At 33.2% G+C, this 72089-nt stretch overlaps 4 protein-coding genes, 2 non-coding genes and 4 pseudogenes across 7 annotated transcripts; 8 read left to right on the top strand and 2 right to left on the bottom strand.

The window, feature by feature from the left end:
• Window positions 1-3024: 3024 nt before the first annotated feature.
• On the top strand, window positions 3025-4388 carry LOC120131842 (annotated as a pseudogene).
• Window positions 4389-5215: 827 nt separating this feature from the next.
• On the top strand, window positions 5216-6705 carry LOC120131334 (U11/U12 small nuclear ribonucleoprotein 25 kDa protein-like). The gene is made up of 4 exons (XM_039148342.1): window positions 5216-5464; window positions 5931-6030; window positions 6208-6307; window positions 6457-6705. The coding sequence occupies exons 1-4, from the start codon at window positions 5233-5235 to the stop codon at window positions 6571-6573; spliced, it is 549 nt and encodes a 182-aa protein (XP_039004273.1). The 5' UTR covers window positions 5216-5232; the 3' UTR covers window positions 6574-6705.
• Window positions 6706-17967: 11262 nt separating this feature from the next.
• On the top strand, window positions 17968-20248 carry LOC120131333 (adenine phosphoribosyltransferase 5-like). The gene is made up of 7 exons (XM_039148341.1): window positions 17968-18233; window positions 18355-18465; window positions 18885-18977; window positions 19070-19219; window positions 19303-19361; window positions 19454-19532; window positions 20076-20248. Exons 1-7 carry the CDS (start codon window positions 18140-18142, stop codon window positions 20162-20164), a joined length of 675 nt encoding a protein of 224 aa, XP_039004272.1. The 5' UTR covers window positions 17968-18139; the 3' UTR covers window positions 20165-20248.
• A 783-nt stretch (window positions 20249-21031) lies between these two features.
• On the top strand, window positions 21032-21102 carry TRNAG-GCC. Its single transcript has one exon. It is a non-coding gene; the product is annotated as a tRNA-Gly (tRNA).
• Window positions 21103-42539: 21437 nt separating this feature from the next.
• Window positions 42540-47261, top strand: LOC120131336 (annotated as a pseudogene).
• Window positions 47262-48006: 745 nt separating this feature from the next.
• On the top strand, window positions 48007-49122 carry LOC120131840 (arogenate dehydrogenase 2, chloroplastic-like). Its single transcript, XM_039148731.1, has one exon. It carries the CDS (start codon window positions 48007-48009, stop codon window positions 49120-49122), a length of 1116 nt encoding a protein of 371 aa, XP_039004662.1.
• Window positions 49123-50535: 1413 nt separating this feature from the next.
• Window positions 50536-50652, top strand: LOC120131906. Its single transcript, XR_005516959.1, has one exon. It is a non-coding gene; the product is annotated as a U5 spliceosomal RNA (small nuclear RNA).
• Window positions 50653-51708: 1056 nt separating this feature from the next.
• On the top strand, window positions 51709-68253 carry LOC120131335. Of its 2 annotated transcripts, XR_005516906.1 has the most exons (3): window positions 51709-52034; window positions 52144-52762; window positions 68244-68253. XR_005516906.1 is itself a non-coding variant. In XM_039148344.1 (2 exons), the coding sequence occupies exons 1-2, from the start codon at window positions 52001-52003 to the stop codon at window positions 52647-52649; spliced, it is 540 nt and encodes a 179-aa protein (XP_039004275.1). In that variant the 5' UTR covers window positions 51709-52000; the 3' UTR covers window positions 52650-52925. The 2 variants fall into 2 exon arrangements, 1 of the variants encoding a protein (XP_039004275.1); XM_039148344.1 differs by lacking the exon at window positions 68244-68253 and having other exon boundaries at window positions 52144-52925.
• LOC120131329 lies at window positions 53499-56276 on the bottom strand (annotated as a pseudogene).
• Window positions 57837-65269, bottom strand: LOC120131328 (annotated as a pseudogene).
• Window positions 68254-72089: the final 3836 nt, after the last annotated feature.

Raw genomic sequence — 72089 nt, 5'->3', positions numbered from 1 at the left:
AAACTAATCTTATCAACTTTTGGTGATCAAATTTTGTAACTTTAATCATGAATATTTAACATATTTCGATTTTTGACTTAGGTAGTGGCACGACAACGAGTACATGTTGGACAAAGATAATTTCTACAACGTTGTCTTCTTATCTTTTGAGACGATATCCGATCATATTGCTTTACCTATTTGTGATCGGACAAGGATTTATATTTCAAAATCTAAACAAACCTTCTATCAACCTACATGTATGTTTAGTTCATTTTCATAGTAAGTTGCATTGATACAAAGAGAGAGACACCCAAAGGCCAACTGACCGAACCTCACTCGTTCCCTTCATCCTAATCTAAATGTGATTAATAAATGATATTTAGAAGACTTTGTCTTCTGTTGTTCCATCATTGTTATTTTATATTGTCTCAATTTAGTAGTATTGTATTGGTAATTAATATTTTTATTATAAATGATTAATTTAGTGATTAATGGTGAAGTTTATTAAAAAAATGTATCCAATCCATGGCCCATTGGGCATGTCGAGATGGAGGTGAGGATGGCGATGGGGATGAAATTTCTGAACTGGAAACAGCTAGACTCAGCGAAGAACCGGCCAAAGCAGCAGCCAACCAATGCCATAAACATAAAGCAAACAAAAATAAAAGGAAAAAAAAAGAATAAAATACGTATTTGGTTATTAAATTATTTTAAAATAAATTATATTTTGATTTTATGTTATTAGAAAACAAATAAAATTATTAGTGTAATAATAATTTTTCAATGATTATATAATATTATCTTATAATGTCACGTTAAAATTATTATTAAATTTTTAGTTGTGAGTGATCAAAATATAATTTTAATTACCCTTTCTTTATCCACTCTCTCCCTCTTTTGTTTTCATTTTTTTTTCTTTGAGTTTGTATCGTTTTTTATAGATCAGATCAACTTTTTTTTTGATTCTCTTTAGCCGATAGTGGTACTGACTTTAATTCTGGTTGTCGATCATCGATTCTCTTTTTTCTTTATTTTTTTTGTTTTTTAATAAGAATATTTTTGCTTGTACTGCACATATATATCTGTCTTTGTGACATTTTTTGATTTTTTTCTCGGTCGTTTGTCCGTTCTTTTATTTATATTTTCTCATGGTTGGATTTGACGACACCACGATTGATTAAGATAACGTTTATTCGTAATCTTGTTGATCTTTCATGTTATGGACCTTTGGATTGAATTTGGATGCGTGATTTTATGATTGTGGATAGTTTCTCACAATGCTTCTCTCTGATCTGCAATTCTCGGTGTAGTCTTTCAATAGCTTAATTTTGTTTTGTGATTTGTTTGTCGATACAATTAGATTTATTTGTATTTATTTTAGTTTCTTGGTTGAATTTTTAACATTTTCATGTATGATCCTTATATGATCTTAAGTATATAGGTTCAATATTGTGTATTTAGTTTATAATGATAATTGTAAATTCTTATTGTAATTTCAAATATTTTTACTTTTCTAGTAATACTAGTAGCTTTTATTCAAAAATTATATATAACTTTAATTATAATTTTATTAAAAAAATAACAATTGATGAGCATAGTTTTAATTATGTGACTTAAATATTACTATTACCAGAGAAATAATAGCCAAACTTCAGCAAACCTTAACATTATATCAATTTTTCTTTGTTTTTTTTTTAAATACCGAGATTGCAAATTCTCTTTGAACCAGGAAAAAAAACCGCACCACACACACCCATTAAAGAAAACACCAGAAAGAAAGTATGTTTGTTGGAACAATTTATTGCCCAAAGGCGCTACGTTTGGTATCCTTAAAGAATCTGTTGCTTAGAAGCTGAAGTTTAGCAATTCAAGTACAAAGTACAGATAAATAATAAAGCAATGTCTTTCAAACCGCTAGGAATTGGTTTCCATTGAGACAGAGAAAAGAGAAGGTGTTGGGCTTTTAGTTTGGATTTGTCATGGCGTTTTTCTCTATGATTTGTTGCAGGAAGGGCGTCGATCGGTGAGTTTATCGTTGGTTTGCTATGAATTACCACTGTTTTCTTTGTTTTACAAAGCTTCTTTCGTTAGGAAAAGTTTTATAGGGATTTCCTTTAGTGGATTATGGTTTTGAACTTTTGAGGAATGGCAAAGATTTAAGAAGTTTGGGTTTTATTTAGTTTCTGAAACTATCATCGGGGTGGTGATTAAAATTTTATTTCCTTTTGTTTGCCTCCCCTACTGTCATGTTAGGTTTCCAAGAAAGGAAGAAAGGGGTAATTAGAAGTTGCGAACTTTCTTTCCTTTTGGAACTTGATTTGAGTAAAGGAACTGAATTAAGCTTGGCAATTGGCATAGCTACTTCATATTCTGGAGTCAGATTCACAGGGATCGTACTGATTTTCACCTTGTAAGCAAATCGTCAATTGGATTCTAACGTCTAAAGTTGTATGCTTCTACAGGCAGTAGCCGACATGGAGGATTTTTTCGTTGGAAGAATTGCATTCAGCTACCAATAACTTTAATTATGATAACAAACTTGGAGAAGGGGGTTTTTTCAGTGTCAATTGGGGTCAGCTATGTATGAATTATTTTGAATTTGTGGTTAATACATACTTATATCCATTTATGGTTCACTTTCCTTGGCATGATTGATCTTCTTGTGGAATATGGGTTAACAGGTCCGGTTGTTGATTTGCTAAAACCTTAGGTTACTTTAATTCGAATCTAGTTTACTATTTGGGAAAATTGTTCTACTTTCCAAGCATATTCCTGGACCGAGCTACTGTTAGTGTTCCTGGCCAGTATCTAACATGTAACAGGGGGTAAAGGTGCCACTTTGTTGATTTAATGATGCTGAAATTTCTTATGATGGGATTGGTATAAGGTCAGATGTGCTAAAATTTCCAACATAAAACTGTTCAGCAATAGGTGAAAGGGCTGGCTTAAAAAAGTCACAACAAATCCGAATAAAATGATGTGAAATCACGTTGCTTAATAGTACCTATCTTTCTACAAACGGTGGGTGTAGTCTCCATTTCAATGGCATTTGTAATTAGCCACTCGGATGATACTTCTGGAGTTCCATGTTTACTTCGGTTGCAATCAAAAGAACCTTCTGGACATTTTTCTATTGCTTTTTTTTCTTTCAACCTTGTTATCGTTTTGAAAGTTATACACTTGCAGATAGCAGTTAAGAGGTTGAAGGTGTGGAGCAATAAAGCAGAAGTGCAATTTGCAGTTGAGGTTGAGATATTGGCAAGAGTTAGGCACAAAAATCTACTGAGCTTGCGAGGGTATTGTGCCGAAGGGCAAGAACGCCTGATTGTATACAACTACATGCCTAACCGGAGTTTGCTTTCACATCTTCATGGACACCATTCGGCAGAATGTCTTCTTGATTGGACCAGAAGGATGAATATTGCAATTGGCTCTGCTGAAGGAATTGCACAAGTGTTCGACCTGAATTTCTTTTCTATTCTAATTTGTTCCAACAAAAATGCTAAGCTCAATGTCTTTCACCTGATCACTTCAGCTATCTTCACCATCACTCAACCCCGCACGTAATTCATCAAGACATCAAAGCTAGTAATGTGTTGTTAAATTCAGATTTCCAGCCTCAGGTTGTAGATTTTGGATTTGCGAAGTTCATCCCAGACAGTGCAACACATGTGACTACTCGAGTCAAGGGTACTGTTGGCTACCTTGCCCCTGAATACGCTATGTTAAGAAAAGCTTCAGAGAGTTGTGATGTATACAGTTTCGGAGTTCTTTTGCTTGAGCTTGTCAGCGGTAAGAGACCACTAGAGAAGGTGAATGCAACTTTGAAACCCGATCGCAGAATGGGCTCTCCCACTAGTTTCTGAGGGAAGTGAAGTGAAGTGGTGGATCCAAACCTGAATGGTTAGTATGTGGAAGAGGAGTTGAAAAGGGTTGTCCTTGTTGCACTTGTTTGTGCTGATAATCGGCCTGAGAAAATACCTACCATGCTTGAAGTTGTTGAGCTGCTCAAAGGAGAGTCCCAACAGAAATTAAGTGAACTAGAAAATAATGAAGTGTTCAAGTACCCACAGTTTTCTGTTTGTAATGATGAGTCCTTGGGCATCGAAGAGAGCTCAGAAATAATCAAGGAAGACGAGCATGAACCGGTGACAGAGGAAGAGACCAGACATAGAAGTCCTCAAGATTGCTAACGCCATGGACAAATTTGAAGAATTAGATGTCAAGATTTTGTATCTGTGATATATATATATATATATATATATATATGTTTGTTGCTTTCTTATTTTCTACTCATAAAAGGTGTAAATGGCAGTCCATTATTAGGATCACCAATACCAGCATGATAGACCATGTTTTTACGAGTGCTATGGGATAAATGTCTGGGGGCTAACTTTTCTGTTCTTGTATTCCTGTTTTCATATAAACCAAACATTTGGTTTATAGCTTGTTTGTTTTGTTACTGATTTCAGACAACCCGCTACTTGTTAGATGTGAAAACCAACCATTAACACAATTCAAATTCTTGATCTCTTTCTCTATAAACTGCTGAATAAATAAATTTAACGCCAACATAAATTTTAGGGGCCGAAATCAAAAGGGCTTTTCTCTCATATATTTTCAACTCTCGTTGAGCTTTGTTACAACTTACAATTGGTATGTTAGTACAATCAAGTATCCAAACAGAAAGTTCAGGCGTCTACTAATATTTTGGGCACAATACTTAAAAAAATGTTCCAAGTGTTCCTTGGGTAGACATGAACCATATTTAGGTGAATAATGAGGCAATTAGCTTATAATGTTAGATTAGTGATGCATAAACTACAACATTGAGATATTCCACTAAGATGTAACATCTGTTGGGGACTGATATAAAATGTTTTAAAATTTATGGACCAATTAAAATAGGGGTCATAGTTGAGAGAATCAAGTGCAATTATCTCTGAAAATATATATTTAACAAGCTACTCACGTATCAAGCACGCGCTCGTCTTTGTTCCCATAAAACGCGAGTGAACGCCAGACTCCTAAGTGCAGGGTTGAGTTATAAAAATTTCCAAATTTACAACCACTAATAAAAATCTGCCGTTTAACGGTCATTTCTCAAAAACGAATTTTCAGCAAACAAAAAATAAATATCAAAAACGAACTCTCCGCCTTCCTATTCCGCTTCCATTTCCGTCTACTCTGAGATTCATATAAAGGAAAAATAAAATCGTAAGGTGTAAAATTGTAGAGTTTGGATTTCATATGGAAATCTATGAGGGGAATCCTGTCAGTAGTCGCAGCTATAACATGCGGGTTTTGAATGTGCTGGAGAGGGGGCGTTTAAGTTCCCTGAAATTTAGCAGAATCAGAAACGGTGACGCCAACGGCGGCTACGAAGACGATGCTTTCGTTGAACGGCAGTTGTTGTATCGAAAGCTTCCTGATCAGAATCTTCTCAATCTCTCCATTCTAAAGCTCGACGGTTCCCTTTTTGGTAAAACTCTGTCGATTCTCATATCTCATTCAACCTTTCTTTTTCTTCTTTGTTTCTGTTAAGTCATGCTTAGTTCTTATTAGTATTTGTTACCATTTTTAAAAATAATGAAACAAAGGAGAAAATAAAACTTAAAATGGAGATGAAAGGATAACATGATCCACCTTTATTGATGAATATTGCTTTGTATTTATTTCCATTTTTCTTTTTCTTCTTTTTGCATCTAAAAAGTTAATAAAAACAAAAGGAGAGGAAATATAACTTTTTTATATCTTTTTAAAGTAAAAGGAGTAATCAATCCAAGGATAATCTTGTATTAGAACAATATAAAAAATTAGAAAAGTGCTTTTAAGTTTTAAAAAGCCAAAAAATACTAAATCTGACTTAGTTTATGAAATAAAAATTGAATGACCTCATTATAGTTCTCATGTTTATTACTCTTGAATGAGGCTTTGGGATTTTGCAGATGTAAATGTAGAAAGGAATGCTACAGTTGCAGAGCTTAAGGTAGCAATAGAGGAACTTTTTGCAGAATTGCCAGGGGAAACTCAATGCTGTATTTCATGGTATTAACTCATTAAAACTAGTTCATGGACTTTTACATTATGACTTACGAGTGATTGCTATTCTTTTGATTGATTAAACGTAATCTCCTTATGTTGGTTTTGGTTATTTTGAGTTTGGATATTAAATTTGGTTTATAAATTTTATAATGTAGATGAAGTTGATTGTTGTTTTCTCAGGTCACATGTTTGGGGGCACTTTTGCTTGGTTTATGAAGGTCAGAAGCTGGTTGACAATAAGGCTTGCGTTAGAAATTATGGGATCAAAGATGGTGATCAGGTTTTGCTTTTCATACTTGATAGTGGCAGTAGTATTTACAATTTGGTAATCTTGGTCAAGGAATTGAAATAGCTGCTTTTTATCATTTCTTTGTTCCTTTTATGAGTGCTAGCTGCAATTATCTGATGCGTGTTTTCTGGTGCAAACAGCTTGAATTTGTCAAACACGTGTCCGTCAACCAAGCACCTATTAGAAGACGTATAAAACAGCACACTCTTCCCTGCAAATGGTACTCAAATCCGATAAAACCCTTGTTTATTCTATGATCTTCAGTGGTATTAGATGTTGATGATGTTGAGGCATGCCATGTTTTATCTTCTTTTTCAATTAATCAATGTTTCATGGTGCTCTGCGCATAGCTTGTCACAAAGATCTAGTTATGAAGTGAGACAACAGAACCTCGTGAATAATCATAACTACAACAAGGTCGAACATCGAGATTATTACGAAGAAGAAGAGGAGGCAACATCTCTGCCAGAGTTCAAGTTTGCTCACTTCTTGAGACGATGGCTCTCCCACACAACCTTGTGGTGTTCTTCGCGGATGAGGTTGGATGGTCGGAGTCATCCACCGAGGTTCAATATACACCGTTGAGGACCAAAAATAATCGATGGCTTTTGCACTGCACTGTGCCGTTGAGGTCGGAGTCAGTTGCTTGCTTAGCAGGACTGGTTAATGTAATCGTTTAGTTACCAGGATGCATATGGAACCTTTTTTCCAAAGGTAACATGACGAGCAGCCATTTTCTCTTTTATTTATTTCTCATTGCTGAGCTAATATTTCTGTTGCAGTTGAACTTGTTATTCAATATATCTAACATGAATCAATGTGTAAGAACCCATTGATGTGGACTAATGCAATTAAAAAAAAGGAAGCATGAATGAGGGTGTTCCTGACCGGGTCGTGCTGGATTCAGACCCGGTTTATGTTTGGTAATAATGGGTGAAGTATTAATTCAATCAGAGGAACTCTTTTCCAGCCAGAAATTGTAGTGTCTTTCCTTGGACCAAATATCTAACAACAAAGAAGACCAAAATATATTGCCTTATTTTTCTTTCAAGGAATTTTCTGTTTCCTCGTTATCATTCACCATTGAAGAAGCTGTAAAGAAAGAAGAAACAAAATGCAGGGACAATGTTAAATCTCTGATGTGAGATTCTTTTTACGTGTAACATTCCTTTTCTTCGTCTTCACCTTAATGGTATTGATACTAAAACCTAAAACATGTACTTTTTTTTAACTTCGAAATTTCATTTACAAATTATTCTAAACATTAACACATCAATTAACATCATTTTCATAAATTTGTAATTTAAATTGCCAACTAAATCATTATATTACGTCTATTTACAAAAAACACTAAACACTTGTATTTGACATTCAAATATCATATTTATAAATCCCATGAAATATTTTAAAGTTCGAAGTATACTAACTTTTGATAAAAACAAATTAAATCTCACTGATTAAACTTTCAAATACTTAAATCCTTCTTAAATCCCAAATTAACTCATACCTCTTTCAGTAAGAAATGGTGGGAATAGATCTTACCTTTCCAATTTTATTATTTTTACTTTGATTCACAAAATTGATTTCATTCTCATCAAAATGCTTTAAGTTTTATAAACATTTTCAAAATCATTATTTATAAGAATAAATTTCTTTAGTTTATGTAAGGCTTGACCCAAGTGGGTTTCAGATGGGCTTGGGTGAACCCAATAGGAGATAAAAAGGATGTCTTTAATCATGAAACAGAGGAAGGACTAAGTGAGTAATTACCTTATTTTTCAAAGCAAATCCTGAAATCCCATTAATTGGGATGATATCACGTCTGATTTTTGCCTCCTTTTTTTCAACTCGTCATTGTCTCTTCCTCTCCACTCTTCATCTTCCTTCTTCATCTCCAAGCCAAGCAAAGTTTGAAACTTTAGGGATTTCAAGCACCTTTTGAAACTTCCAAGGTAAGAACCATATTTTACTTCCTCCAAGCTTCAATTCAAGCCCCCATTTATAAGGTTTGGTTGTGTTAGCCATAATTGGGTTTTAGTGAGGTCTTTAGGACCTTAAGATTTAAGTCCCTTTTTGGGGAGATTTGAGTTGTAGAAATCGTTTATAGTATTTCCATAAGTTCTAAAATGAGTTAACAACTCATTTTCATTGCCTTGATTAGTGAAGGAGAATGAAGAAAGCTATAAGGCAAGAGACAAGGAGAAACTAGTCCTTAAGTGATTTAAGGATGTTTTTCAGTAGCTTAGCAGCAAGGTAACACGTTTTTAACTTGTCCATACCACATGTAGATCATTAGATGTGCATAAATGGTTGGTTAAGTTCATGAAGCATGGTAGAGTAAATCCATGGTGAATTTCACATTTGATGTTTGTAAGCATCAAATGTGACTCCTTTAGACCCCTAAGACCTCATATAAGACTATAATAATGTTTGTTACCCTTAGTAGGACAAATGAGTGAAGTTGGGATACATTTTCGTGCCCAAAACAACTAATGTCTGAACGTGAGTATTGGTTCATCAGTAAGTGTAAAAACAAGGAGATTTTGGGAAGGAAGTATCGAAACTCTACTCATGAGTACCGATATTGGTGGTCTACTTTCGATACTCGCAGGGTGGTATAAAAAACGGAGGCACTTTAAGGATTCAAAATGCATTTTTGGTATCGATATCGATATTTACCAAAAAAGTATCGATACTGAGGTATTTTTTCAAAACATCGAAACCAATTTTGATATTGGTACTTGGGGTAGTATCAATACCCACCTATAGGAGTATCGGTACTCCCATAAGAGTATCGATACTAAAGGTTTTTCTCAAACATTGAATCTATTTTCTGTATCAATACTCAGGGTGGATATCGATACCCAAGGGTTTGTATCGATACTACTGACACAACATCAATACCATCATCATGAACTGGACAATTTGCCCAATTGGTTTAAGTGTTTGGATTTGGGGGTTCTAATGTCATATAAGCTTTATGTGCACGATTACAAATGAAAACCACTAAAGTAACTGAATTCACACCTAGAAATCAAGCACGTTAGGATGACATAAGACTGACTATTGTGTGATGCTCGAGAAATGGTCATGACACCCGAATTACTCTAATATTATGACGATCGTCCTCTATGTTATAATATATGAATATTGTTATCAGAGTATGTATCCGATGCACATAAAATTTTGGATCGTACCCAATACTCGAGAGCCTACATGTGGGTTCGGGATGTGAGTTTTTGATGCACATAAAATTTCGGTTATTACCCTAAAGCTATCACGTTTAAAGATAGGTTGGTGTGTTTTTCGAGATGCACATGAAATTCCTCCGACCATATCACTAGACCTATCTCATGTTTGTTGATATACTTTTGCATATCCATGACTTTAAGCATCGACGTGTTCATGTAGTGATTGTGTATAGTATTGCATAGTTATTATCGCGACACTGAGCTTGTGAGCTCATCGTTCAGAATGTGTTTCCGTGCGCAGGTCAATAGAGGAACGAAAAGAGCCTATCGCGCAGATACATTCCAGACCAACCATTTCAGAGTATGTCTTGAGTCTGTTAGAGGGCATGTAATTATGTGGACTTTGTATTTATTCGAGTCATAACTCTGTTTTGATTTAAAACTCAGTGGTTGTATTTATACTTATTGAGAGACTCGTGTATTTTGTAAACTTGATTTATGGTCCTTTATTTATATTAAGGTGAATGATTTATCGATGTTTTGTAAATGTTTTGGAAGAAATTTTTGGGTTAGCCACTTCGGTGTCTGTGTAATGCTTTAACCGTACGATCTTCGGGTCGGATCGGATTAGGGTGTTACAATAGTATCCTACAATAAAAAAATTAAATCGTAGAATTGTCAAAGAAAGAATCACCCAACAAAGCAAGTCGACTTGGAAATGTTTGTGAGGAAAGCAACTATAAAATCAACATGTTTATTCGCTCATTTATTTCCTGCAACTTGATGGACCATAGTCCATACCATAAGCTGCTACTGTAATAACCACCAGTCAAACATGTCTTTCAAAAGGTTAAATCATGGCCGCATCCCTAAACTTTTGGCCTTATTAATTACAATCGCAAAAAGGAGTCCTCAACAAAATCTTAATTGATACACTTTGCTTTCATTTGCTTCTAAAATGCATATGCATATCACACAAAAAATAGAAAAAAATTCTTAAAGCAACAAACCTTTTATTTCAACACTCTTCAACATACTAGGAGACATAATGATAGGTTAAGATCCAGCTTAATCCCCAATCCTTGTTTTTTTTTTTTAAATCATAACAATCACATGTAGTTTTCATTTATTTTTTATATTACATTTATTTGAATATATATATATGTGAATGAATGAATGAGATTTTGCATGAATTAAGCGACCTCGGTGGTAGAGAAATTGTTATTATTCTTTGAGGTATTGGGTTCAAGTATGTAGGACCGTCAGGGGTGTGAGCGTTCAGTATCAAATGATGGAGAATTGTCTACGAACAACTACAAGCTCGTACTTACCACGGATTAAATACGAGAGAAATTGCCAATAATTTAACCAGGGAAAATATACAAGTGATCCCCTCTTTACCCATTCATGTTCGTATTTCACCATCAACATCAAAGAAAATAAAAGGAATCTATAACAACCAAACTTCACCACATTCAGCCTCTTCAGTTTTATCATGATTTTATTTTTCTTTTCTTTTTTCCTTGTACTATTTAGAAATTTAGATTCAAACCTTGAAAATGATAATATTAAAAGAGACAATCATAAATATCAAATATACATGCTTGATGTAGATTTGCTCTTATCAGATCAATAATTCATGTTATTTTTGTTTGATTTTTTCATGATTTTGTTCAAAATATTTGATATTTATAAATCTCTTGACAAATTTATAATACAAAGTATAACACATTTGAATGGTTTTTCTAACATGATGTCATATTTTGGGTATTTCCTTCTTCTTCTTCTTTTGAAGTGTGGTGTGACAGTAAATTTTGGTTTGTGTGTTGCAAAATCGCTTGAATAAATGCACCAATATTGCCGTCCTGAAAATCCCATTTTTAGAGAAAAGTATTGAGAAGTGCAATATCTATGCAATTGCGTGTAACAAGATCTGGGGAGTGGTGTACTGCATAGATTTGTTGTCGCACCCATTGTCATGTGAACAAAATCTCCACTATACTTGCATATTATTTCAACAACATAAATTTGTATGAGATGTCATCCTCAACATTTGTCAATATAACACACAAACATTTGATTTTGGAATTTATTAAGCGGTAAAAAAATATTATTATCTCTAAAAGTTTCGGATTTTAACATTTACATCTACATGTATGTGTTATCATTAATTAATTTTTTCTGAACAACTATTAATTTGTAATCATCTTAGATTTCTCAAAAATCAATTCTTGGTGCTAGATAAATTAGCTAACCCTTATTCTCATATGTAATGGGGTAATGGGATGTAAGATAGTAGGCTACCCCCAACGCCAGGTTGAGAGCAGCTTCCGTGGGAGACCTCCATATTATGAAATGCCCTCCGTGGGACTTGATCCCACGACCTCAAGATTAAGAACCTTGTGCTCCATATTATAAATTAGTGCTACATAATATACGTTAATATTATATTTGTGATAAAAAAATTACCTTGAAAATTATATAAATAATAATATAAAATAAACTTATTATTTATTTATTTTAAAGATGAGTTGATGAATCATATAGTGATACAATCTTACCGATGGCACATATCCAAGGATGAATCGAGGAGGTCGGATGAGGGCAGTCGTCCTCCTAAAATTTTAAAATTATCATATATTTTAATTTTTTTTCTATGTATTTTCTATTGAAATTGTGCTTTTTGCCCCTGAAATTTTATAAATTCAAATCAACCATCTAGAATTTTATAAGTTCAAGTTCACCCTCAATATAAAATAATGTATATGTCCTACACATATCCTACAAATTATTACAAATCCATAAAGCGCCATGTATACAAAATTACAAATTTAAGTTTCAAGTGATACATACATAATAAATTGTAGGAATAACATTGATTAATATTAGACATTATACGATTAGGGTGAATTTTGAGGTTTTTTTACCAATAGCGTAAACAGTTTAATTAATTAGTTTAATAGATCATATAGAAGTTTATTTAGACATATACGATATTTGCTATAGTGACTTGGAAAGTTATTATGTCGAAGTGATGAGTTTGAATAAAAATATTTTTATGCAAACTTTTTACTATAATGTGATAATATTTAATAAAAAATTATATTTTATTATAACTTGTTGTCTTGAAACTTATCACCTCAACGTGACAAGATTCTTAAATACTGTAATAAATACCATGGATCCCAAAATAAACTTTATTTGTCATATTTTCCCAAGTAATTTATTTTCCTTATGGGGGGAAACAATTTGGAGGGCTGGGAGGGCATTTGGGCTGTCCTAAATGGAAAAATTATATTTGTAAACCCTTAATTTGAATGGCTTTTATTTAGTGCATGGTGAAGTCAAATTTTGCTTCCAAGATTGTATAATTTAATCCTGCAAGGACTTTAAAATTTTAGTATAATACAATGATACATTTACATCCTGACTCTCTAAAATTTTATAAATTAATTTTTACCCTAAATTTAGTTAAATGTTACAAATATAAATTTATATACAACCGGTTATCAATTGGTATAACGAACCAAAACGTTAAATCTATTGAACAATATCTCGAATTTAAAATTTAATATTATGAATAAATTAAACTAAATCAAGACGGTCATTCCAATAATAAATAAATCTTTGTGCAAATGTATATAATATAATTATTGGCTTAATAAATTATATAAAAGTAAAATAAGTTAAAATATAGAGAGAAAAACAATAAAAGGGGGTGCAAACTTTTCTACTATTCAAATTGCTCTCTTTTCGTCATATCTTACCAATGTTATGAGTAACTTCTTCCTCTTTCCTTTTAAAGATGCATGGGCGTAGTAGGATTAGATATAAACAGGAGTTGAAATATTAAATCTTTTAAGAAAAATACAATGATTTATTAGGTATTTAAACTTATAATTCAGAAAACAATGTTTAATTTGTCTAATAATTAAATTTATAATGACCTAAATTGTTATTATATCAAAAAATTGAGAACATTGAGTTATCATTTCATTTTTTTTGTATAACCACCGGTTTCCAATCTACAGGTCGATTAATTTGGATTAGGTATACAAAGGCGATGGTGACCCTCCCAATCCAATTTGCTCCATTCACAATCGCCAAGATTCGAACATGTGACCTTGCTTAAGAGATGTAGTGTCTCATCCCGTTAGACCAACCGGTTGTTAGTATTGGATTATCATTATTTAGTTCGCCTCCTACTTGATTAAATATCTAATAAATTCTTATATTTCTTAATTTAAATACTTAATTTTACATTAACTAAAATACTATTAGATCAAAACCCATCGAACATAAAATAAGTTTACATAGGTGGGTCCCTTTTGAGCTCTAAGGGAGCTCCGCCCCTCACAAGATGTAACCCTAAGATTAGATTTTTCAGATTAAGCTAATCATTGTGGATCCCCTCTCCTCCAAAAGAAAAAAAAAAGAGTTTTCTACAAAAAAAAAAACATATTAAATCTAAAAAGTAACCTCCATTAGAAGATGAGTTATTGATTACATCATATTTGTAAAATATTATTTGCTACGTTAATGATGAAGTTTTCTAATTTTGTAAGTAAAATTTTGATAAATAAACACTTGGGATATTTTTTTGTTATATCAATTTTGATAAATAAACACTTGGGCTATTTTTTTCTAGGCTCAAGAATATTTTTATAAATCCTTAGTTTTTCAAAGGATAAATCAAAATCATCCCTTTTATAAAAGAATAAAAATGTAAACAAGAAAATATCACAATATAAGTGTTTATAAGAATTGTGTTCACAAAAAATAATCCTAAAAATTTGCAATTAAGTGCAAAACACTTGTGTACATTGAAAATAAATAGTGAAAGAGTTTTTCTCTTGATCTTGATTGCTTTGATAAGTGTTGTAGCATTCTTCAAGTATCATTGACTTATTTTTATAAGTTGGATTGTGGTTTTAGTCATTTCTAGCCGTTGGGATGATTTGGAATCGTTCAAGACTTATTTTTCTACAAAATAAAATGGTATTGCCTTTGGATTATCGGTATTTTCTTTATAATATTTAAATAAACTTGATGTTAATTAGTGGCAAAACTTGGTGATAAGGTTTGAATTAAAATTTTAAAACTTGGTGATTTGGGGGGCAACATAAAATTTTAAAAATTTTAGAGGTTTAAATTAAAATCTTTAAAAATTTTGAAGGTTTTAGTTTACATTTTTTTCCAAAAAATTAAGGTCTAACAAAAAATTTTGAAATTTTGAGAGACTTAATGAGAATTTTTTAGAAATCATGGGAGGGGGTTTTATCAAGAACATTCAAAAAAATTTACAATTTAATCTGAATTTTAAAAAAAAATTGGGGGCCAAATTATTTTTTTTTAAAACTTTAAGGGTCTATATTGTAATTTTATAAATTTTAGGGGGCCATGGCCCCCACTACTCCCTCTTACCTTCCACACTGCTGTTAATAACTGGTGGGCTTGACTTGAATCGATATCAAGGTTTCACGATATCGATACTACTATGTAAAATAATATCAATATTCTTAGAGTATCGGTACCAATTTCGCATTCTAGAATTGAACAACTTGAAAAACAAAGGGTAGTATCGATACTTCTCTTACCTTTAGTGTCGATATTATATGAATAATATCGATATTTTTCATGCAGTATCAGTACTGTATGAACAATATCAATACTACTGACCCATAAAATTGTTTTACGTTCAAATTCTAGTTTTATGATCTTTAAATTTTTTTAAATCTTTGAACAAATTCCATCAAATCCAAAAGGATTTTGCCCTAACTTTGTTATATCAAAAATAAAGGTAGAACATGATTAGTTAAAAGAATGTTCTTAGTTAAATCAAGGATTTTATGAATAAAAGAAAAGGAATAAGGGCTTGTTTGATTATCAGAAAAAAAGTATAAATGCTTACTTATATAAAGAATAAAGATATATTAAAATTTTAAATAAAAATTATTATTTGGTATATTATTATTTAAAAAATTCACAAGTTAAAATTACTAGTGTCATTTGTATAATTTAAAGAATGTAAAAGCTAAATAAACGAGATCTTTATCGCTTTCTTAACTTGTGAGAACAAGTTTTACTGGTAATATATCTAATAAAAATATTTTTATTTCTATACTTTTATATAATATAAATAAAATTATAATTTTATATTTATATCAAGACACTTTTAAGAATTGAATTCATATTTAATAAAATAATTCTTAATACTACTATATTAAATGAATTTTATAAAATTATATTTTTCATTCATATCATGAGTATGACCAAATTTAATATTTTAATAAAACTCAAAGGGTAATAACTCATAATGTGTTGAGAGTGGGGGCCGAGTATAAATCAGATGATGTTGATGAGATGATGATCATGGTTGACAGTACACACGCGTGCACATGAACAGTGCTCTAGTTAGTTCCCTTTTATTTTATGGCTTCCCCAATTATTTGGCTTTTTAAGATATGATGCGTGCGTCATTGCAAGACAAAAGTGCTCCCCCTCTCCGTTGTTCTACAGTATCATACTTCAAATTATTAGATTTATTTCTTCTAAAAAAAAAAAGCAATTTAACTGTTACGATCGAAAATGAAAACCACTTTTAATTCATTTCGCCTTTACATGTGAGATTATATAATCGTTTATGAAAAGATGTTCATTTGGACTTTAATGGCCACCATCTTTCTTATACTGCAGACTTTTGAAAGGAAAAATCAATGAGAAAATATCGTCAAAACAAAATAAAGCGAATTTTCTCTGAAAATAAAAATTAGATATGTTAACAGAAAAATCATAGTCAAGCTCGTGGGGGATCTTTAAAATTATTTTTTTGACTGCATTTCAATTTCCTCCTCTCTTACGGTTCATTTAAGAATGTTTCGTTAAAAGAGTTTTCTCAAAGAATTTTTCTAACGCAAAAGCATTATTTTCAATTTCTTGATTTAAGTCGATAATCAAATTTTAAACGTAAATATTTGGCTGAAAATTAATTGTTTCAGAATACTTTTACTTTTCAAACAGAGTTTTGGACAAGAAATACTTTCATAAACATTCCTAAACGACTCCTTAATAACGTCGCATTAGTTTTAGCAAAAATTACATTATGTATAATTATTCTTTTAACAATTATGTATAAATAATTTTAGATTTAGCATCAATTTTATCATTAAATTTTAAATGAGTTACTTTTATTGTATGTCCATAAATTATATCCTTCATTTTAAATTAGTCTTTAAACTCTTGTCAGTGAGAAATTTGTGTAAGGTATGTCATCACTTACACAAACGACATGACAGTTCAAGGACATCATGTCTACTGGACAGTCAGTAAGGTAAACATATTTTCACAAAAGGAAGGTTCAAATAGGGACGCCTATCTAACCTATGCAAATATTGAACGTATAATCTATCACCACACTGAGTTAATGTTTTAAATAATAAAATTCATTCATGTGAGGGATTGTTGGAAAAATATGAATGAATTGATTTATTCAATCATTACTATTCAACATCTTTATTCATGAAAAATAGTTAAGTCTTTTCATGAAAAATAATTAATTCATTTTACCTAAAAAGTCAAGTCTTTTCGTGTTAACTTTTTCTTCAAAAGGTTATAATTTTAAATCAAATTGTTAAGTCATTTCATTTAAAGGTTTTAACCTTTTAATACAAATTCATCTCCCTATATAAAGACTAAGTTGTGACATATCTTAACACAAAACTTTTCCAATTTTCTTTCAAATACTTTCCTTTCAATTCTCCGATTCTTCCAAAGTCAATTTCTGGTGATATATAAAGACAAATATTATGTTTAGTTGTGCTTATTGTTGTGAACGTTTGTTGTTGTATCTTGGGAGATCGATGTCTAACGTTGCTCAAAGCACCGAGGAGAGGATAAATTTATCTTAAGAAAATTGTTCATACAGACCTCAACAAAATTCTTCTTCTATTTATTCAGTTTCATCCGATTACATGTTCTATTTTTATTTCACAAATTTTTTAAACTTTATTATTATAACGGAATTTGTAGATTATCATACTACAACCCTAATTTTTCAATATCTGCAACATGTAACAGGCGATACACTTGCTGGCGTCGCAGTAGAGTAATGTGGTAGAACCCTCTCTTTGTATTAAAAAATATATAGTTTAATAACAAATAATGTTAAGTCTAATGGTTAAATGTTCTCTTTATGCGATTGAAGTTACTTGGTTCGACAAACCCATCAATTTGAAGTGATATCATAATGTAATCTTGAATCTTGAAATATTCAACTTTTTTATATTAATTTTAAAGCAAACAAATGTTTCACCATCAAAGGACTTGAAATGTAACAATTTTGAGAGTGACAGCAGCACTATCCTCCAGAAAAAGAAAACAAATAAAATTAGAAAAAGCAGGCTATAAATAATGTGCACTAAGCAATTGGATCTTCTTCAGTGGTGCTTTTGCCAACGAAGATATACACACATATTTACAATCCCTTCCTACCTTTCTCTTTTCTCTATCTTTTAAGTTTTAAGGCAACAGAAGTCAACAAGAACACTTATTTTTTTTTCCTTCTTCTTTTCTTTTTCTAACACGAAGTAATTTAAGACTGTAAAAGCACTCTTATTATTACAGGGGGGGAAACATGTTTGCAGGAGATCAGAATGGTTTACGAGGTGACCCAAGGTTGAAGGAAATTTCTGAAGCCATAAGAGTTGTGCCTCACTTCCCAAAACCAGGTTTCTTCTTTTTCCATCCCTCAGCTTCTCATGAAAGATTTTTCTCTATTTTTATGTTGGTGTTTTGAAAGCAAAATTGTAAAACATGTGTTTTTCTTTTGGTTTGGTGTTCTATGTTCAGGAATTATGTTCCAAGACATAACCACACTGCTACTTGATCACAAGGCCTTCAAAGATACCGTCGACATCTTTGTTGATCGTTATAGAGATATGGGTATTTCTGTTGTTGCTGGTATCCTCTCACTATTTTGGCTTTTTTTTGCTTTTTCACTTCTCAGATTGATCGTGTTTTCGTATCATATTTAATTTATTATTAGTTCGAACTCGTTGATTATTTCATTTTTTTCTTCAAAAATAATCAACTGAAATTTGTGGATACCGATGTCATGGTGGCCATAGTAAATTATGATTTATAACCATTTGTCAAGAAGCACCAAATATTTATATATTACTAGTCGGATGAATGTTAATCAAGTAGGGTATGAGTCCAATACGAAATTGCTCCTCTTTCTAAGCCAAAGAATTTCAGCAAAAAGTATATGTTATAACAGTAGTTGGTGAGGTAGGAGATGTTGGAAGTATTCAAATCAAAGTATTGAAGTTCGTTCTATTATTGGTTACACTTGCTCACATGGTGAATTGACATTGTAGGAGTTGAAGCTCGAGGATTTATGTTTGGTCCCTCCATTGCTTTGGCTATTGGTGCCAAGTTTGTTCCCTTACGTAAACCCAGGAAATTGCCAGGTATACGTGTGGATTGCTTAATGACACCAAGTGACCGACATTGCTTAATGAAAACAAGTAATTTAAGCTCTTCTCACTATTTGACATACTAGGAGAGGTGATCTCCGAAGCATACGTACTCGAATACGGCACGGATTGTTTAGAGATGCATGTCGGAGCTGTTCAACTCGGCGAACGTGCCTTAGTTATCGACGATTTGGTGGCTACAGGGGGAACTCTTTCCGCTGCGATACGTCTGTTAGGTAATGCACCTCCGTTTAGATGCTCTTTACAAGTTTCTGAATCTTCCATGGCTGAAACTTTTGTTGCCGATGATGTTTACTAGAACGAGTCGGGGCACAAGTGGTTGAATGTGCATGTGTTGTTGGCCTGCGTGATGTTAAGGTAATATAAAAGAGATTAGAATAAAATTGAGCGTATCTGTATTCACACACAGTCTTTTTCCCTTAAAAATTTAGTATCTGTATGTTTTGCAGGTACAACATGGACTAAATGGAAAGCCATTGTACATTCTTGTGGAGCCACGGGGACAGATTAATTGCCCTGCACCTTCTGGTACTCAGATCACTGTCATATCTATATTAGATAAAGTTAATTATATATTGAAATAACACAAGTCGAACACTTACATCTGAATCCGAATTATTGGTTAAAAATGTCAATAATTGATTTTTTATATATATATATAAAATGCCTTACTGTCATTTCTAGAAGAAATAACGCATTGTATATTCTCAAGAGATTGGTGTCTCATCATGAAGTCAACTCCTAGAAAACCCATGCAACTTGACTGCTCTTTCTATTTTCCTTCGTCTATGTCACGCTAGCATGCTTATGGTATTAAGCTTTTTTAAGTATACTATTTTGTGACACTTTATTGGTTTCTTTTCACTTAAAAAGCCTTGATTCGTTTGTTAAAATGTCTCAATTAGATGTTTCTAGTTTGGGATGTCGATTGATCCGAACTTCTTATTTTATTTTATGTCACATACACATAATCGGATATGGAGATAGACATAAAGTATATTCGTATTAAATATATTCGAATATTTAATATTTATTTCGATCGATTAAGTGTTGATCGTTTTTCTTTTTCAGTTAATGGAGTTGAAACATGCAGACACGACGATCTGATTCTGGGAGCAAACTTTGGTTCTCCAGTGAACACCACTTCAAAAAGCGATTAGTGTTTTTCGTTTTTAAACCTTCGGTTGCAACATCTTTTCCATGAAAGAAGTTAATCTGCGAGTCTGTCTTAGTTTTACCTTCCATGTACTGCATTTCTTTGTGGTTATATTCGATTTTATCTTATCTGCTTTTCATTCATGCTTTTTCATACTCCCAGTCTTTTTTACCAATTTTTAATGGAAATAAAACTTAAATCGTTCAAGTATCGGTTTTATTGTGTAATATGTATGATTATTGATTATAATTATAATTATGATTATTCTTATAATTCTACCAACAGCCTTGTTAAGATGATAGGGGTTTTGCCACCTCTTTGGTAAATAATGATTTTAATTTTAACCGCTTTTATATATGAAAAAAATCAATTTAATACAAAATTTTCAGTTTTGGCCCTCCAATCCAAAAAGTTCTCCCAATAAACGATCTATTTATTCAAAATATAATTTATTCTAAATATCCTCAATTATTTTGACAATAAACGTTCAATCACCCTGTTACAGCTGTTGGTGTTCGAACCTGTGATTTTAGGAATAATAATAATTCCTTTAATCATTGATATAAGTTGATTCGTGCAACCTCTTTATTTAAAAGGAAAGGTAAAAAAAGAGTTTGGGATTGAAATTTCTATGATCAAGATTTTCTATAAATAAAAGCAACTACTAGATAAATTAATATTTAATTTAAAATATATAAACTGTTAAAAAAATTACTTTTCCGTTATTGCTCGTTATTTTATTATAAATAAATTAATAACTATGGAATAGCAGTTGCATTGCTATGTAAAAACGTAAAGGCAAAATTTGTAGATGAATCAAGACTGTTCTATTAACAATAGATAAAATATATATTTTTCGTTTTGTCAATAAGCACTAGTGGTCTAGTGGTAGAATAGTATCCTGCCACGGTACAGACACGGGTTCGATTCCCGGCTGGTGCATTTATCCGCTTGGTTTGTTTTTTTCCTTTCTTCTCTTATATTTTTGATAAAAATAAAACAATTTATGCAAACAAACAGTTGGTACGAAGTAGATGGTTTTTCATTTGGGAAAAAGAAAAGAGCATCGGCCATCATGAGAATAAGAAAACTTAGAAAAATTATAATCTCGCTGTACATGTTAAATGTAAATTGAAAAGCTCATGTAACCAAAAAGAAGAAAAATGAAAGAACTCTTACCACACAAGTTGAAAGCTCTGGGGTCTAAATATTTACAAAGGATCCTCTACCAGATTAAGCTTGCTCAATATCTGGTCTAATGCTCCAACTGTTGCTTTGTATCCAACTCCGGTCTTCCTGCATAATGCATCTGTACAGATGATCATACCTATGAAGTGGGTTATTAAACATCAATACCAACGTGGTTGTGATTCAGAACGTAACTCCGATTAATATCTCTTCTCCTGTTCTCCATGGTCATAGAATGTATAGATGCAGGATCTCCTCGATACCATCTTGGTTACCCTTTGAGGTTAAACAAACAGCAAACACAAAGCACCTTCATTTCAGTTGCATTGTGTATCATCACAATCACTTCATGTGTTTTGAGAAAACTGACAAGAATCATTTCATGGTATATCATCACAGGGTTGTCATAACCGGTGATTGGAGTGATATCTTGTCCAGCAATCATGCAAGGAAAACGAAATGACACCTCTCATTATCCGGGTTCAACAAGTATAAAATACGTTAATTTTGATCAAACTTTAATACCGATAAAATTCCTTAAATAATGTGGTGAAGAAAAAGAATAGTTTATCGAATTGTAAAGGAAATTATTTTTTCAATTAAGATAGAATGAATAGTACATCGGATAAGATAGACATTTTTAAGAAGACATTTTGGAAAACGCATATCGTCTTATAGATTAATACTAGTATGGAGAAGATACTGTCTTCCAAACATATTCTCAAGTGATTCGACAATCCTTCTTTCTGCACTATTCATTTGACACTAATTCAGAAAACAATTTCTCCAACTTCTTATACCAGCCATTTTTCCCCTTTAAATCATTATCTCATTATATTTGTCCTTTCGCACCAATAATGCATAGGAAGGGGTTCTTGAGTGGTTTAGTTGACTTGTTAATTTCAACCTGATATAAAAATAAGCTTATACTTTATTTAAATTTAATAATTTTTTGTAAACAAATAATTCAATTTTTATTTTTATTACTTTTATTCAATTTTTTATAACATAATACTCCATATTATAACAAAAACAACGTATTATAATTGAGGACAGATTTGGGCTTGCAAGTTTTTCTTTTCTCCATTAAAATATTTCAAAAATCGATGTAAACAACACATGATGAGGGGAAAACCCAGCTTTTTATATTAATATTAAAAAATATCCAATCAAAAGAATATTACAAAAAAATAATTATCAAAATAACTCATCTTCTTAATCATTTATCAAACTCCATTTTTTAAACCCAAAAAAAGTGTTCCTAAATATGAAAACAGAGGAGGGCAAAGGACATCAACGGACGGTTTAAAATGTACCTAAATATCAAAGTGAAAAACTCTTTGAAAATAAACCCTAGGTTAGCCTAAAGACAAGGACCTAACCCACATCACCATCAACAGGGGAGGGAAGAGGGCACCAACGGACGGTTTAAAATGTTCCTAATATCGAATCAGTCTTAAAAGTTTATACTATTGTTTATTTTTTAATTATATCCATCGTATCGTATTCAATTTCTTATTTCTATCTATTTTATTTACGACTGTGTACAGTATGAATAAGGTTAAAAACGACAGGGGAGGGAAGAGGGCACCAACGGACATGTTTAAAATCATTCCTAATATCGAATCAGTGTTAAAAGCTTATTGTTTATTTTTTAATTATATCCATCGTATCGTATTCAATTTCTTATTTCTATCTATTTTATTTACGACTGTGTACAGTATGAATAAGGTTAAAAACGACAGCTGGGAGTGAATAAAAAATTCAAATGAAGATGAGAGATAGGATGAGACAAGCACTGCTTTGAGAGGCGAGTAACATGTTTTTATTTTTAATAGAAACAATAATATAATATAATTTTCATACATACATACATAAGAAAGGTTGAAGATAGGCACATAATGGTAAATAATAAAACTATATACGTGTTAAAACTTTAAGCTTCCACGCATGATTGTTGATCAGAATAGTTGTGAATCTTATTAGATATACATACCGATATTTTGTTTGCAGTTTTTTGAACTGGCATATTTCTTTTCTTTTTATTCAATAAAATAATTTACTGTCTTTCAAAGTAAGTGGATCATTCCGGAAGAAGAAATATTATCGTTACTTAAATAAAACGATAAATTATAATATTCGGACAGCGGAGGGAGTGGGAGGCTTGCACGCTGTCCGATACACGCGACGTCATCAGTCCTCTTATTAGCGTTTTTACCAAAAACAAAAAACTCAAATAAAGGCATCTGCTGACTAAATTTTATCAATTTAATACCTATTTCTTTAGGTTTTCATTCAAGCAGGTGCCACACAGAAAAACACGGATCACCATCTATGCATTTCTGAGAAAAATTGACACATGGTCTTAAATCTTAAATTTTAAATCTTAAATCAAATTTTATTAATCTAACACATATTTCTTTTGAGCATGTGTTGAATCACCATTTGTGCCTTCGTGGGAAAAAATGACACGCAACAGAAGGCGCAAATGTCTTCCATTATTCACCAATAATTATTAGGTACTCTATTATTACTCGAGCCTTTAAGCCCTGCGACTCACCCCTCTCCTCCCTTATAAATACATCGAATACAAACATCAAATCACACCAAAATTACTTTCACATTCTTCATTTTATCAAGCTAATTATATTTTATTATTATATTATATTTATTTTATATTTAATTATTTGACCAATATTTTTTTATACTAATGATTTTGTTTTATTTTTTTACTGATATAAAATAAAAGGCGAGATCAAATCTTGAGACATTTTCTCGATACGGTAACAATGTTAAATTGTGTTATTAAATTTATTGTGAATCTTTTAAATGTTTTAGCATTAGTTTATTTTTAACTTAGTATATTATTTATTTAATTAGTATATTATTTATTTAATCTATTGTTTTTGCAGATATAAGGCTCTCAATATTCAAACTCTTCAACTCTAAAATGAGACATATTTCAGTTATTGTTTACTATGATGAATAAATTAGGGAAGATGAAACAGACGTTGTTTTCGTATCAAATCATTATGTCATAATATCATTAAAGAGAAGCATCACTCTTGAGGAGTTGATCACTAAAATTTCAAGGAATGTTTATGTTGGAATTAGTAGAAGATGTCCTCACTTCAGTACAAATTTTTAACAGTAGTATTTCGGTTAACATATACAGCGCTCGAACTCTCCAACGATGACGATGTTTCTATGATGGTTGATTCTCATAATCAAAATTCGGACGTCGATACACATATGTATGCGATATTTGTTGAAATGTATGCGGTTCGTGGTATGTCATTATACTCACACTATGGGTTGGCTCAACAAGTTGATCAAATTGATAGCCCAACTACAGTAACGTGTAATGATTTTAACGCAATAATGAGAAATCCACATCATGGTACCATTCCATCAAGTTCAATGGGAATACATTCATCAGCAACTTGTTAGGATGTCTATCGAGGTGGCTCTATGAACAATCTGTATGGCAATGTCGCTTCTAGTTCAAGGGGAAGACATTCATCTGCCAATTTCTTTGACTTGAATATGAGGATGCCATCGACACAACAATCTGTTCAGTACCCATTTGACACGACGACTTAAAGTTCAAGTGGAGACATTCAACTGCGAATGTCGATGAAGTTCTCACAACTACGGTACCACCAAATCTCCAACACATATGTATGAAGCTGACTATGGTGCAATGAAAGAGCCAGATTTTATGGATATACCTAATGTTGATGACTATGGATTTAATTCATCAATCAATGATGGTGAGTTATATATCGAAATGGAGTTTCCAACGAAAGAATAAGCATGATTGCTATTAAGAATTACAACAGTCGTAATTATGTTCACTCCAGAGTTGACCGATCCACCACTGAAAAGTATGTTTGTTACTATGTCCAACATGATAACAGATGTAAATATATGGTTCGTGTATCGAAGAGGAAGAGAAAAAATAATATATGGAACTAACAGTATACAAAGGTCCTCAAACATGCTGACAAGTGTATTTACAACAAAGAATTTACAAATTAAACACTAATTAAGCTCTCGCCCAAATTACACTTGATCAAAATATATAATGTAGCTCACAAGTGTGTTTACAACAAAAAAAATTACAAATTAAGCACAAAACTAAGCTTTGATGTTGGTAGATTGGTTCAATATGATTCTTGATGACCATGGGGAACTTTGAACTTTAATTTATACCTTCTCCATTAATTCTAGTCGTTGGGGATCATTATAGACTTTACCTACAACCAAAAACAACATTTAATGCATAAGGGATCGATCCTTTATTAAAAGGGATTGATCTTTTATTAAAAAGGGTCAATCTTTCTGGCAAAGGGATCAATCTCAAACTCACTGTTGTCTAAGGGATCGATCATTTGAACCAGAAATCCTTGGAAACTTAAATTTAAAACACAAAAATGATCGAGTTTATTTTTGAAAGGTTTGACTACGTCGAAAAACATTTAAACATATTTTCCAAGTTAATTTGGAATTTGAATTATTTTTGATAAATTATTGACAAATTTAATTAAGTCCATTTTTTTTTTTTTGCAATTTAATGTTATATCAAAATATTAATTCAACAAAAACATTACAAACTAAACAAGTCTATCGATTTCTGCGTCTCGAATGTGTTCTACAGGGCGGTGGATGTATATTTTGATGAGGATTTCCTCGTGTAAGTTATTCTTCCTCCTCAATATCATCGTCATCATCATCAACAGAAGTAGTAGCATGTACATTTTGTTGATCATGGATGGATGACGATGTATCACCTCCATAGAACAAGGACCCTGTAGGTGTATGAATAATCATCACACCACTCATAAAAAATGTGAAAATGTTGAAAACATTTGATGTTTCGATATAACAAATTAAGTTAAATGAATTTTAAGATTTTACAAATAATTTTCTAAGTATATTCGATTTAATTACTCGAATATCAAAATATTACTCCAAGTCCTTTAAGATCAATTTCAATCCTTACTAATGTGTAAAATTGTGTTTTATACTTAAAATATTTTTGAAACAATTTTCACAAAGTATTTCGAACAAAAAACGAGCCTAAAATCAATTTTTTCAGGTAAGTGTACCGATTCATAAATCAATGCATCGATGCACCCTTGTTTTAATTGAACATCAAATAACTTTAGTGTACCGATGCACATACAATGCATCGATGCACTCCATGTATTATTGAAACATCAAATTGATTTTATGCACCGATGCACAAGACATGCATCGATGCACCCAGGCTTTTTCAAAACATCAAAGCATATTTATGCATCGATGCACTCTCAGTGTACCGGTGCACTAAGTCTTCCAACGGTCGAAATATTTGAATTTTACACATAGTGTATCGATGCACTAGCCCTATGCATCGATCCATCCCACGCTTCTACCTATTTTATTAATTGTTTTCACACAATAATGGTTCTATTGACTCCACTAATAATCTCCAACATTCAAAAGTGATCCAAGGAGTATTTAAACAAGATTAGAAGCCATTGACCAACAACAAGGAGGAAGAGAAGCTAGAGAATCAAAGAGAAAACATCAAACCTCAAGTTTGAGCATTTCAAGCCTATTTTCATTCAATATTCATTTTGCTTTCAAGAACACCATTTGTGCTCTATTGTATTTATCTTTGAGTGTTCTTTCTTTATTCTAGAATTGTGCAAACAATCTACCTTGTGAGGTTTTCTTGTAAGTTTGCGAAATTTGTATATTTCTCTTTGAAAAATAGTGCGCTTAAGAATTTGGGGTATAATTCTTGAGGGAGTTTGTAAGGTTACTCTTTGTCTTGAAAAGAAAGAACAAATTAGTAAATTTGTTGAAAAATCCTTAGTGTGGATAGCTAAGGTAGTGGACGTAGACTTTGGTTGAGAAAGTCGAATCACTCTAAATCGATGTGTAAATCTTTTCAATTTTCTGCAAAAGCTTCCACCAAAATTTTTATTGCCAATTCACCCCCTCTTGGCCAATTCCATCGATCGATTAACTCAACAATTGGTATAAGAGCCTCACTCATTTGAAGATTTAACCACCTCTTGATTCGATTCGGGAAGAGTTAAATCGATAAAGATAGTGTCCACTTCCGGTTCATTCTCCATGGAAGAATCCAGACCAATTGACGTGCCTCCACACTTCAATGGAACAAATTATCATCGTTGGAAGAGGTTTATGATGATATTTATCCAAGCATTTGATATGGAAGCTTGGATGATAATCGAGAAAAGGATATTCCTCTCTTACGAAGAAGGCAAAGAAGTGGAGTGATCAAGAACGGAAGAAAGCTCAACAAAACCCAAAGGCTATGTACATGTTATGTTGTTCAGTTGATCATAATGTATATAAAAGAGTTTCTTGTTATTCAAGTGCCAAGGAGATGTGGGATAAACTTGAGGAGATCTATGGAGACAAGGAAAAACAAGAACCAATAACGGTGATGTCTCTATTAGCTCTCACAGAGCCAAAGGTATCTTCTAACTCAAATACATTAAATTCAAAATCTTTTAATGGGTTACAAGATGCTTATGAATTATTTTCAGAGTTTGAGACCATGAACTCCAAATACAATAAATTGATTTCTAAATTTATAGCTAAAAATGATCTTCTATTGAAAGCTAAAACAGACTTGGAAAAACAAAATGAAATGTTGAAAAATGAGTTAGAGCTTTCAAAACTAAAATCTGAAAACTTTGAAAAAGAAAATTTTAAATTAAAATAACTTCTTCTAGAAACAAAATTGGATTTTGAAAATCAAAATAAACTCTTGAAGAAGGATTTAGAGCTTTCAAAAGTGAAATTTGAAAGTATTGAAAAAGAAAATTTTGATTTGAAAATTAAGATTGAATGTTTAACAAAAGAAAAATAGATCATTTTAAATAATTCATCTAGTTCAATAATGACAATATGTTCACATTGTCATTATCATGGTCATAAGGAGCATACTTGTCCTTTAAAGAAAGGAAAAAGATTTAAAATTAGACAAGTATGGGTTCCAAAAAGAACAAGGGGCATTGAAACTAACATTCACGGATCCAAAGCAATTTGGATACCAAAATCTACTTAAATGTCTCTTGTAGGTATGTGGGAGCAATGGTGATGAAGATGATGATATTCAAGATGCTCTAGCCACACATGAAAAAGGAATGAGTAACCTCTAAACTTAATGTTTTTATTTTATTTGGTTGCTCATTTAGTTTATGCATGCATGAGGTTTTAAATATTCTAAATGATTATGTTTTATCTCATGTATGTTGAAAGATATTATATGATGAACATAGTAATTTAGTAAAGTTTTATAAACTCTTGTTCATCATATTAATTTTTGGTCAAAATTGTTTTTAAAATGTAATTGATATCTATTTAACAAATGATATCGATTTTTCAAGAACTTTGGTTTTATAAAATTTTGACCATAAACTTTTTAATGTTTATGCATAGATTTTTTTTTATATTATAAAGTTTTAATACATAACATTTTCAAAAACTTTATGCATGTGCTTTTAATCTCGATAATCAACATTGCATAATATTTTATATGTGAATGGATTAAAGCATAATCTTTTGAGTATTAGTCAATTTTGTGATAAGGGATTCAATGTCAAGTTTGAAACTAATGGTTGTAATGTTATTGACATTGCATCTAATCGGATTATGCTTGTTGGTCATAGAATAGGAAACATTTACATGGTGCATTTAGATTCTATAGATATGACTAATTTATGCCTAGCTGCTAAAGATAATCATGATAATTGGTTATGGCATAGGAGACTAGGACATGCTAGTATGAGTGTTAACGGCTAATTCAAGGAGATTTAGTAAGAGGGTTACCTAAACTAAATTTGATAATGATAAAATCTGTGATACTTGTGCTAAAGGAAAAAAAAAGCGAGTTTCTTTTAAATCCATGAATGATGTATCAACTAGTAGAGTATTACAATTGATCCATATAGATCTTTTTGGGCCAACTAGGACTACTAGCTTGGGTGGAAAACAATATGCATTTATCTTAGTAGATGATTATTCTAGATATACTTGGGTTCTATTTTTAAGTACTAAAGATGAAGCATTAGAACATTTCATCACGTTTTCAAAAGTAATCCAAAACGAAAAAGGTTACTCTATCACTAGTGCTAGGAATGATCATGGAACTGAATTTGAAAATTTTGGATTTACTGAGTTTTGTAATTCTAATGGTATTAGCCATAATTTTTCAGCACCTAGAACCCGTCAACAAAATGGAGTTGTTGAGAGGAAAAATCGAACTTTAGAATAAATGGCTAGAACCATGCTTTGTGAAAATAATTTGGCAAAATATTTTTGGGCGGAAACCAAAAATACCGCTTGTTACGTTGTAAATCGAGTAATGATTAGGACAATTTTAAAGAAAACTCCATATGCAATTTTCAAAAATAAAAAATCTAACATGAGCTATTTTCATCATTTTGGATGTAAATGTTTTGTTTTAAACAACGATAAATAAAACCTTGGCAAATTTGATGCTAAAAGTGATGAAGGAATTTTCCTGGGTTATTCCTTAAATTCTAAAGCTTATCGAGTATTTAATAAAAAGAACTTTAGTTGTAGAATAATCTATACATGTTGTTTTTAATGATAATCCCCTTCCAAGGAAGGATTCTTGTGTGAATGATGATGTAGGCATTATAATTATAAATGACGTTGGAAAATCATCATCAAAGGAAGAAACAAAATATGAGGAAACTCAAGATCCTCTCGAGAATCCAACCATTGAAGAAAGGGAAGTCTCTTACCCAAGGGAATACAACTATGTCAAGGATGTTGAAATAATAGGTGATCCATCCAAATGGGTAACAACTCGATCTTCTCTTAGAAATATTTGTAATTATGTTGCATTTATCTCTTGCATATAGCCTAAAAATATTAAAGAAGCATTAAATGATGAACATATGATTATGGCTATGCAAGAAGAGTTAAATCAATTTGAGAGAAGTAAAGTATGTACATTAGTTGAAAGGCCTAGTAATAAATCTACTGTAGGTACTAGAGGGTATTTAGAATAAGCTTGATGAAAGTGGTATAGTGAGAAACAAGGCTAGACTTGTTGCTCAAGGGTATACTCAAGAAGAGGGCATAGACTATGATGAAACATACGCTCCTGTAGCTAGGATGGAAGCAATTAGAATGTTATTAGCATTTGCATGTTTCAATGAATTCAAATTATATCAAATGAATGTTAAAAGTGCATTTTTAAATGGTTTTATAAAAGAAGAATTGTATGTGGAACAACATCCTGGTTTTGAAGATTCAAAATTTCCAAATCATGTTCTTAAATTGACAAAAATGCTTTATGGTTTAAAACAAGCTCCTAGAGCTTGGTATGAAAAATTGTCAAATTTTTTAATTGAAAAAGATTTTTCAAAAGGGAAGGTTGACACTATATTGTTTTTAAAGCATTAAGGTAAAGATTTATTAGTGGTTCATATTTAAGTTGATGATATAATTTTTGATTCTACTAATGATGTTCTTTTCCAAGAATTTTCTAAGCTAATGCAAAGTGAATTCGAGATGAGCATGATGGGGGAGCTATCATTTTTCTTGGGACTCCAAATCAAGCAAAGAAAGGATGGCATCTTCATCAATCAAGCTAAATACGTCAAAGATATGCTCAAGAAGTTTGTATAGGAAAATGGGAAACCTCATGACACTCCAATGAGCTCATCAACAAGCTTGACATAGAGGAGGTAAATGTGGATGTTAAATTATATAGGTCAATGATTGGCTATTTGCTTTATCTTACTGCAAGTAGACCGGACATTATGTTTAGTGTTTGCTTATATGCTAGATTTTAATCATGTCCTAAGGAATCACATTTACTAACTGTTAAGAGAATCTTTAGATACCGTAAGGATACTCCTAGTTTAGGACTTTGGTATCCTAGAGACTCTAGTTTTAGCTTGCATACCTTCTTTGATGCAGATTATGGAGGATGCAAATTAGATAGGAAAAGCACCTCCGGTACTTGTCAATTCCTTGGAAATATGTTGATTTCTTGGTTTTCAAAGAAACAAAATTGTGTTGCATTATCTACCATTGAAGCATAATACATTTCAGCCGGTAGTTGTTGTGCACAAGTTTTATGGATGAAACAACAACTTTTTGATTATGAAATTGAAGTAGGTATAATTCCTATCAAGTGTGAAAATACTAGTGCTATTTGTCTCACTAAAAATCCCATCCAACGCTCTAAAACTAAGCATATTGAAATTAGACATCACTTCATTAGAGACCATGTCGCTAAGGAAGATGTATTTCTAGAATTTGTTGATACTTTGTACCAATTAGCGGACATCTTTACAAAACCTTTAGACAAAAAAGATTTTGGACACTTAGAAGAGAATTAGGTTTAACTGACCTATCTTCACTTAGTGTTTAAATTAATTTTAGCACTTTTAAGAATAAATGAAAAATACTTATATTAATAATGATTTTCTTCATTTTCTCAAAACTCTTCAAAACACTCCATTGCGTCGTTCGTCCCTCTCTATCTTTAATCTCTCCTTTCTCTTCAAATCAACGTAATTTTGATGGATTTCAATCATTCTTCATCTCCCAATCCTGTTTTTATCATCAAATCGTGCAAAACAACATCACATTCCTCTCAATCCGAAATTTTCAAGGTAATATTTCAAAACCTCTGTTTTATTGTTTTTTTTAACTTAGAACTAGTTTTGATTAGTTCTAGGAAGAACATTTTATCAGACATTGATTATATTATGATTCTAAACTAGATTTTACAATCAATTTCGTCAAAAACAAGTAATTTTTCAACATTGTCTTTGAATTTTCAAAAAAAAATGTTATTTTCGAAAATCATGGTTTTTTTAATTTAATTGTATTGTTTTCATGAAAAACTATATGAATTATGATATGTCTAAATGTTATTTTCAAATAGTTTTCAAAAACTTTACCCATTAGGATTCAGTTTAGATAACCTTGAATTATTGCGGACTCAATTGAGTTTTGGGATTGATTATTTTGCATACACGTGTTTCAAAATTACAGGTTACATTTCTAATTCCGTTTCCTAAATCATGTCAAACCCAAAACGCCGTAGGTCTTCATCGAGCCGTTCAAATCGACCTCTCATTCCTCCTCAATCTCAAAATCCAAATCCAATTACCAAAACATTATAAGTTCCTATTTTAATATGTCTGAACGTCGTAGAGAAGAATTGTACCATAGATACATGAATTCTTTCCAATCTTATAGAATATGAGAAGAACATATTCCTTTTGTTTAAGCCATGATTGATATTGACTTCGAATACCTTCCTATTCTCAAAACATGGAAGTTTGATAAATTGTTTTCACTAAAACCTATCGTCTATCATCAGTTAGTCCGCATTTTCTATTCTAATGCGGTATGTATTCAAAACCATACTTAATGTGGAACTATAGCAATCATATCCTACATTTTAGGACAATATATTAATATTGACTCCGAAACTATAGCTTCAGATTTTGGGCTAGATGACGATGATCTATATAATGAGAAAGAAACTGTCGAATATCCCTATGTTCCAAATGCTAGTGTTAGTACTCTACGATCTCATCACGATTATTTTCTCCATTTGATGATCTCTTGGTGGTTTAGACCATCCGGAGGTAGGTACTGCACTCTTCGTATTAGGGTGGATACACTGTATCAAGAATAAAAGGAAAATAAACTTGCCACATATTATATTTAGTGAGCTAGTGGATACCATTACCATTATTCCTTCAAAACATATCGAAGCATTAGTTTATGGATGTCTTCTTAGTAACCTTTTTATCAAACTCAGTCTTAACGTCTCTCTTGACAATCTCATTCCTCTCTAAAACCAAATCAAATACCCTCGTTGAAGAAAGCTGATTGGAAACAGGACGAAGAAACTGGTCTATGGGTCTATCGACCCTCTAAGCAAACTCCGGGAGCTAGTCCTTCACAAGCTGCTCCTAGCTCTTCTCGTGCTCCTCCTCTACCTGCACCGGCTGTAGATGATGATCCCGAGCTTCAAGGATTATTTCAAGACATTGAAGATCCCGACAATGCACCGACACCATAAAAGGATCAAGTGCCTCTTTATTTTCGTTCATTTTTAGAGACATTTGATCTACGGTTTGCTTCCATCGAATCTCATTTGACTGCTAACAACGAAGCGGTGAATCATCGCTTAAACACTTTGAAAGCTCAACAAATGGAGTTTTAACGGCAGATGCTTGCACGTATGGATACTCTTTCTTTTGAGATGCAAGCACGATTTCCTCCTCCTCCCGATCCCTCTATGGACGAGTAGACCTTGATTTGTTTTTGCTTTGGATCAACTTAGAACTTTTATTGTTAAAACATTTTGAATGCTTTGGGATTGTTTTACTTTGCTTGTTGGATGTTTGAACTTATTTTTTATATATTTGGTTTGGTTTGAATTTTCATTTTGAGCTTAATGTTTATTATTTTTTGCATCATTTACATATTAGTTGCATTATGACCAATTATGTCATTTCACATTTGATTATGAATATTGATTATGAAACTAATGGCTAACCTTTCTCTTGATCTTAGCATCTTAAACTTTAAGTTTCTAAAAACATTTTGGCTAAGTTTTTCAAATCCTTGTTTAAAATCATTTTAGTCTTTTTTAAAAATCTAAAAATTACTCAAATATTTTGTTACATCAAAAGGGGGAGATTGAAAACATTTTGATGTTTCGATATAACAAATTAATTTAAATGAATTTTAAGATTTTACAAATAATTTTCTAAGTATATTCGATTTAATTACTCGAATATCAAAATATTACTCCAAGTCTTTTAAGATCAATTTCAATCTTTACTAATGTGTAAAATTGTGTTTTATACTTAAAATATTTTTGAAACAATTTTCACAAAGTGTTTCGAACCAAAAACGAGCTTAAAATCAATTTTCCAGGTAAGTGTACCGATGCATAAATCAATGCAACGATGCACTCTTGTTTTAATTGAACATCGAATAGCTTTAGTGTACCGATGCACATACAATGCATCGATGCACTCCATGTATTATTAAAACATCGAATTGATTTTATGCACAGATGCACAAGACATGCATCGATGCACTCAGGATTTTTCAAAACATCGAAGCATATTTATGCATCGATGCACTATCAGTGTACCGATGCACTAAGCCTTCCAACAGTCAAAATATTTGAATTTTACACATAGTGTATCGATGCACTAGCCCTATGCATCGATGCATCCCACGCTCCTACCTGTTTTATTAATTGTTTTCACACAATAACGAATCTATTGACTCCACTAATAATCTCCAACGTTCAGAAGTGATCCAAGGAGTATTTAAACAAGATTAGAAGCCATTGATCAACAACAAGGAAGAAGAGAAGATAGAGAATCAAAGAGAAAACATCAAACCTCAAGTTTGAGCATTTCAATCTTATTTTCATTCAATATTCATTTTGCTTTCAAGAACACCATTTTTGCTCTATTTTATTTATCTTTGAGTGTTATTTCTTTGTTCTAGAATTGTGCAAACAATCTACCTTGTGAGGTTTTTTTATAAGTTTGCGAAATTTGTATATTTCTCTTTGAAAAAGAGTGTGCTTAAGAATTTGGGGTATAAATCTTGAGGGAGTTGTAAGGTTACTCTTTGTCCTGAAAAGAAAGAACAAATTAGTGAATTTGTTGAAAAATCCTTAGTGTAGATAGCTAAGGTAGTGGGCATAGACTTTGGTTGAGAAAGTCGAACCACTCTAAATCGCTGTGCAAATCTTTTCAATTTTCTGCAAAAGCTTCCACCAAAATTTTTATTGTCAATTCACCCCCTCTTGGCCAATTCCATTGATCGATTAACTCAACAGAAAACATAGACATCGATGAATGCAAAAATTGGGTCAGAGGTGTCTAAGTCTGTGGTGGCGCATCACCCGCCAAATATGATACATATGAATCCCACACTGGATCTACTAACATGGAACTGTAATATCTGCCTGAAGAGGTCATAAAACACTGAAGTGATGGCATCGGAACCTGCTATGGTGACATCTAAAATGGAGGATGTGGTGTCTGAAACAGCTGTGGAGCCATATGAAATGGATGCATCCTTATTTAGAAGGCTGCATAATATAACCTGGTGTAGACGATGGTTGTTGTGATGGTTTGGGTGCTGCAACTGAAGATAAACTGGAAGCGTATGCTCTCCGTCCACTAATCGGAGAACAATACGACTATGACGGTGGATGCTTTTGTCGACGTCTATGAATGCTTCGGGCTTGTGCTTCCTCAGAAAGCAAGAATGACTTACAGTTCATGTTAAACCACTAGTAGTAGTCATCCACAACTGAATACTGGTCCACATAAATCACATTCCTACAGGGAATGCGTCTATGTTGATCCTCCCACATCATCACCCAGTCACTGTGTTTCATCAGCCAGTTAACTTTTTTGCTTGTATATCGACGTTATGCTAATTGTCGAGATTCATAGGTGCTTCTGGAATAGATTGTATGAAACCAAATTACCGGAGAACGCGATCACTCAGATGCCACTCAACAATAGCATAACATATCAAAGGGACGACCGCTATCCATACATCTAGTGGACCACTCATATTAGGTGGGATATAATGTCTCATTTCGTCAATAGCATAAGGACTCCATTGAAACTACAACAAATATACATAATTCTTTTCAAAATAATATTTTAATTACATAATATAATTAAAGGTAAATAACAAAATTTAAATATATACATGTGTACCAGCTTTTTGATCAATGTGTAACATCCAAGTCAGGGCTAGTGACTAAAATGGAAGTTTTAAAACTTTGAGCTTGGATTTCAAAAAAATATTCAGGACTTATTTGGGAATATTTTGTGAAAGATTGTTAGTAAATATTAAATGAAGTAAAGGGTAAAATGGTATTTTCAAAAGAAAGATTTTTATCTTTCTTTTATGTGATATAAAACACGTGGAAATTAGTAGAAAAAAGGAAAGATTTCTCCAGAGAGCTCTTCTTCCTCTTATCCAGCCGTGAGTTACCATAACTAAGGTGAGTTTGATTTTTCAGCTGATTTTCTTTCAATTAAGGATTTGTTTTGATTGATAGAGCATAAGGAAAGACTATTGAAACTTAAAGGAATGAAGAAACTTAAAGAATGATAAGTTATGGAAGATTAAATATTAAGAGTTTTTAAGTGAATTGATGAGGAAGAAGTTATAAATGGATTTTTAAGTCATATTTGACTTGTCAATGATCTAATTAAGAAGTTAGAAACAATATAAGTGAATTAAGAACATGTTGAATAATTGGTAATATTTTTAAATTCAAGGATTCTAATGAGATATTGGATAATTTGATGAGTTAAAGTGATATAAGATGGTTTGATAAGTTATATTTGAGTTTGATGAAGCAAAAGAAGTTAATAGAGTGGAAATTTAATAAGTTATGGAAATTTTTCGGGTGAAACAAGTAAATTCTAGGCTAGGGATATCGGTACTGTTCATTCAGTACCGATACTTCAAAGAGAAAATAAGTAGTAATTGGGGTAAGGGTATCGATACTGGTTGAATGAGTATCGATACCCTAAGGTGGAAATTCATATAATTGTTCATAGAGTATCGATATCAATGAGGAGGTATCGATATTATAGTACAGTAGTATCGATACCATGTTAAGGGTATCGATACCATGTAACACCAAATCTAATATTGATATCGATACCAGAGGGGGTATCGATACTATAACATAGAAGTATCGGTACTGTGATGGTAGTACCGATACTACTTATGTTGGAAAGTATAAATTAATGCTTTGATTAGCTTACAAAAGTAAGAATCATTGCAAGTAATTCGAATTCTGATATTTATTGGATTATGTATTCGTGTAGATAATTATCGAAAGCAAAGTCGGGATAAGTCAACCAAGTAATAGTCTTCGAGAAAAAAATAAGAGATTGACATTTACTAGTGAGGCCAAGTGAGTGCATATTAGATAATATATGATGTTTACTGGAAATAAGACTTGCGACAAGTCTATTTCCTATAGTAAAATGCATGAATTCATTAATATGAGCATATGTTTGACATGATATATGTGTTATTAGTTATTGCATACGTTATATGATATACGTGAGTACATGTTAATGTAATTGTGAATGAGTATAAATGATATATGTGATGATATAAGAATATGTTATAAGATATGTGATATGAACATAAGAGATTATATGAACATGAGGTATGCACACTTATGAATGAAATGATATGAGCTATATGAAAATAAGTAATATGCTTATATGATCACAAGATATGAGAAATGACATGAGATATATGAAAGAGAAAGTATATGTGATAAGCTATGTGATATGTGAAAGTGAACCGTATGTCTATATGAATATGGGAAAGGATATGAAAGAGAATGCCCATGTTATGTGAAATGAGAGCTAGAAGTATAGTTGGCATGTCAAGAGTCGAGGGTTACCTATGTCCTTCGGGACATATGTACAAGTACCTATGTCATTGGGGACATATGAATAGGTCCTTCGGGACATAGATGACGTCCTTCGGGACATAGATTTCACATGCCACTCAGTGGGAATTATACGAGCTGTGGTGACAGCATAGGTGCACAACCTCAATGTACTTACATATATTTAGTTCTCACATGTGTACATGGGCTAATAAAAATATAACATAAACAAATTTAGTACGATTATATGTTGTTTCATTGCGAAGTGATATATGTGATATGATGATTTGTATATGGTTGGTTAAGAATGTTAGATACAAGAGTATATGACTAAGAAATAATAATGAAATAATGTTATTAATGATAAAAATAATAATGACAATGAAATGATATATATATGTATGTATTTATGTTTTGATGCATAATGTATGTTATAGTTGCATATATATGATTACATGAAGTGTGCATAGTATGAATTAATAATGACAGGTTATAGTAAGTTTATCATGCCTCACTAAGTCATTGACTTAGAGTGTGAATGTTTTCACACGTAGGTTCCGAGAAGTAAGAAGAGAAGCAAAGTGGAGCAAGATAGGTCAGCATCTCCTTTACGAAGTTCATATTAGAAAAGAATTTTGAATCATATGTATATTGTTATATTAAATGTAGTTGGCATGTATTAATGGATTTGAATTAAATATGCTCTGATATGTTTGTAAAACCGATTGATTTTTATTAATATAAAGTATTCATTTTTTAGATTGTGAATTTATATTTTTGCCAATTTGTAACAAAAACGTTTTGAAAAGTCAATGTGACACCTCAGACTCGGATCCGGGTCGGATACAGGTTGGGGGTGTTACACAATGAGCAGTCGAATTTCTTCTAATTTGTCTGGTATTTCACGATGATCTTTCCTTACACATGACCACCTATTCAGTGTAAAAAATACTCATTATACACTCAAAAAATTATTTATATGCGAACTCAATATTGAAATTACCTTAGCAATAATGAGAAAACTAACAGGTTCTTCACCACCATACATAAAAAGGTATGCGATACCACTCCCATGATTATAGAACCATGAGACATCCGCTGATAGCATTTTCAATAATCAATTACTCAGCACATTTATCTATACAGAGATGCCAAAACTACGGAGCCCCAACCGAATGACCCAATAACTTAAAAATCGATGAGGTGACGTAACCACATACAATGAACTTGGTTGCGAGATTTATCGGGCATCAATATCCCTCTTATGAGTCATAACATATTTTAGCTTCTTCCTCGGAACAATCATTGCTAAATTGTCGAAAATTTGTAGCCAACCATGATAATGGTATTCGATCACCGTTGAAATTAGGCAGGATACTCCAAGATATTCCTCGCACTAGAAATTCCAATCACCATCTACCATACCAGAAATGACATCCCCATCTACCGGAAGCCCCAAATGTAGGGGAAAATTCTCCAATGTAATAGTGCACTCCCCACATGGTAGATGGAATGTGTGTTTCTCTGGTATCCACCTCTCAACCAATGTAGAAATAATGTTGGATTCAAGGTTACAATGCCCTTCATATCTAGCTATGTAACCGAATATAGCCTCGACTAAATACGACCAGACATAGTTCAGATCTTTAACTTAGTTTTACGAATAAATAAATATAATATACGGTCATTCTCCTAATTAAATAAATAGTATACAAATTAAAATATGAACTAATATTAAAAATAAAATTAAAACATTCAAAATAATTAACATAACACAATTTCAAATTTTTACCGTATCCGTAAAATGGCTCGAGATATGATTCCTATCTAAATTCAGCAACCCGTCTTCCATTTTATAACCGTAAAACATTAAAAATTACACAATCAAATATAATAAAATAATACACTATTTAACGTTTATATTATAATAAAAATAATTTTACTTTCTAAAAATAATAATATAACCCACTTGAATCTTGTTAGAAGGAATTATAAGAGTAAGAAGAAAAATATTTTTTGGTGTGATTTGAGAATTGTAAAAGGTGTTATTTATTAGTGAGGAGTAGGTAATAATTAAAGGGAAACAACGTAAAGTTAAGAGTATTTATAAAAGACGCGACCCCGTGAAGACACGAATAATGATATTGCTTTACCTACTAAAGACGAAAACCAAGAGAAAGGCACGAATTATGTCAGCAAATGAATGTCCGTTGCGTTCAAATTAAAAATAGATCAAAAGCGAAAGCCAATTTGCTGAGCTAAGCTCTATTTTGTTTTCAACTACATCGCCTAATGTGCCCCCGCCTTCCACCCTTTTTTGCGTCCAACCAAGAAACCACCATTTAAATATTTTTCATTCGAATAATATCATTTAAAAACTATTCATAAAATATTTTTTAAATATTAAAATAATTTATCAAAATTTTAATTAAAATAAATTGTCCTTAAATTAGATTAAAAAATCAATTACAATTTCAAAGTTGGTAAAAATTTTAATTTAACTTTTGTATATATAATTCACTCATCAATACGTCAATACTATAAACTATCACGATTATATAATAAATTATCATGTCAATATTCTAAATCGTTATATAAGTAATATAATAATCAATGTAAGTCAAAGAATAAAATTTAAAAAATTTAAAAAATATAAACTAAATTATTAATATTAATAAATTGTCCTTAAATTAGATTAAAAGTCAATTACAATTTCAAAGTTGGTACAAATTTTAATTTAACTTTTGTATATATAATTCACTCATTAATACGTCAATACAGTAAACTATCACGATAATATAATAAATTATCATGTCAATATTCTTAATCGTTATATAAGTAATATAATAATCAATGTTAGTCAAAGAATAAAATTAATATAATTAAAAAATATAAACTAAATTATTAATATTAAAATAATATATTTAAATAATATATAATTTTTATATTTAAAATTAAATTGAATTTAAGCATATATAAATATTTAATTTTTAATTTATAATAATTAGATCAAGTGAATTAATATTTATTTAATATATATTAATAATTATTATAATAAAATTTATCATATGCTTATAATTATTTGATATTTTTTTGATTAATCTGATGTAAATACAATGCAACATATGTTTAAAGATAACTCTAAACTATTTAATATTGAACGTTCACACTCATGACATTTATGATGCTCAAATCCAGGATTTTAGAGAATAATATTAATTCATTTAACACTAAAATCGCTTAATTCTTGTATTATTCTCGTTATATTTACATATTGTTGAATAATAAATTTCACTATCACATTTGATTTTATATTTTATCCAAGTTAACATTATTATTAATACATATGCTAATTCAATAATTTGAGTATTTGAATGACATAATTATTATAGTATTGAAAAGACATATATTAAATTAGTTCAATTAAAATAATTAAATAAACCAAAATATATATTATAATCTTTTAATATTTGTTTAAATGAAAATAAAAAATATAATTATTAAAAAAATATTTTATATTTGAGTATTTAAAATTATATAAAATTCAACTATATATAAATTGGTTTGATTTAAATTTTTAGAATTAATAATTAAATTAAATTACTCGTTGAAACCAAATAAACTAGACGGGACCATAGTAAAGTGTATAGTTATCTACAGCTCTGTGGCGCATCGAATCTTTTCCCTTAAAATTACACTCTACTTTTAAAATAACAAAAGGGCTAATAAAAAATAAATATCTAAATTATACTTCAAATTAACTTTTGATGTTTAAAGATTTTTTTTTATTTAAAAAATATAAATATTGAATAAAATAAATTATATATTTACTGTTTTTCAATTTTTGTTTAAATGCAAAATAAAAATATACTTACTAAATAAAAATATAATTTATGAATTAAATTAATTATATTTGAATATTTAAATTTATATAAAATGAAATTTTATATATATACATATAATGGTTTGATTTAAATATTTAGAATTAATAACCAAATTAAATTACTCTTTGAAACCAATAAACTAGCCTGGGCCATTGTAAAGTGCATAATTAGCCACCACCACGTGGGTCGTCGAATCCTTTCCCCTAAAATTACTCTCAACTTTCAAAATAACAATACTTAATACAAAAATAAACACCTAAAAAATGTTTCAAAAAATATTTTAATACATAAAAGAAATTTTGTTAAAAATAATTGTTTAAAGTTTTCTCTATTATATTTGTAAGTGACTATCGTTAAAAAAATCTTTAAGTGACACATATCACATTTAGATTTTTAATAAATTATGTCAATGAATTTTTTTTTCTAATGCTAAAGTCTTAAAAATATAACAAAAAAATATTTTAAATACATATTTTTAGCAAAAGATTATTTAAACATCAAAAATTAATTTTAAGAATAATTTATATACTTATTTTATTAAGTAAATAATAAATGAATTCCGACATTGATGCCGATGCGTTGAAAGTACACGCCAAAGCTATAAGGTGATGTATTCCCTTCTTTTGTTCACCATATACTGATATAATAAATCAAAGGGTTCAAAACAAAATGCTTCAATAGCTTCGTTTGCAGGCGATTTCTCTCTTTGGATATTAGAAATATCCCATTTCCTTTCTCGACGTAAATTCACTGGATCCCTATATAAAAGAGGATATACTCCGACTCAATTCATTCTTCCTCTTCGTAGCTCGAGTTCTTTTATCTTTCGCGGAGACTAGAGGACTGTAGAGTTAGCCTCGATGGGGGAGGCGTTGTTATCGGAGTTTGCGACGGAGATCTTTGTGCCAGTGTGCGCCGTGATTGGGATTGCTTTCTCGTTGGTGCAGTGGGTGTTGGTGTCGCGCGTGAAGCTTACCTCCGAGCGGCATGCATCGGGTAGCGACAAGAACGGTTACGGTGATTCCTTGATTGAGGAAGAGGAAGGACTCAATGACCTTAACGTCGTCACCAAGTGCGCTGAAATTCAAAACGCTATATCCGAAGGTAAAAATCTTTGAACTTTGATGTTAGATCTGGACTTTATTTTTTCCTCCTTTTTTTTGGGGATTTCGTAATATTTTTGAGAAATGATTTCATTTCACATACTCCTACTTGAGCTGCAATAATATGAAAATTATTTCTTTTTTTTAAAAAAATATAACATATCTCCAATAAAATAGCTTAAATCGCTAATTCTCTTGCAATTTGGCTTGATGGTAGGGCTCTCAACTGTAAAATTAAGTTAGGTTGGGTATTCCTTGCCAAAAATTATATTCCATAAGAACTTTATTTTTTTCATCGGAAGTATATTAGCAGTGAAATCTTTTAATTGGATCTAAAGTTTAGATTTGTGTAAGTCTGGAATTATAACTGGGACAGGCTTTATCTTGAATGGTGCTATCATTACCGGCAGTTTACGGTCCTTATCTAAAAGAATTATTAGATTCTGTGGATTTTAAAATAGAATTTGCCCGCCTTTGGACGTGTGCTGCACGTTGCCTATTCCATACGTATTTTGTTTCTTTCTTGGAATCAGCATAGGGATTAATCTAGTTATATTTATCTTCTGCAAGTTAAAATAGTATATAATCTAGTTAAGATATCATTTTTATAAGGGCTTATTTTTCCTTTTGGAAACTGAGCTGTCTTTATTTTTTTTTGGGGGGGGGGGGTTGGGGCGGTTTAAGTTTTTGTATTAGAAAATTTCTGACCATTGCGGTTCAGTAGTTAAATAATAATAATCATAAACAATTGTTATCATTTTATATAATTTGTGCCATAAGTCCATGATCCAAATCTAAGTGTACATCCAATGGTTTGAAAATTAAAAAAGAACAAAGTCTGTAATTAATATATGTAAAAAACAATGCATATATGTCAAATAAAAATAAATTTGATATTCAATTTTCTCGTCGAAATACATTAATTTGTTTCAATATAGTAATAACAACATTAAATGCATATTAATAATTTAGAGGTAATATAAGTTGTCAGCGTCATTGTATTCTATTGATATAACAATAAGCTATCAATTAATTGGATAATAGAAGATTGAATTTTTCAAAACAAAAGTACACCTGATATATGCCGAAACAGGTTTTCAATGGCGTGAACTTTTTGAGATAATGCTTTTCGTACTAAAGAGTCTAACCTAAGCCTATTTTCTCTTGGTCAAGTATATGGGGTTGGAGAAAAGACAATTTTATGGTTGATTTTCTGCAAATGGTTATCCATATCAATTAAGTCGGTTGATGCGTGGTGCAACAGGTGCAACATCCTTTCTTTTCACTGAATATCAGTATGTTGGCGTCTTCATGATTGCCTTTGCTATCTTGATTTTCCTCTTCCTGGGTTCTGTTGAGGGCTTCAGCTCAAAGAGCCAGCCTTGCACCTATGATAAGGAGAAGATGTGCAAACCAGCTCTTGGCACTGCTCTCTTCAGTACTATATCCTTCTTGCTTGGTGCTATCACCTCTGTTCTCTCTGGATTTCTTGGGATGAAAATTGCTACCTATGCAAATGCAAGGACAACCTTAGAAGCAAGAAAGGGTGTTGGAAAGGCTTTTATTGTTGCATTTAGATCTGGTGCAGTAATGGGTTTTCTCCTTGCTGCAAATGGTTTGTTAGTGCTTTACGTAGCCATCAATCTCTTCAAGCTGTATTACGGTGATGACTGGGAAGGCCTTTTTGAGGCTATTACTGGTTATGGTCTTGGAGGATCCTCTATGGCACTCTTTGGAAGAGTTGGTGGTGGTATCTATACAAAGGCTGCTGATGTTGGTGCTGATCTTGTAGGCAAGGTTGAAAGGAACATTCCAGAAGATGATCCAAGAAACCCAGCTGTAAGCAAAATCGTTCTTTTATATCATAGTTATTCCATGTTAATTATATGTTTGTCAATCTTTGTTCAAGGAAATTATTTTGCATGTAGAACCTTAAATGATTTGTATTTGTTTTATAACTCAGGTCATTGCTGATAATGTTGGTGATAATGTTGGGGACATTGCTGGTATGGGTTCAGATCTATTTGGCTCATATGCTGAATCTTCCTGTGCTGCTCTTGTTGTTGCTTCTATATCCTCATTTGGAGTAAACCACGATTTCACTGCCATGCTGTATCCTCTGCTCATTAGTTCTGTTGGTATTCTTGTCTGTTTGATCACAACCCTATTTGCTACGGATTTCTTCGAAATCAAGGGAGTCAACGAAATTGAACCAGCTTTGAAGAAGCAGCTTATTATATCCCTGTTATTATGACTGTAGGAATTGCATTTGTTACTGGATTGGTGTGCCATCTTCTTTCACCATTACAATTTTGGGGATCAGAAAGTTGTTAAGAACTGGTAAGATTACATGATTCTTGCATATGGCAAGCATGCTATTTTGGAATATCCACCTAGGTGCATACTAATAGTCAGCCATGCTCCTAATTTTGTGACTAGGAAAGGTCCAAAACCTTTTGCTCATTGACATGAATATTATTATAAACTTCATAAAGACCTGAAGCTGGTGGCCTGCATTATGTCTCGCCTAGAATCTTGTTTCTGATACCTTTACATGTAACCGCTGAAATGATTTTGATTTGCAGGCAACTATTTTTGTGTGTGGGTGTTGGTCTCTGGGCTGGACTTATTATTGGTTTCGTTACTGAGTACTACACCAGCAATGCTTACAGGTACCAGAAACAGTCTTTGACTTATTATCTATAGCATTGTTGCTTCAAATTTTGAATCCTGATCTATATATTTCTGTATTTGTAGTCCTGTGCAGGATGTTGCTGATTCCTGCAGGACAGGAGCAGCAACCAATGTTATTTTTGGTCTTGCTTTAGGATACAAATCTGTGATCATCCCGATTTTTGCCATCGCAATCAGCATTTTTGTTAGTTTTAGCTTTGCTGCCATGTATGGGATTGCAGTCGCTGCCCTTGGAATGTTGAGCACCATTGCAACTGGGTTGGCCATTGATGCTTATGGTCCCATCAGTGACAATGCTGGAGGCATTGCTGAGATGGCTGGCATGAGCCATCACATTCGTGAGAGAACTGATGCTCTTGATGCTGCTGGAAACACCACTGCTGCTATTGGGAAGGTACAACGCTTAATTTATTTCTAGAGATTGTCCTAGGAGTGTGTTTAAATTGACACCAGATTTGCTTTAAGCATAGTATAGCAAATTCAATTAGTGGTCATGCATATTTGATGTACAATCCTTGTATGTTTCCAGGGATTTGCCATTGGATCAGCAGCATTGGTGTCATTGGCTCTATTTGGTGCCTTTGTGAGCCGTGCAGCTATCACTACTGTTGATGTCTTGACCCCAAAGGTGTTCATCGGTTTAATTGTTGGAGCCATGCTTCCCTACTGGTTCTCTGCCATGACCATGAAGAGTGTGGGGAGTGCAGCTTTAAAGATGGTTGAGGAGGTTCGCAGACAGTTCAACACCATTCCTGGTCTCATGGAGGGTCGGCGAAGCCTGATTATGCTACGTGTGTCAAATTTCAACCGATGCCTCTATCAAGGAGATGATTCCTCCCGGTGCCCTTGTTATGCTTACTCCCCTAATTGTTGGAATTTTCTTTGTGTTGAAACTCTTGCTGGTGTCCTTGCTGGTGCTCTTGTTTCTGGTGTTAGGTAAAGATGGAAACGCTTGGCAGAATCCTTAATTCAATTTTGGTTTATTTGTGAAAATTATATAGCTATAGCAAGGCCCCATTGTGAGAATATATCTGTAAAGTACTTGCGAAAGCATGATGGATGATGGTTGGAAAAGTGGGTGAACTTAAAAAATTCACTGATTATGGCTCTTGGCTTTGTGCTTTAACAGATTGCAATTTCTGCTTCTAACACTGGTGGGGCCTGGGACAATGCCAAGAAGTACATCGAGGTAAGTACTTCAAAATATTCAAGTCGGATTTTTTACTGGCTTATTTATGATTCATATATATTCCAATGTCAGGCTGGTGCCTCAGAGCACGCGAGGACCCTTGGTCCAAAAGGATCTGATCCTCACAAGGCAGCTGTCATTGGTGACACTGTTGGTGATCCACTCAAAGATACCTCTGGCCCTTCACTTAACATCCTGATCAAGCTTATGGCAGTCGAGTCACTCGTGTTCGCTCCCTTCTTTGCCACTCATGGTGGCTTGCTCTTCAAGATATTTTAAAGAAGGGATGACCAGAAAACACTACTGGGGAGGGACGGATTGTTACGTGCAGCTTAACTTCCGTGTAACAATGTTGTTCCCAAAACAAGTTTCTGTATCCATCCAAACTGTTAGTGTTGCTTAGATATAGTCATTACTGTTTTTGATGGGTCGATGATGACTGATCACAGAAAAGGATCATTTGTTATCGTGGATGAGTCAAGGTAGTCTGTTTTATTTTCCAAGTGTCGGAACAACTTAATTTTGAAATTTTGTGATCTCAATCTTTTTCAAACATTAAAACCACAGAGCTGCTTTCCAGAGTCTTAAAGATAGTTTTGATGCGTGCTTTTCTTGGCGAATAATTATTAATGAAGTGACCATCGTTATATACGAATTGCTTATATTAGTAGAGTTGCAAGGTCCCCCCAGGCACAACCTTATCTTCCTCTTGTGTCGTTCAGAATTTGCATGGTTGAAGGCTGACGACGAAGAGAAGCGAAGATGGGCCTAAGCCTATATCATTACGGCGTAGTAGTTGGTTGAATCATTATGGTTTTTCGTGTTAAGGTATTCAAGCACACGAGGGAATCAACACAGAGATAGTATGGCTAACAGATACGCACGAGAGAGAACTGATACGTATTATATAATCCAGTTTTTTCACTCTTTAGTTTCAAATTGATTACTCATTTTTCAAATGTAAAAATAAATATTTTATTTTTCAGCCATATATATATATATATATATATATATATATATATATACAAATAACTTTGAGGTTGTGTTTGTGAGTGTAAAAAGTAATTTAATAATAAATTTCATTAATTATTCATTATTAACCCCTCTAATTTTAGAGAAGGAGCAAATTTGATAACATTTTAAGGAGAATCCAGCCATGAATTCTGTTAACCAGAAGAAATATAAATAAAGCCTACTCTGAAATTTTCCCTTTTTAATTACTATTCATTTATAAAGATAAATTCCCAGTAGAGCTAATTAAACAAATCGCAGGCTTCAACAATGTTGGTTTCCTCTGCCACGAGATCTCTCAATCCTCAATCCCTCCCTCCACTTGCCTTTTCACACTCCCTTTCCCTCCCTCACCGTCTCCCTCAACCTTTCGTCCCCAATCCCTCCAAATCCTCCTATTTCCCTTCTTTGCAAATCAACTGCATCGACGCCGCTCAACCTTTCGACTACGAATCCCATCTCAAAAACCGCTACATTCAATCCACGTCCCTCAAGATCGCCATCGTCGGCTTTGGCAACTTTGGCCAGTTTCTCTCCAAAACCTTCCTCCGCCACCACCACACTATCCTCGCTCACTCAAGAACTAACTACGCCGGCCTCGCCAACCAGCTCGGCATCTCCTTCTACTCCGACCCTAACGATCTTTTCGAGCAACACCCAGATGTCGTCCTTCTCTCTACTTCCATTCTTTCAACCGAAACTCTCCTTCAAAAACTACCCTTTCAAAGACTGCGTCGAAACACCCTTTTCGTGGACGTTCTTTCGGTTAAAGAGTTCCCCAGGAACCTTTTCTTGAAGTATTTGCCTCTGGATTTCGATATCTTATGTACCCATCCCATGTTCGGACCCGAAAGTGGTAAAACCGCGTGGGCGGGGCTTCCTTTTGTTTACGACAAAGTGAGGATCGGGGACGAGGAGAGTCGAGTGAAGAGATGCGACAAGTTTTTGGGCATTTTCGAGAATGAAGGGTGTAGAATGGTGGAGATGTGTTGCATGGAGCATGATAAGTACGCGGCGGGGTCTCAGTTCGTGACTCATACAATGGGGAGGCTGTTGGAGAAATTTGGGTTGGAGTCTTCGCCTATTAACACCAAAGGGTACGAGACATTGTTGAATTTGGTGGAGAATACCAAAGGGGATAGCTTTGATTTGTATTACGGGTTGTTTATGTATAACCAGAATGCATTGGAGCAGTTGGAAAGGTTGGATATGGCATTCGAGTCTATTAAGAAGGACTTGTTTGGGAGGCTCCATCAGGTTTATAGGAAGCAATTGTTTGGGGATAACGGCGAGGTGGAGAAAAAGACGAGGTTTCCTCAGAAGCTGCTTGGCAATGGAAGTTTAATTGAACCTCCGTTGGATAATGTTAGACAAGATGGATTTTGATCCTGATCTTGAAGTAAAAACAGAGCTGTTCTGTTTCCTATGGTATGAGTATGAATTATTATTTGTCAAGATGTTAGCTTTGTGTTCTTTTCAATAATTGTAAACAAACTTAGTTGTTGCTGCTTTAACCTTGTGAATTTACTTGTTTATTGTTTTTCAACCTGTCCAAATGAATGTTTCAGGATTGGCAAGTTGCATTGGTAAATGCATGGTGGTTCCAATGAGTGAGGGCATTTGAGATGTTGTTGCCTAATTATCAAAGTAGTGGGGCTTCAAATCTTTGGGGTAAGATTGAACCTCCTTTGGATAACGTAAATATAAGGCTAGATGGATCAAACAGAATTATTTTCTTTTCTATTATGTTATAATTTAGCTATTTTTACAGACAACTTGACACTTCCTCATACCTGGTGTTCCTAGAAAACATAAAAAAAAAAAAAAATCATGTGTATATGCATATTTGACAAACGGGCTCTTCAACTATATATATCTCATATTAACGGAAGACCTACGTTTTAGCACTTGAATGCACATTTATGAAAACTGCAACTATACGAGCAAAAACTTGCAAGTAGAATGAAAGCTTATGGTCAAGCAACAAGTGATATAAGTAGCTTACTTATGCAATTCGAGATGTAGATCTTCAGAAAGTTGATCAATAGATGTATTAGCATCGACATCAAAGATTCCTTCTGCTCGCATTACAATATAGCTGGTTTTCTTCCGGATCTCCTGTGATAGCAGGAAAATGCATAGAAACATGAAACTAAAGTCCACCAAGCAATTAAGTCCTACATATGTATTGACCCCATAGTCTAAATAAGTACTGCTTGATCCTCATTCCTTTGCACAGAGGACATTCGGTGCTTACTAGAACATTATGCAAATTCACAGGTTTATCAGATCAATTTACTTTTCAGTGCCGATATCAATGCCTGTTGACAGAATAAGTAATGCGTAGGCGACAACACTGAGTTAATGGGAACTGTGTTTCTGCCGCTACAGCACTACCCAAAAAAAACGTTAACTTTCTTTGTTGCTTCGGTCTAATTGGAAGATTGATGATCAAAGCTTAAAGTCAAAAGACAATCTTTTGGTGCTTCAGCAACTCATCGAAACCAAAACTATATTTGTCCCACTTAGAGTTTGAGCTCTAAATAGAAACAGTATATCAGAGGGGTGACGGCCAGAGGTTTTGAAGTTAAAATTGAAAGCTTCATAAAATAAAGCAGGAGAAATGAGGGAAACGTGATAGAAAAGTGTGTAATTTTGCACAAGGGGGGAATTGCAGACCCAAAGGTTCAGGGAGTAGAAACTGGAGAATAAAACAATCCCACATAGCTGCGCAACATAAAAGAACATCCCAACCGACGTCCATAAATAAAGGAGCTAATTTCATAAGTAGATTCACGGAGCCGTGTGGTGAGCACAAAGCGAACTATTCTTTGGCCTTTTACTAAAGAATACCTTGTGCTCTCCAATCAAGACAGCATACGCCTATTTTTGGAAGGGTTTTCCTCGTTGAATGCCACCATCCCATTCCTAGTTCCAAAGATTTTATATGGTGTTTTATTTTTTGGGGGTGGTTGTGCTTTATAAGAATCCTCAACCATTTCAGTATTGGTTTGTTAGATTCCTTTCGAGTTAACAGCTCTCACTGATAGTTGAAGGAGTTGGTGAATGGTAGTGGTAATGTGTCTACCCCTTCCTAGAATCGAGCCACTTAGATCTTTGGGGGTCAGCACTTCATAGTCCATATAATCAGCAATTTGGATTTCTGATAAGTGCTGAAATATGTGGTTTAAGAAACCTGTATTAACGGTGAATGCTAATGCTATGCTTCTTAATATTATACAATGTGGCTGAAGCTTTCCTTAAATGGCTAGCTTGGAATCAATGTTGAAAAATAAAAAGCTTGTACTACATACCACCATAATTTTGTGACATAGGTTGGATTTCATTTGTTGCGTTTTTTTCTTCAAATAATGTTTTATTTGGTGCAGGTTTTTAGAGCTCTGACCATAACACAATGGAATGGAGGTGGGAATACCTGTTGGTTATGCCAATAATTGGTAAGGAGCTAATGGCATAAGTCACAAGATCCGTATTATGTTTTCGAAAGACATTTGAATCAGATGTTCATTTACATCCCAATTTTGTTTTTCCTTTGCATTGCTTTGTCGAAACAAGTCATCGTCGTCTGTAAAACGCTTCTGTATATCTTGGAAACCTTGGCTGTTGAAGATTTCAAGCTTCAAACTGCGTTGAACTGCTGCTCCTTCACAAGGTGCAACTATTTGTGATAGCATTTTTTATTCTTGGAACATAAGGGGGAAACTGTGTAGTTGAACAGTATATGAAGAAGATTGATGGTTGTTGCCTGGACTTGATCTGATAAACCACTTTCTTACACATCATATGGCAAAGTTTAAACTCGGGAATTTTATGTATGGTTAGCAATGGAAGTGTGATGGAGAAACGGGGTATATTTACCCAAACATTTAAGTTCTTATATATATATAAACAAAAGAAACAAACCAAATTCAAAAGATTTGTTATCATGCAATATGAGAATTCGAATATCAAATAAGTAAATTCAGATTTAGATAGTTCCGACCAAAAAACTTGCTGTTGAATGAAACCGACGCGGTTGCAGCGAAGGGCAAGTGTTGGAAGAGAGTGGCATTCCCCATGAAAGTGCTTAGCAATTTCTCGATAGCTTATGTCCCACTCTTTCTCAAGACTCCAACAGCAAAAATCAATCATTTCTTATGCAAACTTAAAAGGAGCTTGTTTAAACTCTGCTTGTGAGTTGTGACTGCAGTGCCCCAAACTCTCTTAGAAGCCAAGCGGAAAGGGGGCAAGCATTCCTTTGCAAATGGTGTCACTGTCACTGGGCGTATCTTTCTCAGGTAAGCAACCATCGTTTCAACTGCCTCCATTTCCAGTCGTTCGATTGCAAGAACCAGTCTCTTCCCGATCATTCTTTCTTTCTCTAGCCTTTATGTTTGTTGTTTTCAGGATTGCTCCATTTTATGCTCGATCATTTCGCGGAAAGTGTTGTTTTGATCCTTTCGCAATTGATAGCTTCCGATGTGTTTGAAATCCGGAGTTTCAATTCTCTGAAGCAGCTTCTTAGAGAAATTCCACCTATGAAGATGATAGAAGAACTAGCTTCATCTGAGATGGAATTAGATCGAGAACTGAAGAAATACAAGGCAGCAAGCAGTAGAAGTGAGCGTGCAAGAAAGATTGATGTCTCAGCAGACTCTATCAAGAAACAAGAGAACTTGTTTTTCAGTTTCCAGAACGAAGGGGCTTCTTCGAGTTCAAAACAGGCACAGAATCAATCTGGAGTGATAGTAAGTAATCCAAGAAAAATGGTTTGCAGCAAATTCTGTGAAGGTGAGGCGGCTTTGCAGGCTAGTGAAGCTGAAGACCTGAATACAAGATTGAAGAGACTCGAGGAAGAAAGTGAAGTTATGAAGCAAGCATTCTTAGAGACAGTGGTGGAAAGGAAAAACTAATTAATGAAATCTGTAAGCTGTTTGAGACACTGCACTACACCATCCTTAATAAGGATATAGAAGATGGCTATGGATCTTTGGTCATCAAACCTTCTCCAGTTTGAGCCCTGGATGTTAAGGAGTAAAATTTCATAGCATTGAACCCCACACATAACCCAGCTGGTTCAAGCAACCATCATTAAGAAGTATTATCCTATAAAGTCAAATCCCGGCATTTACAACCCCCAAGGTCTATTCTCCATTGTACCAAAAAAGAGTATTTTCACAATGAGCAATAAAGCAGCAGCATAAGGTATATAAATCGGATTAAAAATGGCATTGCATAATCACTTCACCATGTTTTAGTGATACAGTAGCACTACATTCCTTTCACCTAAACCTTGAAACATCTAATTGACAGTGATGCTGATCAAGGAACAGCCTAGAACAGTCTGTCGCAAATTCTATAAGAAAATCCAGGTTTTGGATATCTTGAAGCCAAAGTATTAGCAATTCTCGATCAGAGACACACATCCACACAATTAGACATAAATTTGCATTGTAATTAGAAACATTGATCAAGTTCCATTCTGAAGGCCTCCCAAAGTTTCAATGCTATCTTACAAAACTCTATGGAAGTAACAATGACTTGAACTCGAGATTTCCCCCCGTTTTCACCTTTTTTTTTATGTGCTAAAGCTCATTTTAAATTTCGACTCGCAGATAATTCCTCAGTATTTAGCATATTGGAAAACAAGCAAAAAAACAACTTTAAAAAGGACAAAACAAACTGCAGCGAAGTTTCCCAAAAGAAACAATATGACACATGATTCTATTTTTCCTCATTGTTGAACTTTGCATTAATTCATGTCAAAGAAACAGAAGTTGTATTAAGGCACAACAACCCAATATTTAAAGGGCCCTCGTCCCCAGATTCTTTATATTTGATACAACCAAAACAAGTTCAGTAATTTAAGCATAACTCAAATTTCTCCTCTGTAACCACCAGAACCAAAATAGTCCCTTCTAGAATTGGCAATAGCCATGTTTTTTTTATGCTCTAACTTGAGACAATCCCGGATACGATGCCCCAACCCACCACAATAAGCACACCCCTTTACACCACTTGCATTGGTGATTGCGTCCACATCTTCCATTGGATCACTGAGCTCAGCTAAGACAGGTGGAATCCTCTGTTTGGCTTCTTGCAGTAAGTGTTTCAAATCAAGCATGTCTCACTTTGATTCTTGTTTATAAATGTGGTTGCTATTCCTGTTTTACCACATCTTCCTGTTCGTCCGATTCTGTGGACATAGTTTTCAATTTCCGCAGGCATATCATAATTGATCACATGTTGAATATCAGGAAAATCCAAACCCTTTGATGAAACATCAGTTGCAACTAAGACATCTTTCTTGCCAGCTTTAAAGGATGAAATGGCGTACTCTCTCTCTTCTTGGTCCTTGCCTCCATGAATTGCCACAGCTTCAACTCCTTTCAGTAGGAGATATTCATGAATGTCATCCACATCAGCCTTATTCTCACAAAATATTAAAACAGGTGGAGGCGCCTTCTGTAGGCATTCAAGGAGGTAGACGATCTTGGCCTCTTGCTTCACATACTCAACCTCCTGAATCACATCGAGATTTGCAGCTCCTGCTCTGCCAGTATTAACAGTAACTGGCTTGACTCAAGCACTTCTGGCAAAATTTTGAATTTTGGTAGGCATGGTAGCAGAGAACAAACGGGTTTGTCTCTGAGCTTTAAAATGGTCGAAAACTTCTCTGATGTCATCTTCAAAGCCTAAATCCACTAGCCTATCTGCTTCATCCAATGTCAAATATCTACAGAACAGACAACTGCTTGAGTACCGTTACCCATTAAGAAGGAAAAAGTTCAATTCGAAACTGCATATATGTAATTATGTTTTGCGGGTAAGAAAGGTTGCTGTGACAGATTCAGAACATTTGAAATAATTTTAAATAAGTATCGAAAACCGATGCACAAGCACCTAAAATTATGAAATAGACGAAGTACATAGAGATATATAAACAAAATTAAAAACAAAGGAAACCAAAAGACAGAAAGTCTTTTCCTAAAAAAATGCAAATTTAAGAAATTAAAAAATCTGGGAACAGTGTTGGTTCCATCCAACACCTTTGAAAATAAAGAAAAGAAAATTTGGAAAAGTTCGAGGAACGCTAATTATTTTCATCAGAAACAAATACACAAATAGCACAACATATTGACGAAATTACAGAAAGATATTTAAACAAGTAAAAACAAACTAACGGGCAAAACAAACATAGCTTGGCCCCCACCAAGGCTCTATAAATTTTAGCATCGGACTCCTGACATCGGTCTATGCATATAGTATTGGCTTAAACTACCATAATCAACTAAATTCAAACACATATTATATCAATGGTAATAAGACTAAATGTAGCACATTAGATAATTGAAAATGGTGTTACTAAAAGAATTGAATTAAGAGTCATACCTGCAATTGTCTAAATTCATCTTCTTCTTGGTAAGCATGTCCTTCAATATCCCAGGAGTAGCAAAAACAATATGAACCCCTTTCTTCACAACATCCAACTGAGACCTCATGTCTACACCACCAATACAAAGCAATGGCCTGTGTTCTGGATACCAATTTTCCCGCATAGGTACCAAAAACTGCTCCACCACTTCATATGTCTGCCTAGCAAGCTCCCTGGAAGGACAGACAATCAACCCAAAAGGACCTTCTCCTGTAAGAATGGGCATCATCATCTCCTCCTGTAATGCAATCATAATCAACGGAAGCACAAATACAAGTGTTTTCCCTGATCCTGTAAAGGCAATCCCAATCATATCTCTTCCAGAAAAAATGACAGGCAGGCCTTGGACTTGAATTGGAGTTGGCTGCACAATTCCCTTTGCCTTTAACTTCTTTAATAGTGGATCCGGAAACTTCATGTCCTTAAAATTCTTAATAGGAGGAGGAATCTCCTCCCCGTCAACAATAATATGCCATTGCTTTCGAATGAAATCCCTATCTTTTCGAGACATCCTTCGAATATGCAAAGGCGGCTTCCACCCTGTCATCAAGGGTTCTGTATAAGTAATCCCTTTAGCCAACTCGCGAACTGACATAAGTGTCTTCCTGTCGGATAAATGTTCAATCATCTCTTTCTCTTGCTGTACAATTTGTTCCATTTGACTGGACTCAGGTTGGTCCTTTTTAAGCTGAGTCGCTTTTATAAGTAAACTAGGCTTCACTTCAGCAACATTGGACTTTTCAGCTACATCTTCCAGTGCAGAAGCCTTGCCCTTTCTTTGTAGGATTTTCTGAGCTTCCATAGCTCGACGTTTTGCAACCGGGATATACTCAACGTAACCATCATCTTCCTCCATTTCAAATTTTCTGTATTGACCAAGAAACCCCTAAATTTTGATTTAAAAAAATCAATTCCCGAACTAATAAAGCATAAATCCCTAAAACTTTATGTGCATTAAAATACAGGGTGGCATGAAGAAGAAAGGGAGGAACAAAATCGAAACTAAGGTTGGGGATGATCACCTTTGTAGGCAGAACAGGCGGAAACAGCGCTGTGGGCGTCGCAAAATCACGGGGAAAGTTCAAGCAAGGGTGTAGGATTAGTGCGTAGTAGACCAATTGGGCTGCCTGGGTTTCAACTTATAACCGACTTGTCATTTTTCAAAGCCCTTCTAGTTTAGATGGATTCTGAAGTCTGAACTGTTAGTATACATGATATACACCATTTTAATTCCACATATTTAAAATTATCCAAAATACATGATAATTTATCTCCAGAGCCAAACAATTTCTTGTAATAAATTATTAGGAAGCGTTTGATATTTTTTTATATATATTTTTACTTATTTATTTTATGTTTTCCATCATTTTTTACTTTTTTTTATTAAAATAAGATATATTTGAGGTCTATAAATTGATCAAATGATTAAAAATATTTCACTTTATTTCACTTTATATGAGTTAAAATTCTAATATTTAATTTAAGAATATAATACATGTTCAATTAATAGAAAAAAATACGTGTACTGAAATTGTAAATTGTTATAAAGCAGATACTATAAATATAGAGTCAATTTATACAATACCATTCTCTCTCTCTCTCTCTCTCTCTCTCTTAATAATAAGACATGTATACAATTAGGCACTTCTTTTAATTAAATTAACTATCATCATTCCTTTTCCAGCAAAATTCATGTGATTTTAATAGGCATTGAGTAAATTGTTAAAGTTTTCATGACAAAACATAATAATTCTAAAATTATAAAAAAAATTAAAAGTTAATTTATTATAAAAAATTAATATAAAACCGTGTAAGTTATCATGTTAACAATATTATCACATTAACAATAAAATACACGTGAACTAGTCCATGCTTGGCAGAGTCGGTTAAATTTCATCAAATGTATAATGTCATATATGACCTATAGGCTATGGTATCATAGTTAACTTTTACTCCATGCTTCGCAGAGTAACTTAAATTTAATCTTTCTCGGATGTACTGGGATGTTTAAGAGGCTAAACCTAATAATAACAATAGTAAACTGTGTCAAAATGTTATCAGAATCCAACTTGTGCTGTTACTGCAGGTGTGTCTGCATGTCCAAAACAAACTAAATCTCCGACAAGGAGGGGGGGGGGGGAATGATGCCAAAGTTTAGATTAGTTAGTTCATGCAACCACCTTTAAGAGGTGGCATCCGATAAGTTTGAATCTTGCCATTGGCAACCCAAAGGACCGAGAAAAGTAAAAGGACGGACGAGACAAGGCGATGTTTAGGTCAATCAGATAATATTGATGATAACAAACAGAGAAAACTGGTTTCTGAGACATGTAAATGTGTACATACAAAGTACATTGTGATATTAAAGAAAAAACAAAAGGCTAGAACAACTGTGAGAAGAAAGAAAAGTAATGCTTTAAGAAATTTTCACCCTTCAAAAGGAGATGGATAAGAGAACACTTAACTCTATTAAATACTACTATGACATTTACCCTAGATTGTCTCCAACAAAGTTAAATCTACAACTTTGCATGTTGTTTTCAGGACATAATAACTCTTGATTGCCGAGCTGCAAATTTCAGAAGTAGAAAACATATGTACGAGTAAATAAGAATGCAGAAAGAAAACAACCGTAAAATCAAATTGTAAATCAAGGTTCAAGGATAGATTGATGATGGAGAGAAATTTTGAACTCAAATATTTTTCATAATGAAATCACAGTATAAATTCAACAGGATGTCTAAACAGAACATATTATCGGTGGGCACTGTTGCCTTCCGGTTCAGAAACCAGGCAAACCACCAAATGGGTTTATCCCGCTGCTCTCTCCAACTAGCACCATCAAATGTTACAATGACCAGAATTCAGTTCTAATTCAAAACGGTGAATGACCTGAGTACTGGATCAAGTAGTTTGTTAGGTCTCTCTTTCTATCAGGAGCGTTCTTAACAAATTAGACACAGTGAAAAGCATACCTAAATTTGGGATGGATATGCAAGCCAAGCATTTAAAAGAAACTTGTGCTCTGTCAACCATTTCATCATTGTTGGGTTTGTTCTGATCCTGGAGCTCCGACTGAAGGTGTTGCTGCCATACTGGTGGACGACCCGTTTTCAGCTGGCGGAGGCACACCCCATTTGTTTTCAGATTCAAGGGGCTCAAAGACATGAACCCCACCATCTGAGAGTCCCAATGCAAATTCATTTGGCTCAGACGGATGTGAAGCAATTACAAGTGGGTGAACATTGGAACTGTGACATAGAGGAAAAGATGGTGTTTGAATACGAATGGTCATCACAGAAGGGGACGTAGCGCCCATAATAAATTCATATGAGAACTAGTGAAACTTAGATGCAAATAGAAGTTGCAAACGAATTACAATCGGATTTGACTGATTATTTACAATTCACCGTGTCAATGACACCAGAATGTGAGAAGGAAAAGACGTCAAAACAATAGAGAGGAGTTTGTAGTTGAATATATATGTATACTCCTAAAACAGAATTTTTTTTTTTTTTTTGTAGTTTAAAACTACAATGCACAATCCCTGCTGCATCAAAGTGTGCATGTGAACCCAAAATGTGTGCTTCAACATAAGTACTAAGCAACTATCCATCTAAATGAAATCCGAATAACTGAGTCAAGTAGGGAAAATACCTGACACTAGCAGGAAGATAAGCAGAAGGATTTATTCGACAACGTAGTCTGAGATTCACTGCAGTGAACACAGAAACAGTTGCATCCAAAAAGCTGGCATATACCATTTGGCTATCACATGATAATGTCGCATGAGTTATCGCAGCAGAAGATTGTGGTGGAACCCACTAAATCAGAGAAAAATATCATTAGAACATCACAAATACTGCTGTTGTTCCTCGAAGAATCAAACAATGATGAAGTGGTACCTGCTTCACACATTCTAGCTTTGTTGTTTCAAATATGGCAAGCTGAGTCTCATGTACAACAAGAAAATGTATCTGATCTTGATGGAATTGGACGCGTGTGTCGGACAGTGTTGTTGGTGTCCTTCCAGCTGGAACCTGCAAGAATCTAGCTTTCTGCTTTTCCCATCCATCAGTGTTCCATACACAAATCTGGTAAAAATGGTAACATGATCAATGAACCAAAAGCAAAGTTTACATTGATGATAATTATTTCAACTTCTACAAAGATTGATTAAATAGCTAAGCTTCTTATTCGAGAAAGCAGGCGAGACTTTGTTATTCTTTTGGATTACCTGAGAATCTGCTCCTGATGAGACAAGCACATTCAATACATGAGAGAAGGCAAGGCCAGTTATTCCTTTAGAGTGGCCTTTAAGTTTACTCTTCACCTGGATGATGCAAGCTAGAAATAAGTAATTCTACATCTTTAAACAAGAGTTGCATAAATAATTCTCCACGAGATGAAATCATACCTCATCCACACGGACATTATATATTTGAATTGTTGAATCGTCCATGCCTATAGCAATAATATTATCATCTTGTGGATGGAATGCAAGAAAAGTAGCTGGTGGTGGCGGTGGCATGAAAGTTGCCATTGTCTGCAAGTGTCCATTAAAAGAAATCATATGCTTATTCAAATCACTGACAGATGGAGAAAAATAAAAGGGAAAACGGTATTCCAGCATTCATGGATTACCTTAAATGTCATCATATTAAACAAGGAAATCTTTCCTCCAGATGCAGACATTACATAAGAATCATTCTTGGATAAAGCAAAACATGGTACAGCCTCTTCGGGATTTGTATCAGCAACATCATTTGTCATAAGAATGCCACTTGACGGTTGCCACAACTGAGGTGATACAGTGGCAGTTGCCTAGAAAATGAAGCAACAATATAGAATTATAGTGCAAGTCACTTCAAAGTATTCTTTTACTAATAAAAATGTTGGCAAAATAAGGAGTAAAATCATTTTGACAATCCTCGTACCTTGCCATTTGAATTATGTTCACTTCGCTGCCACTTCCAAAGCAAGTGAATAGCATTTGATGCCAATGCCAAAATAGCATTACCTGAATTTGTGAAGATTAACCTGGATATCTGTAATCATCACAGAGAAAGATGAAAAGACAGGGCCCAAAAAGGAGATGAATCAAGATGGATTTCAATTTCAAGTCCCAAATCATTATAAAAATAATAAGTATAGTTTCCCAAGGGAGAATTTTGATAGGTATAACTGTCGGAAATATAAACTGGTGAACAACAGTATATGAGTTCCAAACATGGTGCATTTTACCACCAAATTGGGCAATGGATGCATGGAAAACAAAGTTGATGCAGCAGAAGCATAAATCATCGCCAAATTCGCCAAAATATAGAAAAGAAAAAAGTTACTATGCACTACGCAGGACAACAAATATGAAGAGTAGTCAGCCTGCCAGCATGTTAGAAAATCACTGGAGCACAAAAGTATGTGAAAATTTACATACCTTGGTCACCCTCAAGTTTTCAGGAAGCCTCAAGGATCGACACTGAGATGGTTCATTGATTTCAATGAGCTTCCAAATCTTTGATTTATCACGCGATTCTTCTGTTATTCTGGGTTTCACATCCCCCAAGCTCCTAGCATCTCCATTCTGAAAGAGACATAAAAAACATGAACTATGAAACCATTCATCCGAGCTCGAGGACTCAAAGGAGAAACAATTATGACATGATTGTAACATAAATTGGCATTGAAGTGCTTCTGACATAAAAAATATTGATGCTGAAGAAGGAAAAGTGGAGGTAGGATTTATTATAGGCTGACAAAAACAATTAAGACATGATCGTAACATTCTGTCCCACTGACCATTCCAGCAATAGCAACAGCGGAGGTACTTCTGTCTTTAAGTCCCGCACTAGTAGCGTCATCAGCAGCCGCTGCTGCAGCAGCTGAGATAGGATTTATTGTAGGCTGAAGAAAACACATCAACAGAGAAGATTTAGTTAACATATTGAACCGGTATAGCCAATTTTATTCCACTAATAAAATTAAATGAGGTAACAACACAACCTTTGGGGCTTCAGATGTTCTTGAGGCATCATAAGAAAGATTCTCCAAAGTGCGAAGCAACCTCATACCATCTGAATTCGCCAAAACCTTAATCCCATTATCTTTGGCAGAAACAGCCAAGAGAGAACCATCCTTGTTAAAGCGAATACGAGGGCTTGCCTAGGAATTAGGAAAGACAAATATAAGAACTCACCATCTTCAAGATGATACAAAACTTCACTAAACATAAATGAACTTACTGGAAGACTTCCATCAGCATCAATACTGGTCAAAGGTTGAACATTGTCCATGTCCCAGAATTTGATAGAGAAATCATCACCAGCAGCCAAATACCTATTCTTAGTGGTGTCAAATTGCACAACACCTAAAGAATGTTTGCGGAATCCTTGGTAGGTCCTCTTCACAGCCCCTTCACTTTCATTCCATTCTACAATAAATGACTCCCCATCTTTACTGGTGCCGCAGGAAAAGAGCCTACAGTATTCAGCCACCGGAAAAAGGTCAGTTGAAAAATGAAACAAAACTACCTTTATCCCAATAGTTCTTTACAACTACCAGATGATCAATATGAGTTATGGTGCAAACAAACTAACCTTGTACCATCAGCACTGTAGGCCATGGTTGTGCACCATCTGCCAGGAGCTTCGTAGTCAACCCGTGATCCCATATTATCATATAGCCAAGCCTTTATTTTTCCATCAGCAGCTGTTGAAAAGATAAACTAAGGACAAAAAAAGTCAAAAGAAGGCAAATAAGAATGGGCATAGGCACATGCGCATAGTACAAAGGTGAAAAGTGTAAGACATCTAAAGCAAGAAAGCATTATCTTTACCTGAATGTTCTCTTTATAGTGAGGGCAAACAGAGTAAACAGGGGCCTCATGTCCTTCAAAGGTATACTGCCTTGTACCATTGGTAGCATCCCATACCTAAAATTAAAACATGAAAATGGCGAGGTCAAGCAAGTTTTCTCCTAGAAATGACAACCAACTATATAAATGATGAACAAACCTTAATTGTCTTGTCATCACCACAAGTTATTACACAAAGTTGCCTATTTGGATGAGAAAATGCAAGATCGTTTACTCCACCAACATGAGCATCAATCTAGAATACAAATTTCAGAATATCGAGGCAATGAAAGTCAGCAAGAAGATTAAAAAGAATCAGAGATAACAAATATATACCTCCAGATGCTGCCGGACCTCCTCACCACCATGATAAGAATATATTTGCACAATGTGCCTCGAGTAAGCAACTCCTGTTTCACAAACAGGCATAACATTTCAATCAATGTTCCCATACTACCCTATAAATATACATGGTGCTAGCAGATTATATATTGACTAATTCTAATGGATTCAATCTCACCAAATAAAGTACCATCGGGGCTCCAAATCACACGATTTACAGAGACAGCAGGATCTTTGACTAGAGCTGCCTGAATTCAAGGGGGGGAATTAAGTTTAGTGTGTCGAATTAGCAAGTGCATTAAACAACACTTGAAGCCACAAACCTGAAGAGACATTGAAAAAGCAGTAAGATCCCAAACTTTAAAGTTCTTAGAAACAAGTCGTTCCGAGTGCCAACTTCCCACAAAGCTATGTCTCCAACATTGGTACCGACTGATTCATTGTATTCAGAAAATTCAGAATTCCATTACCAAGATAGAGCCACCATCTGGCGAAAAACAGAAACAGAAATGCAACTATAAATAAGAAACGGTGGACATGTAGCAGACCTAGAAGTAGAGTCTGTTGAACAGGATGGAAATCCATGCTCATGAGAGATGAACCCTGATTCAGAGTTCTCGCAACAGCCTTGGGAAGATCATCAGGTACATTGAAAGTCTGACTGTGACCATGACCAGGAAATGTTACAGGCAGCACATTGACAGGAAGACTTACCTACACAAAGCAAGTGAAGATCAATAAAATAATTTAGGCAAACAGAAACACAACCGTAACCATCAGACACCCAAACCAACATCCAGAATACCTCATCAGAAGTCCCCACGGGCCTTGTCCTTTTGGAAACATGATCAGAGTCCCCAGATGGGTAGTCTACAGAAGGATTAGTTGGAGGAGTCCTTGGATGCTTCAAAGCCACTATAAGTCAACAATGAAACATGCCAAAAGTTATAAGAAGAACTAGAGGAAGGATCGGCATTATGATAAATAGAAGCCAGAGGAAGATGTGACAGCAGAAGAAATATTTTTAAACAAAGAGGAAGAAATAATTACTTGGTATTGAAGAAGGGCCAAGACCGATCGCTCCACCAGAAACAGCTGGATGAGTTACAGTTGAAGGGTTTGACATCCAACCAGCAAGGGGGGCTGGAACTGGTGGTGGTGTAGGTTGAAAAGGCTGAAGATATAAATTGAGAACATTAAGAAATTATTGATGATGACAGAGATCTTCTACACTAATATCTAAGCTGAATACCCACCCCATGAACACCTAGGGGAGGAAAGCCCCCGGCTTTTGGTAAGCCTCCAAGAAGTGGATTGCTTGCAGGAGATGGTGTTTGTGCACCATTTGGCTGTCCACACGAATGATCCACAAAGAGACTTTTTATATCTGGGTTTGACCTGGGGTTTTTACAAAGTTGATGCTGCCAATTCAAGCTGTAATTGCACAAGAATCGGTCGTCCCATAACTGATATGTCATGTTATATGCATGAGTTCATAGCATAAATAAGTCTACATTGAAAAATTGCCAACTGATCTCTTCAAAGCAGCTAACAGACTGATGATAACAATCTCACAAAAGAAAATTACCTCTGATTAATGAGGGTGCGTAGCCTCGAATTTCTAAGGTTTGGGAACTGCAATTTGTCACGGAATAAAGGATTTGCTTCAATAAGCTTCTTGAGTTCAACCAACATGATTGCTCTAGCAGACTTAGTATCTCCGTATTTTGACAACTGCTGGTTCTCCCTGTTATGAAAGTTGTACATTCTTCAGTACATCCGCTGTTATTTGTTTGCACAGATCAACACGCGAACAATTAAACACTAGGTACAAACCTGAAATTCTCCAACGTCAAAAGCTGAGTGATTTCCTTAAAAAGTTCCTCATTAAATGTAGCAAAAACTTTCAAATCCTTTACTAATATCTCCACGGATTTGGACAGGTCATGCCTAAATTACATTTAAACATTCCAATTGTCACTAAATTCTTTTTCCAATGAAGTTTTTGGTGAATCATTATAAACTTCATTCAAACAAATCAAAATTCGAAATACAGGAAAGCTTACTTATCCAATGCCTCAAGATACTTCTGCTTTCTTATCTCAAAAAAAGATTTTCATGGAATACCGATTGTCGTCTACCTTGGTGAAACCAGACAAGTATTTCTCAACCTCATCCCAGTTTCCATTCTGCACCTCGTCCTCAAAATATTTCAAATTAAAGAAAAACCCAGATTCCTGTTCAAGCCTATTAAAATCAAAATAATAAAAAAAGCATTAAAGAGCTGAAATCATTAAAAGTACTGAATATCAAGAATCCTTAAAAGTAAGAAGACTAATAAGCTTACTTGTGGACAGTTTCTTTAAACTTTTCCTCATCTAGAAACTGTAAGATCAAGAACACAAGCTCTCTGCTGAGAGACGACATCGTAGCCGCCCGTTTTAACTTCGCAACGATGAGACCAAATATAAACACTAGATCTGCAAAAGTACCAGCTCAAAACACTTTAAAATATCATAAGATAAAAATTAAACCAAAATCTTCGAAAAATCACATGAAACTAGATTATTCAACCTTCTCCAACAAGAACACTCCTTTTAAAGGGGGATGGGGAACCCGATTTTATACCCAAGATGCAATTTTCCCATAAATAAAAATAAAGATGAAAACTAAAAGTTTTAAAACAAACACCGAAGGTTTTAAAGTAACAGATTCCATAAAAACAAAGACAGGAACAAAACTGAATAGATTTGTGAAGAACTTACCTTGTTCTTTGAAAATATGAGTTTTCAGATAATAATAAATAGACAGAAGAAGCTTCCTCTTTCTTGAGGTCAAGAAAAATGAACCTTTAAAGAACCCAAAGCAGTCAGAGATTAATTCTTTCTCTCATACGAAAAAAAAAATGATAATCCTTTTTATATAGGGTTAGTCTAAATATACCAATTTTTTTACTAAACCTACCAAAAGATTAATGTAATGATTATGTTTTTTAATTTTTTATTAAAACATCAAAAGATTAATGTAATGATTATGTTTTTTCTTTATATGTATTAAAATTTTTATCATTATGTAATAATGATGTATTTTTATATTTTATTAAAATTTTATCTTTTTCATTATTAAAGTTTTTAATTAAAGTATTTTTCATTTATTTCTTTAATATGGTAATAATTATTTATTTTTTAAATTTTTGTTATCTTTTATATTTATTTAATTATACATACATGTATAAAAAATAAATATTAAAATATTCATTGATAAATAAACTAGAATTACAATAAATTGAACGTTACATAATTACTTCGATAGGTCAAAAGTTTCAGGAATACGAAAATAATATTCACGAAACTCTTCCTGACGACTAACATATGGGTCTTCCCATGCAGATGCAATGTCACTTTTATATGTGATCCAAAGTGGATGAGTCATCGGCAAAGGACAACCTTCGCGTAATGTCGCTTTAATATAATGGTTATCATTCACATGTGCAATGACGATTGTCCCATGTGGCTCTGATTGTGGTGGACTTGACCAAAGAGGGAAAATCGTAGTACAACCTCCGACGTTTCCTCCATTAGCTAGACTTATAACAACTCTATTGTATGCAGAAGCAATAATCAATCCCGTGTTTGGCATTTCCATCCATTTTCCAGCTAATTGTACGGTTTTATAGATTTTTTATAATCTGTCGTTCCAAATATATACTTGTACTTTTGCTGGTTAACATCTAACTCCCGCACCAAGTCTGATCGAATCGAGGCCATTGATCCTCAGATAGACCAAGAGCGACAGCGACCGATCGAAATCCGCAATTTCCGTCACCTATTACATCTTGTAAACCTGTAAGATAATGACGGAAAATTTGTGGAAGTTGTTTCAAAAATCTTTCCGAACCAGGTCTGGTAAACGACTGGCTTACATATGAACTGTGTCTCGCGGGTTCTTCATTTAAATTCGGGAACAAGTCGTGTGCGCTTGTTACATATGAACTGTGTCTCACCGTTTCAATATTTGTCGGTTCCAAATTCAAATCTATATCAAAAATCTGGTGGAATAACTACTTTTACCAGGATCTTGATTTTTCGGATCAACGCACTTCTTCTTTTTTTGTTTCTTCAAGCTTGGCCGCCCGCGAGTATTTTTTTTAACTGCGGGTTCTTTAATAAGATTTGTGCTTGGATTGAATATATCGGCTAGCTTTCTTAAGAAACTCTTCTTTCCAGCGTTGGACTGCTTTTTGAATTTTTCTTTGAAAATATGCAGTTCATCGTCACATTGAATATCTTCATTTTCCAAGGGTGTTGACCATGAAACATCTAGTGTCCTCCAAAAAATATCAATTGAATCCAAAGGGATATCCTCACCTGAAAAAACAAGTTTTAGTTTCTAAAAAACCAATACCTCCAAATAATCAAATGATTTTAGTTAAATAAACTGACCCGAATTTAAGTACGCTGAAAGTACGCAAGCACAAGGTAGCCCACAACTCTTACGAAGTTGACAACCACATGTTGAGTAGTTAAACTCAAGATCACTCAATCGATGTAGTTCTCCTAAAATCATATCAAGAGCCTCGTTTGAAACAAAACCCCGTAATAAGTTGAAACATGGTTGGTTATGTTGATGATAACGATAAATTCTACTTCTTTCAAAGCTTTCATTTATTGATGTAACCTGGGACTGCACGATTTGATTGATATAGCCCACAAATTGATCTAATGAATATTTTTGGATTCCAAGTACTTTTTAACTTGGCGTGTTGGCTTTCAACTCTGTTGGTTGTGCGATTGCCAAAGTTGAGAGACTGGTCACTCCATGCAGATACAAACCTTTCTTTATAATTATTCAGCCATTGTTCATCCAAATAACTTAAAACACCTGAAAAGTTAAATAAAATTAAAATATAATTATTTGATATGAAATATTAAAAAATATATTAAAAAAATGTCAAATATAAAAAATTACGTGGATATTTCCTCAATACTAATTGAAGTTGCTTGTAGTTTTCCATGTACGATATCCACGTCGAAGAATCTTCTAGTAACTTCCACGCCGAAAGAAAAGAGTCCCAATCACGTTGCGTCTTGATTGTTGGCCTGCAATTCTTCAAAATATTTTGGCTAATGTGCCATCTACAAAGTAATCGAGTAGCATTCGAAAAAACTTTTTCGCATGCTTTCATGAGAGCCAACTCTCTGTCGGTAATTATAACACGTGGTAGCATGCACTCATCTAGTGTCAACTTTAAACACTCTAACACCCACTTATAGTTGTCCATCTTTTCTTCACTTATAAAGGCAAAAGCTATGCAAAATGTTTTTCTTGTAGAAGTTACGCCAACAATCTCAACAAAAGGCATATTATACTTGTTCGTCTTGTACGTAGCATCTATCATCAACACATGTGGGAATGCACGCCATATCTTAAAAGATGTCGGATGAACAAAAAATAAAGCTTCCAGCTTGTTCGTAACATCATTTGTAGAAAGTCGTGAACATAACCATTGGAGTGTAAAAGAGACATAAGAACCTGCATTCAAATTTTCATAATTAAATTACACTTTGATTATTTGAAAATAAAAAAGTCAAAATATAAAGGAAACAGAAAAAGATGTGTAATGTACTTAAAAAAGTCATAATTAACCTACCGCCGGAGGGGATGAATGGATTACGGGTTGGACCTAGTTTGGAGATCGAAACGAGAATGGAGATGGCGGGTCGGGTCAGGATTATGCACTGTTGAGAAGAAAGTGAAATGTACTTAAAAATCAAAATTACCTTATAGTGTTGAGAAGAAAGTAAAGTATGCTTAAAAATCTAAACTAGATCATTTATATATACGATTATATTTGGTTTTGTAATTAAATGTATTTAGTTAAATTTTGTAATTAAAAAAAAAAAAGCTTCACGGCTTTGGATGCTCACAAAATTCCAGCTTTTGGTCCTATTTTCCACCTCAGAGATTGATTTGCCTTGTCTGGAACCCTACAACTTATTTAATTTTCAATCCATTTTCCAAAGATGAGAGAGAAACCCATATGTGCAGATGTAGTGGTTAAGTCAACCATTTCAACTACTGGTCTCCCCTCCTCGATAGTTAGACTAAACTGCACGTATACTTAAAAAAAATCTTATTTAACCATTTAACAATTTTCAACATCTTGACAGTAAAAATTCTGACAGTAAAAAAATGTTATTTCCAACATGTTTGACTAATTGTTATTTCCAACATGATTAATTTTTTATTATTTTCAATATATTAAATGGTGAGTTAAATGCTGTACAGGTGAGTTGACTTGGTACATTTAGTAGTACCCTTTTATATAATACTCAACCTAAAGCCTTGCAGAAACAGCGCTTTTTATAGGAAAGAGGATACAGGTTTAAGAAAGTGATATATTACTCTGCTTATCATCTATAGCTTTCATAAAATGACAAGTTATTTTGATTACTCGTTGTTCTTATTAATACGTACAGTTTAATAGTAGGTCCCACTTAGCCGGCTACACTTTGTCGAGTTTACCGGCGCGGAATTTCTAGCTGACAGCTATTCTCCTACAAGACTTAATGAGATGTAGTAACGTATGTTTTAGTTTTGTTTCCAAACCGTCGATAGTAAGTGTATTTTTGTACGATGTTTATCGGACGGTCATAAATGGAGAGTACCGTAAGGGTGCGTTTGGTTCACGGAATGTAAGATTATCAGTGGGAATAAAAGATTACCAAGGAATAAGATTACTGAGAATGTTGTATTTTGTGTTTGGTTGATTTAGCAGGAATGTAATATTATCGTGTTTTGTTAAAGGAATAAAAGATTATTTGAATGTATATTTGATCAAATTGTCTTTATTATATATTTGTATAATATTACAAATTATAAAATATTTATATATTTTCTTTAAAAAATTAAATTCATAATATTTATATAATTTTTTTTACAAAATTAAAAATATAAAAAAGGTTGAATGAAATGGTAAAAAAAATTAATCTCTGAACTTCATAAAATTTTAATTATAGATTTTTTTTGTAAATCTAAAATAATTTAAAGATAAATTTGTAATTTAACATTCGTAGAATTTTTATTATTCAATGACAGAAGAAATATATTTTTGAAAAAAAATAATAATTTAAGGGCATTTTAGTCCAAAACGCCGATAATGTTACAATACCTAAGGGAATGGAGGTAATGACATTCACGGTAATATACTCCAAAAAATCTACTATTGGTAATAAAACATTATCGGGAATGAGATTCCCGGCCAACCAAACATGAGAATATGGGATTCTCATCCCATGAAAATTCTACAATCCTTGAACCAAACACCCCTAAAAATGAAAAGTAGGAAAAAGGAGCCATGAAAACGATATTTATTTATTTTTATATTAATATAAAATAAATATAAAATAACATTTATTTAAAAATAACTCTCAATTAACATGGTATACCCACATTTTTTATATTTATAATCTTTCCATCTAAGACCTCAATAAGATCTAAACCATTTGCTCCGTGCCAAGAAGCTTGACCCTGGATTTTTCTGAATTTACGGAACCTGCCATTTTGGGGGGAATATATTGGTGGTGGGGGAGTACCGACTTTATCATATAACGTGAAAACACTGGGTTTTTGTATCATGAATTTATCGTGATATATTAAGGAGAGAAGTCGCTTTTGGTTTTGAAAGCAATTAATTTTTCTTATACATTATTTGGCTGTGGGACAAAGCAGTTTAGGTTGGGGTCAGAGGGGTAGAAAGGTCTGTACATTGATTGATTCTAAAAAGGAAAACAATATAAAATATTCCATCGTCTTCTTTGTCGGTGGAATTTCAAAAAAAAAAATTATTATGATTGTAATAAACATAATTGGAATATTAAATGAGTAAATATGAAAATATATAATTTTAAATAAATAAATGTGAATAGGATTATAAAATTATAATCAAACAAAAGTGAACATTGATATGTTCCTTGAAGTTCAATTCATTTATAGTCGTACTCTTTATCTCACCGTTGTACAGGTAAGCGTGGACAATCTTCTTAGTTGATAAATCAATTATGAACTTTTAACAAAATTATTTTCATCCAATCGAAAATAACTGGACAAATAAAATAGAAATATTTTATCCTTATAAAATTAAAACTATTCCGTGAAGAATAATATTTTTGGTTTGGGTGGGTAACAGTGTCTCCAACAACAAAAAATTTATTAAATAAAATGAAGAGGACATGCATGATGCATGAGTTGATAAAGTCAAAAGTACTCAACTAGACAAATATTAGCATTTTTTTTCTAAACCTTTGTATACTAATATAGAATTAAAGTATTCTTTTTTGTTTCAGAATTAAAGTAATTTTCAATGCTAATATAAAAGAACCTTCATTCGTATACTAATTATTACATATAATAATTGATTTTTCTATTTTGTATATAGTTTCACATGATTTTGAGATATTAAAAGAAATGCATATATTCAAGTCAAATTTAAATTATGACCAGAACTTTGAATTTATTTAGGGTTCCACAAATCTCAATATGAATGAAGTCAAAGTATGGTTTAACTCCCCCAGCAAAAGCGCCACGTGACATGACGGTGGTTTGAACGAGAAAGATTAATTATAATAATAACGATTAATGTGGTAAAAAAAAGTAAAGGCAGATAAATGTAAAGTACAATCTACCAAAAAGAAAAACATAAATATCAGAAGAGTGTAGGAAAATTGTGAAGATTCTCGTCCGAACGCGCCTCTATGGAGCGTGAAGAAAACTAGCCACTGAGACTTCGACAAGCTGGTGTAGTGATTTGAGTCAAGTAGGTCCCACCATTCGTCAGTCAAGACGAGGGGACAGGTCTAATCTGATGTTTACTACGCAACTCTCTCTCTCTCTCTCTCTCTCTATATATATATTAACACTTTAATATAATCTAAATATGTAATTTAATATAAAATTATTTTTAAATTAATATTTTTATTTGATTTCGAAATTTAATTTGATATGTAATTTTTATGTGATCAGTTTGGATATCTAAATATAATTTTTATATTTAGATTGACATTTAAATTTATAATTTAAACTTATTTAAATAATTTATTTATGATAAGTATAAATTTAATAAAAATAAAATTCATTCATTAATTTAAAAAAATCATACACCTAATTAGATAAAAAGTATTAAATAACAAGTTACATCAGTATATATAATTGACACAACTCGCATACCACTAGCATATATTAACATATTTTAAAAAGAAATTAAATAAATATGTATTTTCGATAATAAATTCGAATAAAAATTGTTGATTGGTACATTTTTCATTAAATTATGGGTTAAATACTTACTAAGAATAAATTTTTTATTTTTTTATTGGGTAAAAATGGTTCAAAAAAACATGTGTCTTTTTTAAATCATTTGACAGTTTCTTTTTACTAACTAATTAGGGTTTAAGTTGAGTTAATGCGTGATTTGATTTCCGAACTGTATTTCAACAATTTGATATTCATAAACAAAATTAAAATTTGAAATTAAATTCTCAAATTCTTTATTACACAACTTTAACTCAATTAATTTTTGCTGATTTGAATAAATAATCATTTTATGTTTGTTGGGGGTGTTAACAAATAATTTTTGTATTAATACGGGTAAGTACAATACAATATCTATTCAAATATAACTATCAATTTTTTAACATTAAACGCTCACATTTATGGCATTCATTG

The sequence above is a fragment of the Hibiscus syriacus genome, unplaced genomic scaffold, assembly GCF_006381635.1.
Source record: "Hibiscus syriacus cultivar Baekdansim isolate YM2019G1 unplaced genomic scaffold, ASM638163v2 tig00110556_pilon, whole genome shotgun sequence".
Taxonomy (NCBI): domain Eukaryota; kingdom Viridiplantae; phylum Streptophyta; class Magnoliopsida; order Malvales; family Malvaceae; genus Hibiscus; species Hibiscus syriacus.
Note: the sequence above shows the minus strand (reverse complement) of the source record. Positions and strands in the feature narration are given on the sequence as shown.

Coding starts and splice junctions, on each gene's coding strand:
- LOC120131333 (XM_039148341.1), top strand. CDS start 18,140: ATGTTTGCAGGAGATCAGAATGGTTTACGAGGTGACCCAAGGTTGAAG. Junction 18,978..19,069: donor TAAACCCAGGAAATTGCCAG/GTATACGTGTGG, acceptor TTGACATACTAG/GAGAGGTGATCTCCGAAGCA. Junction 19,220..19,302: donor CGCTGCGATACGTCTGTTAG/GTAATGCACCTC, acceptor GATGTTTACTAG/AACGAGTCGGGGCACAAGTG.
- LOC120131335 (XM_039148344.1), top strand. CDS start 52,001: ATGGTGTCACTGTCACTGGGCGTATCTTTCTCAG. Junction 52,035..52,143: donor ACTGGGCGTATCTTTCTCAG/GTAAGCAACCAT, acceptor TGTTGTTTTCAG/GATTGCTCCATTTTATGCTC.
- LOC120131840 (XM_039148731.1), top strand. CDS start 48,007: ATGTTGGTTTCCTCTGCCACGAGATCTCTCAATCCTCAATCCCTCCCT.
- LOC120131334 (XM_039148342.1), top strand. CDS start 5,233: ATGGAAATCTATGAGGGGAATCCTGTCAGTAGTCGCAGCTATAACATG. Junction 5,465..5,930: donor GCTCGACGGTTCCCTTTTTG/GTAAAACTCTGT, acceptor GGGATTTTGCAG/ATGTAAATGTAGAAAGGAAT. Junction 6,308..6,456: donor GGATCAAAGATGGTGATCAG/GTTTTGCTTTTC, acceptor TGGTGCAAACAG/CTTGAATTTGTCAAACACGT.